The sequence below is a fragment of the Ammospiza nelsoni genome, chromosome 16 (assembly GCF_027579445.1).
Source record: "Ammospiza nelsoni isolate bAmmNel1 chromosome 16, bAmmNel1.pri, whole genome shotgun sequence".
NCBI lineage: Eukaryota > Metazoa > Chordata > Aves > Passeriformes > Passerellidae > Ammospiza > Ammospiza nelsoni.
Window position 1 is genome coordinate 10,560,668 of NC_080648.1, and position 70,427 is coordinate 10,631,094.

Genomic DNA, 70,427 nt, shown 5'->3' on the forward strand with positions numbered 1-70,427 from the left:
AATGTGTGCTTGGGAACATCAGTGTAGGAAGACGAGGACACCAAGTTCTGAGGACAACATTAGTTGTCAGGTTAGAAAGCTCTGGATTTATAACTTAATTTATTTTAGAAATATGAACCTTGAGCAGGTTGGGTAACAATCCATGATGTTGTCACTGGCACCTAGCAGAAATTAGAAATTAATTAGTATTTGAGTCTTCCCCTTTAGTAAATGCCTTTAGTAAATGGTCTTGTATGTCTGCACTATCCTTAGCCAAAATTTTCTTACCTGCTCTGAGATTTTTCAAAGAGGGCTCTGAGGGCTTCATAATAATCAAATTATATTCATATACATTAAATACCATAAATTCTGGAACAGATCTCAAGTACTGTCAAGTTTTGGCTAGCAAATGACTCTGAAGAGGTGAAAAGCAGATAGTTCAATTAAAGGGCTGCTTGAACTTTTTGGTGGGAACAGTCCCTGCTAGTCACGCTCTAATGGACAAAGCATGTTATGCTCCATCCTCATACCATTAGTACTGGTTTTCATATTTACAGAACTGCACAGTGGGAGCAGAGATAAGCCACAACCCATGAGCATATATCTGTGAGTGTAAATATATACCCATGAGCATTAAAAAGCTATTTCTGGGCCATTCTAAGGCTCCTTTCTACTGCCATGGCTGCTAGGGTATGTTGGTAAGTCACTGTTCCTTATTTCTATGAGTGGTTTTCTTTCTTTGGTAATTAAAAGGCATCAATATATAAATAAATGTAGATGCATATACACACATTTACACTCCTGGCACACATGCATATCCGCCTACCTCTTTATCAGTCTGCAGAGTCCTCCAAGTCCTAATAGAAAAATAAATCCCAGAGACTGATATGCGAGTTCCCTCTTGTGACCAAGTGATGTTATAGCAACACCTAAAAGGACACAGAATGTGTTTAAAAAAACACATTAAAAGAGAAAAGAAACAATGCAAACTGCACAGAATCCATCAGTTTCGCATTTTTTTGTTCACCAGCCATTGCTCTAACATTAAAAATAAATAAAAAAAAACCACCATCTGTGCATAGTACAGAAAAGAATGAACAGGAATATATCTGTGAAGAAGACTGTCAGTAAAACGAATTAAAAAGGAAGATAAGGTTGATAAAGTTAAAGTATTATTTTATCTATGTATGAATCCTAGGCCCCAAAGATAAAATCCAGATAAGGTGGAGGAAAATGGTTGATACCCCTTCTATAACCTCTATTGTTGTTAGAATTTCCCTTCCTGGCACAGGAACTACAACAAACCCACTTCCACCTCCTGCCAGCTCGGTGAACAGATTTTCTCAAATCTGTGAAAAAAACCCCCAGCACTTGGCAATGGCAGAAAAAGAAGATAGGGACATAAAGAGAGCATGAATAATTGCAATATAGGATTGAAGGGGACCTTGCACAGTTGTTGAATCCCTTCCTCTGATCTAAAGCATGGTCTTGTATGTCTGCACCATCCTTAGCCAAAATTTTCTTACCTGCTCTGAGATTTTTCAAAGAGGGCTCTGAGGACTTCATAAGCAGTTTTGCCAAGCTATAACTCAGCTATAAAACTACAAAGCTTTTTCTGGTATTAAAGCTCAAAATGTTTGCCACTACATCAGGTGCTGACTTATCAGGTATTTCTTTCACCAGCTATTTTTCTGATTAAATCAAATCTTCAGCTGCCTGCTATGGACAGCCTTAGTTCTCTAAGGCCTGTGTTTGCTCAGTGTGAAGGGCATCTATTTATTAAAGAGGGCAATCAGAACCAAAAGTATTAAAGATGGCATCTTAAAGACGATTTTTTGTGTGCCCAATCCAAACATATTTATCAGAACCTCAGTGGATATGGCTATTTCAGAGGATTTCATTACTCAGGCCAGACACTGTGATCTCTACACCAACACCAATAAACAGAAGCTGAATTAGCTGGCAGGTTATTTTTAACTCTGCTTAGATAATATTGAGTCAGAGGATCAAATAACCTGTGCTTTAGAGATTAGTGGGCAGTTACTCATTGAAAGTGTCACAGCACTAAGACATTAATAACCCAATAGGCACCAACAGCCCTGAGCAGCCCAGCCTCATCCCCAGCCTTGCCCCAGGGCCCCAAGTGCCCATTTAAGCTCAGCCCTGGCCTGTGAATCCCTCCCTGAGCAAAGCAGGAGGCACTGCCACCCCTGAGCCTGGCCAGGAGTCCTGACCCAGCTTGACCATGGACCTGCCCCACCTGCAGGGACCTGCTCCATGGTGTGCCTGAAGCTGGCTGTCACCTGTGGACCCGCCTTGCTGAGCTGGGTGGTGACCCCTGCCCAGCTGGCTGCCAGACCCCGGCTCCCAGCCAGGCCTTGTCTTACTGGAACCTTCTTCCAAAGTTAATGATTGAAAAACTGTGGGTTTTGCTAGATAGAAATTATAAATATATATATATAAATTAAAGACTAAAACACATTGGCCCAATGAGGTTTGAACAGCATGCCTACAGTACACCACAGGAATACAGCAGCTTCTCCACACAGTTTATTTTCAGACAAATTATAAACTGTTAATACACCTTTGTGCTGGCTCTTTCCACAGAAAGAACAAACAGCACTTCTATCAAGAAATTTCTTATCTTGTTTTGCAATTTGATGGGCACTGTTAACTGTATCTATTAACAATTTTGTATAAAATGTATGTCTAGCATAAATATATATATAGGAACTGTAATATAACATCTTATAGAATCACAGAATTAAACAATGGGATTAGATTGCAACACACCTAGAGTTACTCCCTTCAGTGACTCATTCTTTCTTCTGGAGAGACAACATTAGACTGCTGTTGCATTTCTAAAAGTGCATCTAATAAAGATTTGCTCATATAAACCCATGTTTTATAATTATTAAGGAAGGCTTTTGCAAAGAGGCATATAGATGAGCCATTGTTTTCCTAATTGTATTTCAGGCTCAGTGTGTACACTAGGAACATTTACAAAATTACTTGGGTGATTTCTATTCCCAAGACAGGCTGTTTCTTGCTGCCTGCCTGTGCAGCAGCTGGTGTCTAGCAGAGCAGCTCATGAGCTCCAGCAAACACGACATACTAACCCACTTTCTAGGCAGGAGTCTCATTCACTGCTCCCGTCTGCAGTGTTAGGTTTAAATTGTTAAAGCTGCCGATTTTGATCACAAAGTTTAAGTGTTTGGGTTTTAAATGAAGAATTATAATTAAACTTTTAAAAGGAATGGCTACAATATAGGACTTATTTAGCTTAGCACACTGATACAAATGCAACTGCTTTCAGATCCAAGCTAAGACTGACCCTGAATACCCTTCAGCATGGAAATGATGGGGCCTCTGTGAATTCCAGCCAAAGCCCAGCACCATGGCCTCCTCTGTGATCTTCCAAGAGCTGAAGACAGCACTCAACCAAGAGCTGTGTCCTTTGGTTATGTGGATTTGTCAGAATCATGATCACAATGAAAATGAAGCAGAGCGTGCATTAAAATAAGTCCTGCAATGAAGTTCAGCTATGCCAAAGTATGGGTGTCAAAAAAGCTGGTGGTGAGATCTTTTTGAGACCTCTTTGTATGAACTGACTTTGTACAGCACAATGTACCGTATAGCCTCCTGCTTGATTTTACAATAAACATCCTAATTTCCTTAATTTTTTTCCCCTGAACTCTCTCCTCTCATTTTCGAGTCTGTCTGTTAAAAAGTAGATAAGAAATGGACAATAATTTCTAGACTTTTCACACAGTCCTTGTAAAGCTTTCAAGTTCATGGCATACTGCTTCTGATTTGACACATATTCAATTTTTGGTCTCAGGGAAATTTTGATTTCCTGAATGTTTTCTTATACTAATTAACTCATGGCTTTATTCATACCGATTTTCTTGATTACTACTTCAAAGCCCAGTGATAAAAAATCTGAATATCAATCTTGATCAAAGTGCAGCAAGAGTATGTATTATGAAACCTGTGTGAATTACGATGCAAAACATTCCTGTAAACACCATAAACATGAGAAGTGTATCTTTCTGTAAATCTGGTTTGAGGACAGACAACCACAGGAGGAAGGCTAAGCCTGACTGTGCGTGGCTTTGACGTGGGCAGTAAGGGCTTGGGAAAGGAGGGCCTGGATGCAGGGTACCTGTGTCAGGGCCAGCCTGGAGGGGCTCTGAGCAGCCTGCTCCAGGGAAAAGTGTCCCCTGAAAGGAGTTGGAGCAGCCTGACCTTTAAGGTCCCATCCACCCAAACCATTCTGTGGTTCTGTGATCCACTGATGCAGCTTCCCTTCATCTTGTGTATGACATGAAGGACTTGGAGATGCCAAGCTCTGGTGTCAGGCCCTGGGGTATGAGTAGAAGACAGAATCTCCTGGGTGGGCCCATGTTTGTGCCTATTTCCTTCCAGTACTGTCAAATCCATAGCTAATTTTTTTTGTATTCCAATATACCTGTAAGCATTTGAGCAATTATGACCACAGCTGTAAAATGCATAGAATTCTTCCATACTATTTTATACTTGTCCATTTTAAGCTAGGTATAAAATGTGTTTTTGCCAGACAGATCAAAACAGGAAACTCTCCTATACAGAAAGCCTCAGAGATTAACCTATATGAATATGTCTAAGGTACATTTGAACCTGCTCCTGCACAGCAGCCCAAAGGTTACTGGCACTGCACCAGAGAAACCCATGACTGGTGGATTTAGATAGTAGCTGCAAATCTGCACTAATCTCTGTTTACAATCTATCCTCTACTACTGTCTACAGAGAGTAACTACTAAGCTGAAGATGGCTTTCATAGCAGTATATACTGAAAAAAATCAGTTTTAAATCATCTACTAGGGACAAGATACATGAAAAATTTACCTGGAACCTAATATCCTACTTCCGGTAAACTCTGAATAAAGCAGTCAAGAACCACATAGGTAAGAGTAATTTTGGTAGATTTTTTAAACTATATTGATTTTAAGAGTGTGGTGCATTTTGTCTCTCTGTTTGAAGAAATTGAAATGACTTGAGGAATTGAGGAATTTGAAGATGTCACAGTGACTGTATGACAAATATTCCTTTCAGTTTGTTTCATTAGCCTTTCAACATGCTAATTTTCTAGGCTTTTACATGTGTGGGAATAAACTGTATTTTGAGGTCACACGAATAATCAGTTAACTTTTGCCAGCTTTGGTTTTATGTAGGGCAGATATAATCTACCATGGAAATGCTGCACATGTTTAGCATTACCTCTTCAGAAAAAAATTATTGAAAGGCTTATTACTGGTAAATAATTGCTATATGCAAGAGCCAGGAAATTCGTGGCTGCAGGTGTTTTGCAGTTGGTAATAAAAGCTCCGTTGTTCAGATACAGCAAGATATAACTACAATAATAATGCATCACTGATTAACGATGCACTGTGCAGTGTGTCTGCACAGATTAAATCTGAAAGGTTTTTTGCAAATTATGCTTTAGATAACACATTAAAAGGCATACTTTGGGCATCTGCAGTTTGGACATGATGCAGTGCTCAGCCCTCTCTTACTGGGGTGCTTTGGAGAGGTCCCAGAGAAGATACACACAGCAAGCAGGGAAAGCCTTGCTGTTCAGGATAGGGCCCTTTTTGGCCAAAAGATTGCTAGGAAATCAGTAATAGCTGCTTGTACACCATCCTTCTTTGAGTCTCTGATTCTATTCCTAGCTCCCACGGGAAGGGCAAGGGATGGCTCTGCCTGGAGGGAGCAGCCCCTAGAAGAGGCTCGGGGGGCAGTTTCCAAGGGTAGGCTCAAGGAGGGCCCACAGGCACTTCATGTCAGGAAATGATGGCAAATACATGTGGCAGGAAATGAAAATGAACCAGTGTGTGCCCAGGTGGCCAAGAAGGACAATGGGACCTGGTCTGTACTAGCAACAGTGTGGCATTGGGACCAGAGAAGGGACTGACCCCTGTACTGGGCACTGGTGGGCCACACTTCCAGAGCTGTGTCCAGTTCTGGTGCCATCACTGCACAAACACTGCAGGACTGGAGTGGGTCCAGAGAACAGCAATGGAGCTGGGGCAGGGTCTGGAGCACAACTCTGGGCAGGAGCAGCTGAGGGAGCTGTGGGGCTCAGCCTGGGGATAAGGGGGCTCCAGGGGACCTTCTTGCGCTCTACAAGTCACTGACAGCAGGGTGCAGCCAGGTGGGAGTCAGTGACCAGGCAACCAGCAATAGGACAAGAGGACATGGTCTGAAGCTGGACCAGGGGAGGTTGAGGTTGGGCATTAGGAAGAATTTCTTCCCAGAAAATGCCATCAGACATTGGAATGGGCTGCGCAGTAGAGTCACTGTTCCTGGAGGTGTTGAAGGAAAAGCCAGACATGACACTCAGTGTTATACCGAAAATCACACTAGGAAAAGCCAGTGTCCATGAAAAAGACAGAAGAGCCCTCAAACTTTATTCCAATAAACAAGGAGAGGCCATTGCAGCACATGCCTGTGGGGGTCTTTCTTGAGTTTTCAGAGGGCGCAATCTCTTTCTATCCTCAACTCCTGGCCACATGTTGTCCTCTTCCTTTCCCCATCAGCTGAGGCAGTAGGAAGGTACAGCCTTCCCCAACCACCTACCACAAATCCTCCCTCGAACCTGTAATTTCCCCCCAAAATTCGGAAACTCAGGGTTGTGCATTTGCCTGTTTCAGGAGTCAAACCATCTGGGTTCTGTAACCCAGATGCGGCTTGACGTGAGTAGAAACATTAAGACCCATGTTGAAGACGTTGACACCCATATCCTCTCCCATGGACTTGCTCGGAAAGACACGAGCACACATCCTTCCTATCAGTGCCATGGTCTGCTTCACAAGTTGGTGTTTGGTCACAGATTGGACTCGATGATCGCAGAGTTATTTCCAACCTAAGTGACTGTGTGACTCTGAGATGGAGGCTTAGTGAGGGGGAACCAACCGCCTCCTGCTCTGCTCGGAGGCCAGGAGCAGCCCCCGTCCATGCGGGGCTGTCATCGCTGGCCCCAGGCCCACACCTCGGCCCCCCCATTTTACCGCGGGCCGAGGGCGGCGGGCGCGAAATGGCGCCGCCGTCATCACGTGCCCGCCGCCCGCGGCCTCGCCCGGCGCCTGCGCTGGGGCGGCGGGGCTGCGGCTCCGCCCTCGGCGTGTCCCGGGCGCTGCGGGCTGAGCGCGGTGCTGGCCCTGCTCTGCCCCTGCTCGGCGCCTCGGTCCGGCCTCACGCTGCGAGGGAGCCGCGCACCGGCGGCGGTGAGCGGCGGGGCGGCCGCGGGGACCGGGCCTAGCGCGGTGGCCGGTGGGGGGGGTGCGGGACAGGCCGCGGGGGCGCCCCGGGTTGCGGAGACGGACGGGCGGACGGACGGACAGACAGGCGCACTCTGCTCCTGGAGGCTTAAATTGAACCTGAGCGCCCAACCTAGTGAGGGGCTCGTGTGCGGTGCTCTGGGTTTGTGCCATCCCGGGAGCTCTCACCGAGCGCGGTGCCTGGGAGCTGATTTCCCCGTGTAAACAGCTTCCATGGCTTGCTGAAGTGGGGTGGGAAGGTTGCAAGAAAACCTATGGAAGTAACGATTGTTTTCAAGAAAACCTATGGAAGTAACGATTGTTTTCAAGAAAACCTATGGAAGTAACGATTCCTGCCGTGGGCGTGTTGGTGAACCCTCCAGAGAGCTTTTCTAAAGAGCTGTGCAGCCTCATATGTGCGTTGTGTAAAATGAGGGGTCCTGGGCATGGGGCACAGGGGGGAGCTTCCTTCTAAAAATAATGCATCAGTAGAAGTCCAATATCTAAATTTCACCACCGAAATAGTACTAAAAGTGGCAATGCATTTGTATTTTTTGAGTTAAAATTAATGCAAGCATTAAGATGTTCAGCTGAATATGGTTATTTTTAGAACTCTGAGGGTTTGTCATAAACGTACTAAAAATGTGCTAAATCCTTTGAGTCAGAGGCTCAGTTTTGAGAAAAAAATGACTGATTAAAAAAAACCTAAATAATCCTCTTCAGAAGCAAAAATGCCACCCATTAAAAGTCTGATATGCCCTAGATGAAGAAGAAGCTTAATCTCTGAGCTCATCATCCTGAAGGAGTAGATCTTCTGAGAACTATGCTTAAAACGTGTTTTTCACCTATGTTTTGCACCACACGCAGTGGTTGGGTTTGTGGTGGCAGCAGTTTTCCAGGGCTGCCTGCCCAGACTCTGCATTCTGAGTTCCTTAACGTGGTGAGGGGGTGGCCTCGGGTGCTGTCACTGAGCTGCGATTTCCTTGGGGACACCGTGATTGATGGGACCGGTATTGCAGCCGTGTAAAGCAGGTCCGTAAACATTAATTTCCAGGTGTTAGAAAGTTAAAGCTTAATGATAAAGTTGCCAGCTTTATCCCAGAATATTTCCAAGCTTGTTTGTTTGGAAGGGTTTTTATTTTTCGGGAACTCAGGTTTTGCTGCATTTGTGTTTGGTTGCTACTGTTTCTACTAGAAACCTGATTGTATGGTGTTTTGTTAATTCCTGTTGAGTCCCGGTGTTAAGAACTGGAAGGGAAATCCAGAAATCAGAGGAAGCAGTTACATTTTGTGGCTTGCATCTGTGATAAGTTTGTTTACAGTAATGACATTTTTTTTTGGACTGATGTTGTAGCCTGGGTGGTAGTGAACAGCTCCTGAAGGCTTGTTTAAGAGAACCACTGCTGACCACTTTTCAAATCCCCCACCAAGCCCCCATGCCACAGGAGAGGTTTTAATGTCTTAATTTTAGCAGAAGTTTACAGCTCTGTTGGCAGGATAAGTTGCAGAAACAGTTAATTAACTTGATTTTTTCTGATTGCTGTTGATTTTAGTGCATTTGAGGTAGTTTGAGTAGGATAATGTGCAGCTGTCAAAATACTGGATCACAGGTAGAGCTGTGTGGGGGGCATGCACCAATTTTTGATACTTTGCTTATACAAATGAGGATAATAGTTTTGGTGCATCTCAGCTGTTATCAAAGTGTTTCATTTCAATGACTGTGTTGCTGCTGTTTATCTTTGATAATCATTTGGATAACTACCTTAGATAACAATTCGCTGTTGTTTGCATAACAAGCTTGTATTTGATTGCATCTCTGATAACTGTAATACTTTATTTTATACATTTCTGCTTACATGTGCTAATATTTACATTGCTTTGGATGTTTCTTTTGGCCTTAGACACTCAGATGTACATTGGATGTACATCTGATTATGTTTTTACTGCTAAGAGTCATTTGCAGTAACTTTTTTTTTTAAATGTACTATCTGAAATTCTGCTAGTTCTTATCTGCAATGTAAAAGCATGAACTTCCTTCTCTTCTGAGGGGTCTTGGGACAGGTCTGTTCAAGGGAAGCTCTCTTCCTCAGGGGTACTCTTGGTTATTTGCCTGTTACAGGTCTCATCTCTGTGAAATTCACAAGCCTGCTGAGCATTGTAGGCAGTCTTTATTGACTACCCATATTTGATACAATTATTACTACAAAAGGATATTCCAGTCCTTTCCTTGATTTTCAGATGTCAGTTTACTCTTAGTAATTACTTTTGGCTGTGGCCGCATGAGGAGTGTTGGGAAGAACACTGAAATCCTGAGTTCAGAACAGGTGCAAGGGTACTCATCCCCCACCCCCATGATGGGGTATGTAAAAGCAATGTAAAGCTTATCACAACAAAGATTTCAGGGTTTTGGTGTGTTCTTACAAAATAAATTTCTTGGTGGTGTTCCTGTGGGTAAAGCTTTGAATATTTACTTATGATAGAAGACTGAAACAGAAACATACTGTCATATGTAATGTCCTATTAAAAGAAAATAATGAGGAGGGAGGCAAGGGACTTCTGATGTGAAGCCCTTGATGCAGTGCCTGTGATGCACCTGGCCAGGTGGCCCTGGCTGTCACCTGGCTGCCAGCAGCTCGTAAACAGGGAGGTGGCTGCGGGCTGGGAGCTCTGTTGTTGTCGGGAGCAGCTCCTGCCGTGTGACTGCAGCCAGGCCCGGGCTCTGCACGTTTGTGCTGGGGAGCTGAGCCATATGGCCTCTGTGCTCATCACAGGCCATTAGACAGCCACAGAAAGGAGGAAGGCAGGAAAAAACATTTGGGTGGGTTTTTTTCCTCTGTTTTTCATGACTCTTAGATTACTTTGGTAGCTACGGTGTTGTTTATCAAGATTCACTAGTAGTGATAATGATAATGCAAATACTGAATAACTTGCTGTTTACATTGTACTGTTGACCAGGAAATGTAAATGCAGTTGCAACATTTGTTTCCCATCATTTTTATACTTAATCCCACCTCATGTTCCTTTCAGTGATAATATTTGCATTGTGGGATAAGTTACCATGTGTTAAGATGACCCCCTCAAGCTCCTTTACAAAAGCAAGAAAATTAATAAATCGATGTCACTGTATTTCCCCATCATTTTTGAATTGGATGTAATATGATTTTTTTTTTCAAAACTAACACAGGTTTTTATGGCCTTTTATCTGGACAGGAGGGGAAAGCAGACAGATGCATGTGAGTGCCCCATGGCTGCAGCTGCCTCAGTTCACTCATTTATTGCCTATTGTAACTTGGAAGAATTCTTTAGGTAAGAAAGTTGTTTCAAAGTATGTGATTAATAAACGTCATACACTTCTCTTTGAATCTTTAAATTGCATCTCAGTGTATAATGTTATTTAAGCATGCTGTTTATATGTGGCATTATAAACCTTTCATTTGTTAGACACTGACAGTACTTTTGAAAATGAATTCTGTGTGCTGTACAGACTCTGCTCACTTCACAGGAGAGAGAACATGTGATACTTGCAGACTGTGCAATACAACGCCACCATAAATGACAGATTTCTTCAGGTGCCTCCCACAAACAGATTTACTAATGAGTATCAGCTTTCTCTTTATAGACAAGCATGACTACTCAGCTCCAAATTTTCTGGTGTGTGAGCTGAGCAGCAGCATTACTTGCACAGATTGCAGTACTTGAGTTTGATTTTGTGTGGAAGATGGGGGGCTGCTTCTCATATATTCTTAAATAGTGTATACTACACCTTTGTTAAGCTTGGCATCTATAAAGCTGGTATGAACTGGGTAGTTTTTCTAAAGATGATGATATGATCTGGTAGAATCTAAAGTCTTGTCCAATTTTTAAAGAAAAATAGAGAAGTTCAGCATTGGAAGATTTCTGTAGGTGTTATTACTGGTTGAACACAATACCTGGTAAACATCTTCTGTTTTTACAATCTGTCATGATTTAGTGAGGTGGGTGTTGCTGTTTTTGTAGCTTTCCATTAAAGCATCTCCAGATAATGTAAAATTGGTAACTGGATATGGGTGGGTTTGGGTCTATTTTCTCAGAGTGCACCAAGATACTCTGTCATACTAAGACACAGGATGGTTTCTTCATTAGTATGTGAGAGGATATTTGTACATTATTGATATTTTTTTTCTAGGTACAGTTTAATTAGCCAATATTGTTTGTTTACTGTCAAGATTATCATGGTGCAGTAAGCATACTTTTGGAGTAAAAGTGAGTAAAGTTTAACGTCAAGGATCCTCAAATGTCACAGTATCAGAGGTCCTGTCTTTAAGTATAACTTTTGATTCACATGGTTTTGGCATAGATTGAAAAAATATAACCTGTATATAAGCTGAAAAAAGTTAAACATTCGTTATCAAGGTTTGTAGTTTTCTTTGGGTAATACTTGAGAATTCAGAGGTGTATCTGTGTTGCAAGAGTGCTTATGTGACTAAAACTGCAGATAATGCAAAAGCTGTTTTTTTGCCAACAGTTACACCTTCCCCTTAGTTAAATGGTATTTTTCAGATAATGTTTGGTTACACTAATATGCTTGTTACATTCTGTTGCTTTGCTTCCACATCTGCCCTCAGAGCAGTGGGTTCTATTTGTGTCAGTCTCTGTTCCAAATTGATGTCAGTCTTTCCTATGGCTTTCCCAGACACTGCAGAACAGTTTTTCTGTGGTTGGTGGCTTCACAGGTCGGTTCATCTTCTGGGACCCATCTCTGCCTTCTGGTTAAGGAATCCATGCACACATACAGGATGACTCAAGAGTGGGATGGATGTTCAGATACCAGAAAGGTGCTGGTAACTTGACAGGAACCTCCACATTCTTTGAAGGTAGGGCTGTGTGTGTGTGTGTGTAAATCTCTCATTTGAATGCTGCCTGGATTATATCACAAGGGACTGTCATTTAGCCAATTTCAGTTGTGTTTTAAAATATATACTGTTCACAAGGATTCAGAATGAAATCAGGATTCTTATTTTTGCAGTAAATATTGGGGCTTCGTGCAATGCATAACCAATGGAACCTTTTTCTGGCTTTGCATCCCACACTGAGTGATAGGAATTAATTTTTCTAGATATAAAGGACTGTAGTGTAGAATTCTAAACATAGAAATTCTGGAGACAGCAGTTTCTAAAGGCTGAACAAATTCTGGCCAAATTCCAGCAGGCACAGCATAGATGCTGTGTATATCAGCAATACTATGCTGCATCTCTTCCTACATCTGGAGTGCTGCTTCTGGTCTGTGGCCTGACCTGTGCTTTAGGGAAATGCCCTTTCTGGTTGTTCTCAGATGTCAGAGCTCCCTTGTGGGAGCCAAATCAGCACCCATGAAGTTCAAGTAAGTTTCAAGTAAGATAGGAGAAATTTCCATTTTTTATCAGAGACCAATCTTTAACCAAGATGTGCAGATCTGCATGAGAACAGCAAAAGCAAGAAGCTTCTCAAACAATAGCATTTGTTCAATTTCATTTTTTTGTTCTAGACTTTTCTTTTAGTAAACAGTCAAGTCTGTAATTCCTCCCAAGTATGGAGGAAGAAAAACAAGCAACAGGTATATTTGACTCAAAAGGTATTTAGCCTTTGCTAATTTTAGCAAGGCTGTGATCAACTGTAAGAGTTTTGTAATGGTTAATTACTACATCCACACTTAATGGTTTGGAATTTGTTGTGTGACTTAAAGTAGTCTAAAGTCATAAAACATGGTTGTGTAGATGATAACTTGATGGTCTAATAGCAAAATGTTTATTCATGCTGAGCCTGAATCTTCATTACATTAGTAACACTGTTAGTGTGAGCCACGTGTCTACTCATGGAAGAAAAACTATTATTTAATATAATTTAAAGAGTACTGCTGGCTTATCTGTCTGCATATATTGCTGATGGAAATTTAAATAGACTGGGTGAATATGTATAAGAACTGCTAAAATAAATTCCTTGATGATTGAGATAATTTGTCAGCAAGTCAAGCAGTAGTGAAGCTGGTTGTATGAACAGCCCTTAATAAATTTGCTGTATTTTTCTTTCCACTTTGTCAAAGAATGCACATGCTTTTTTTTTCATAAAAATTGAGTTTATCAGACACTAATGAGCCAAACAGATCAGGTTTTTTTTGTAGGTTGTGGAAAATGCCAAGTAAATTTTTGATAGGTTAGTATGTATTTTGGCAGCTGTTTTTGCAATACACAGATTTGTGGGTTTGTGGTTTTTTTCTTCCTTTCCCCCTCCCCTCCATAATAAAGATACTTGGAAAATTTTCAGTACAGAAAAAGCAAGCTGTGGGGGTTGCCATGGAAGTTTGTTCAGTAGAAATAGATAATATGCTCTGTTCTTTCTTGAAAAATGCCTGGTTTGAGAATACTCACTTCACACAGGTTGGGGAGAGAGGAGGTCTGGATGAACATCTGGTTAGTGGGACGTTTGAGAAGGGGCTTCAACCTCTGCTATAAGAAGTGGCAGAGCCAGTTGAAAATTGACTGAACAACAGAATTCAGTCTAGAATGGACTTGGTTAGGTTGCACTGCTTCAGCCTGTGAAAGCAGAGCTTTTTTATTATGGTGCTCTTCTGAGCTCTGGCTCGTGAGGCAGATGTCCCTTGCTGAAGCAGATCCATGCAGTTTGCTGATTTCCAAGGTCACTGTCCTTTTCCTGCTGAAAAACAGCATGTGAACCTCGGTTACTTTGCCCTGCTTTGATAAGTGGCCTCTAAAGTTTTTTACTGTTAGTTATGCAGACACTTTGCTCTGCTTGACATGTGGAAAAAAAGCAAACTGAGGAAGGTGGGCAAAACTTTCCTGGCTTCTGAACAGTCTGTTCCAAGTTTATCTGTGTTTCAAAAAGGAGTTTATGAATTAGGTTTTTTAGTTGATAAACCTTTTTTAGAGATCATGAGTAGATTGCATAGTTTGTCAACTGAGTTTAAATTTAAACAATCCATTTTCTACTTCTGAATTAAACAATCCATTTTCTACTTCTGAATTAAATTGCTTTTAAATACTTCTTGATCCCTATAAAATGCTTTATGTACTATGAAATACTACTGCATGAAACTACACTTGGTAAATTAACAAGTCCAAGTTCTCTAAAGTAACAACATCCAAGTTGTACAAAATAACAGGTATTGAAAGAGAAGGTCCTTGCCAATATCTGTGCCCTGGGTATTGACATATGGATATGCTTCTTTTCAAAATAATGTGCTGTATTTAAATGTTATTAACTTGTTATTGCTTACTGTGTTTCCACTGGCCTTTCTCCCTTCCTCCCATAATCTTCTGTGTTTTTCTAGAGACCTGTTGCACGTGAGACCTTTCAGAAACCTGTGTAGTTTGAATACCTTGGATTGTTACATTCTGAAACTTTCACCATGAAGAGAGCTGGGCAGAAGGTGGTGGCTGGAACTGAAGCTCCTGGAACATCACAGACAAACAAAAAACAGAAAACTAGTTTATGTGGCTCAGGGTTTGGGGAATCTGAGCCGTGCACCTCGATGGACTGGGGCAGCCTTCCACACCACGTGATCCTGCGTGTTTTTCAGTTCCTGACTTTAGTGGATAGAGCCAGGGCATCTTCTGTTTGTCGAAGGTGGAATGAAGTTTTTCACATCCCAGATCTCTGGAGGAGGTTTGAATTTGAACTTAGCCAGCCAGCCACTTCTTATTTAAAGTCTACACATCCAGATCTCATTCAGCAGATTATCAAGAGGCACGCTGACCATCTGCAGTACGTCAGCTTCAAGGTAAGCTGTGGCTGAGCTGTGGGTCAGTGGCACGTCACTGAGCACGAGGGATGCAGCTCTTCTGTGTCAGCTGCCTTAAGGCTTGTACCTGGCAAGTCTTGTGTTTAAAAATGCAACTACTGCAATGTTTGATTTTCATATGTGCAGCCAGTTTCATCCAATTTTGTACACTCTAACCTCTGCAGAATTAAGAAATAGTGGATGTGGTGCGAAACAGAGGTGGAAGGTGAGGCAGAATAAGAGATTTGTTCATAGTTATTCTTCAGGCTTACGAATTTTGAATCAGTTCATTATTTAGATTTATTTATTTATTTATTTATTAAGATGCAAAGGTGTTGTCCATGTGGATAAAAAGGATTCATTTGCTGGAGCAAGGACTTTGTCAAGTCTTTTTTGGGCTCTAAAAATTGGCATTTAAAAAAAATGCACGCATATCACTGTGTATTGTAGCACCAGTACTGTAACACTATTGCATTAACATAAGGTTATTTGAAGACAAGACTTAGATTTAAGGTTTGTGTTCATATTAGAATTACCCAGCAGTCATACTCAGAAAAATTTTCTAATAGTAACTTCCCTGAACTCTTTCTGGTCTTGAAATTTTCTGTCAATGTTGCACTTTGTGCCTGTGATGATTGCAATCAGGAGCTGAGTAGATGTGGAATCTGCAGTCTTGGGTATCCATGGTGTTGTTTTCTAAATAATACTGCAGAATGACTTCACTATTTTTAAATTGCTTTTATAGGTTGATAGTAGTACTGAGTCAGCAGAAGCAGCCTGTGACATCCTTTCTCAGTTGGTGAATTGTTCTATCAAGACACTAGGTTTGATCTCTACAGCAAAACCAAGCTTCATGAATGTCTCTAAGGTAAAGTTTTACAAACTGTAACTAGCATATTTTAATTCACTCTTAAACCACTTTAGCTTTCTTAATGTTCTGTTCTTAAGTTGATGGCAATTTTATGAAACAGTCTCTAGTTACTTCGTAATAACAGAAGAATTTCTTCGTAATAACAGAAGGGCATTTCTTTTTTTCTACAGAAAAACTCCAGATATTTCAGGCTCATCATTGTATCCATTTACCCCTGTAGTTATCAATGTATTACACTGAAATGATAAATCAAAGTAGATAAATAATGAGTGTAAGGTTAATTCTGTCACATGCAGCAGCATGTTTTTAAACAAAGATCCCCTCTGATTATGTTGAAATAATTCTGTTACATGAAAAAGGGGATCCATGGGAAGTGTTTATTTTTGTACTTTCTGTGTTGAATGTGAGGTCAAAGCCCTGAAGTTTTGCTCATCTTATTATAGAATTTTTTCCCTCTTTCAATTTCTCTAAATAGGCTCATTTTGCATCAGCACTGACAGTAGTTTTTGTGAATTCCAAGTCATTATCATCAATCAAGATAGATGACACACCCCTTGATGATCCTTCCTTGAAGGTTCTTGTTGCTAACAACAGTGATACTCTAAAACTACTAAAAATGAGCAGCTGTCCTCATGTTTCACCTGCTGGTGAGTACTGAATGCATGTGAAAAATGGAGTTGTAAAAAAACATAATTGACTTAGTCTGGAGTTTGGACAGTTGGAAGGTGAAGAAGAAAGTGATAGTGAATGGGTTGATGAAGGTGGGGATGCTACTCACTTGACTGCATCTTCTGGAATCCTGGGGATATTTTTTCATTTTCTCCAGGTGCTTTGCTGCCTCTGATGATAGGCCTTGAGGCCTTCAAAATTAGTGCAAGCCTTTCACACCTACTGAAATGATGTGATGTTCATTGCTTTACCATGTGAGGATAACCTAATGGGTGCTCCTTAATGTGTGTGCAGATCTCTAAACTTAACTAACTGGTGTTCTGTGGGAATCCCTGAATCCCTGATCCATGAATCAGCCACTGCTTGGTGGGATAAAGAAGATGATAACAGTTGTCAGTAATTGTTTTGCAAGGTGCTGAGAGTGTGTACAAATTTCAGAAGCCGGTGGTATTAGACTGTGAGTGTTTCCAGCTTGCACAGTGCCCTCGTGTGTCCAGATCTGGGACTGGTGACTTCCTCATTGGTTGGTGAAGGACTCACTTCAGAATCCAGCCTTGCTGAAATTTCAGAGGGCTTCAGGATCCCTTCTCACTTTCCTTTCTCCTTAGTGCTAGGAAAAAGAAGTCTGGGTCTGGTCTATTCATTTATTCTTTTCTGGAGTCCACAAAAGATGGCTTTATCTGTGTTCTTCATATTCCTGCAGATTAGGAGGAGTTAACATTATTTAGATGTTAATTCACAGAAGGTTATAGCTGTTAAACTGGGTGGTGGTGATTTAAATAGTCAGAAGTTGAAGGAATGAGTGTTAGGGAAGGGAATGGCAGCAACTTCAGCTGAATCTGACTTGATTTCAGTTGTTTCCTCAAACTGAGGAAATTCTGCGTAGGGAGGGGCGAGGAGGAGATATGCAGATCCAGGATGAATGTGACTTGTGTCTTTTACTTAAAGTGTTAATGGCCAGAACTCTGTAAAAGGTTGTGGATACCTGGAACTTGGGAACTTCATGGGCTTTGGATATAAGCATGAAAACTCAAGCCAGCTTTACAGAGAGCAGCTGTGCTTATATTCACTTTTTGTTTTAGAGAGTGAATTTTTTTTATTCCTCAGGCATTCTTTGTGTGGCTGATCAGTGCCATGGACTCAAGGAGCTGGCTTTGAACTACTACATATTAAGTGATGAACTGCTGCTGGCTCTTTCCAGTGAAAAGCACGTTGATCTGGAACACCTTCGCATTGACGTCGTGAGTGAAAATCCCGGCCAAGTTCAGTTTCACACCATTAAAAAACAAAGCTGGGACGCTCTTGTTAAACACTCCCCCAAAGTCAACATTGTCATGTATTTCTTCTTGTATGAAGATGAATTTGATGCTTTCTTCAGAGAGGAAACACCTGTCACACACCTGTACTTCGGCCGTGCAGTCAGCAAGGCCATGCTGGGCCGCATTGGCATGAACTGCCCCCGGCTGATCGAGCTGGTCGTGTGCGCCAATGGACTCCAGCCCCTGGATGATGAACTGATCCAGATCGCTGAGCGCTGCAAGAACCTGACTGCCATGGGGCTGGGGGAGTGTGAGGTCACCTGCAGAGGTTTTATTGAATTTGTCAAGATGTGTGGGGGCAGGCTTACTCAGCTTTCCATCATGGAGGAGGTGCTGATTCCAGATAGTGATTACAGCTTGGATCGGCTCCATCTGGAAGTCTCCAAACACCTTGGAAGAATGTGGTTTCCTGATATGATGCCCACGTGGTAAATTCTCTGTGTGGATAAAATTGTGGGATGGGGGTGCTGCTTTCTATGCAAATAAAAAATTTAAAAATCAAATGTGAAAATTTTCTTCCAGATTTGAGTTTTTCTTCCTTGAGAAAACCTCTATTAGACTAACAGCAAAACACTCTAAAATATTACTTATATATTGAAATAGAAAATAGATTGAAGTGTACTTAACGGTTCTGAAAGTTTGTCTGTGGTTTGCAGGCGCTTCAAACTTCAATGAATTTTGGCTTCTCTGAGCTTCAGTTTCAACATTCCGTTTACTTTCAAGTGGGTTTGGGTTTTTGGGTTTTTTTAATGTCTTTGTTTACTCTTTCTGATCTAGTCAGAAGAGAAGCTATTTTCCTTTAGGAAATCTATCTGTGGAAGGCTGGATAGAATTTTGAGTACAGTATTATTTGTCATGATGTTTTATATAGCTATTTTTTAAATAACGTTTTAATTGTAAAAGCTTGTATATTAAAATACACTATCCCAGGTTAATCAGATATATTATAGCTTAAATTCATGGCAGTATAATAAAATGTTAATAAGCTTATGCCTACAAGAAATTTTCCAGCTCTAAATTGCACTTTAAGTAATTTTGTCAAATTACAGAAACTAGAGAATGCATTGTACAGTATGTTGTTTTTGTCTTACGAGTTAAAAGGATGAAAAAGAGATTTTGTTCAAATTACTGATTATAAGTTTGGTTCTAGATTGATTGCTTGAATGAGTAATAAAGCACTTTGGAAACTGTCAGGACAATAGGGAATAGCTTTGGATTTGGGCTCAAGTCTTTGTAATCAAAGACTGATGTCTGAATGCTGTTCCATGCTTTCATTGCTAAGAAATAAGAAAGATTTTATAAATGTAGCTGGTAAGAAGGAAAGATCAAAGGCCATACAATTGTCTTTGATCAATTTCTATTTGGAATCAAGAATTTATAGCACTTAAAATTGTCACTTGGAGGACTAAATGGACTGTAGAAATCTCACCTGTTTCTTCCATAGCTTTGTGTAAGCCCTGATTTCTAGAGAAAGGCTTGCTGAAGGTAATCCTGAAATATTTAATTCAGGACTGTTTAATACTTGTTGCTTTTAATTGTTTTTTGAGACAGATTGTATTATATTTTATTTTCTTAAAAGGGGAAAGACATGGTGAGTTGATGTAAATTAGAGTATGTATTTTTGTGTTAACATTTTGCACACTGTAAACTTCAATGCATTGTATATAAATTTTTGCTGTAATGATTTTGGTGCCACACTTGTTGCATCTTCCTATTGATAATGAGAAGTCTGCATGAATTTGCTGGTGGTGGTTGTCACTGTCATGGCTTAACCCTGGCTGTGAGCTGAGCCCCTCACAGCCAGAGGGATGGGGGAGAGAATCGGAAGGTAAAAGTGAGAAAACTCATGGCTGGACATAAGGAGTTTAATAGGAAAGCAAGAGCCACACAGGCAGGCAACCCCCAAAAAGGGAATCCAGGAAAGCAGGGCTCCATCCCCCATAAACATAAACACCCCCCTTGCTCCACCTTCCCCCAGCTTTATATGCTGAGCCTGATGTCACGAAGTATGGAATGTCCCTTGGGTCAGCTGGCCTCAGCTGTCCTGTCCCTGCCACCTCAGGCTGGGCATCCTCAGCCTCCTGCCTGCTGGGGCAGTACAGGACACAGGGCAGGGCTGGGCTCTGTAGGCACTGCTCAGCTACAGCACAAACATCCCCATGTTACCAGTTCCAGTACAAATCCACAGCTCCATTCTACTCCTGTGAAGCAAAGGAACTACCCAGCTAGAACCAGTGCATTTACAGCAGAGAATAAGTGAGTTTCTTCCCCACTTCCATAAAACAGCAGCTCAAGGGTTAAACCACACTTTTCTTGGACACATTTGTTCCCAGCTGGAAGCCCAAGGATTCAAGGTTACACACACCTGAGTCAGTAATGCTTTTGTGCCTGTTGCACAGTTAAGAAGCATCTCTCTGACTCTGGTTGGTAGAGGCTGTGAGCTGAGCACTTCCATAATCCAGGGGATTATAATTTAAACACAAAACTGAAATATTTCCAAACAGTATTTGGTTCAAGATGTGTGGTTTGCTTCAAATGGAAATGTAATAAAGTGGTTTAACCCATGCACTAGACTCATCCATCTGTTGCACTGTGTCCTCGTGGGGTTCTCTCCTGCTAGAAGCAATGTATGTGACAAGCCTTGCGAGAGACTGGAGCATGGCAAATTAGTCATTGTCATTTCACCTTTGTGCCTGAAACCTGATTTTCGACATGCAGACCCCAAAATGGAGTGTGAACAAAGCTTGTGAGTCATTGCGAAGTCCTGGAGTCCTCCCTGTCTCTCTAGCCAGCAGAACAGTGTTGGTGTATTTATAAACACTGGTGACAGAGTTCAGGGGGAAGCTCTTAAAAGGCTGCTCTGAATATTGTCCCTCTCTCAGTCCCTGTCACAAAGGCAGTTTCTGTGAAGCCATGAATCACAGAATCACTGAGGCTGGAAAAGACCTTTAAGGTAATCAAATGTGGCTGTTTAATGTCAGCTTGTTGCAGCTCCAAGCTTCCAGTTAAATAGGCCTGCACTGATGAATGTTGGGATTTTTTAGAGCATTTGTTCTCCCTGATCTGAACAAGTGAAGCCAGCTGGTGCTCAGGAGAGAAGCTGACAGGAATGTGCCTTCTCTGCCACAGGAGGGAGTGAGCACTCTGCATTTTAGCTGATTGTTCAGACTTTGAGAAAGCTTATAGCTCATCATTGCTAATTTCCTGATTGTCTGGTAAATGCAAATTCCAATAAAAACTCAAATCTTTTTTTGTTTTGTGAGTCTGTTGACATCCAACAGACACTGCTTGTGTAAGGCTCAAAGTATTGAGTAGGTGATAGTATAAACTATAGTGCATGAGAAGAAAAACAACTTTTGGATGCTGAGATGGATTTATTTGGAATTTACTGTGTTTCCATTTCACTCTCTTTGCCCTTTCCCCCTTTCAAGGTTGCTTGTAGGATCCGAGTGGTCACAGTTCTCAACGTGAATATGAGATGTGATCCCAGGAAATACTCTTTGCATTGGCAACATTCTCCCAAGGACTTGTCCCTTGGAAATTTGACCACTGTATCTTATGGGATGGATACAGAGTAGTTTTACACAGAACTCTGGTGAAAAAACAAGAGGGAAAACCTCAGATGACTGAGAAGCATTTGTGCTTCTGTACTATATTTCAGAAATATTAACAATGTCTGTCTTGTCCTTTGCACTGAGATAGCAATAGTGGAAATACTGAAATAGCAGCAATACCGTGGTCATATAAATTAGGTAGTGGTTGGAGTCATTGACTTGGTAGAAGAGGGAAAGCAAGGAGAAGATGGAAATTTGTGCTGTAGGAAAGGGAGAAGCTTGAAGACATTCTGCAGAACTCAATTACTTGCATTGTAGCAGGAGCAAAAAGTTCTGAATGTAAGTGGATAGAAAAAAACATGGCAAAACTACGTGGCTAACTGCAAGGTAACACATCCTATATGACCTCAAAACAAAGAAATGTTAAATGACAGATAGCTATGTACCTGGGCCCCTGATTTGGACTCCATCATCAATGGCATTTCCATTGTGGAAGAATTTCACAGGCCCAGAGAGCTGGCCAGAGAAGGGAGCGTACACGGTGGCCCCGTCAGCACAGATGACATCCACAGCCCGGTGCTTCCCTTTGCCATCGCGTCTGCAAGCAAACACATCTTTAAAGAAACCTCTGCTCAGGCCCAGAGCTGCAGAGAGGTTGGGCAGCACATAAGGAGATCTGGAAAAGGGTTGTTAGGGCAGAAACAGTGTCAGCAAACTGGCTGAAAGATCTGCAAAGCCGTAGGTGAGGTAGTGTCATGTAAGGGTGGATGACCTGTTAAGAGTTGGAGAAAAATGCCTTTCTTCCAGGTCTTTAAATAAAGACCATAGAGTCACAGAAAGTGTGGCTGTGTGAAGGACATCAAGTCCAACCCTCCACTTGAGTCAGGAGTGTTCCCAACTCTAGGTCAGGTCAGGCATGGCTCAGTCTGATAAAAAGCTCCAAGCAGAGAAGTGTCATTAACAATGTAGGCAGCCTAAAAGTTTCTCAAGTCCAACCCAAGCCTTCAAAGCTGTAATTTTTTTGTGACCTAAACAAAATATTTAACTCTTACTTCAGTGGAAGTACAACAAAACCCCACATTCTCCAATTACTATATTACCTTGGAGCTCCATAGTATCCGCAGCCATACTTATCACAGCCTCTTATCTCGTTGGTAGGGTTCCCAGCACACACTGCAGCCCAGCGCCCGTCCTGGGCCCGTTGTGGCAGGGGTGGGACATCTTTGAAACACAGAACACAGCACATCAAAGTTAACTCCTAGATTGTTTTATCACTTGCATGCTTGCAACTACTATGTTTGATTTACAGTTAGGTAAGAACATGCTGACATTACATCCCGTGCTTCTAATTGGATTTTTCTCCATAAAATTTGTAATCCTTTAGGAAATGTAAATGGAATGTAGACCTAAGCTGGATGGTAATATTTCTAGATTAGGATTATTTCATAGAAGAAAATGCTTTAAATACAACATTTCAAAAAGAGTATCAGGTCCTGGAGTGCAAATCTACTCTTGTTCTGAGTTGTGTTTTTTTGTTATGGGATTTTTTACCGGGTGTAAGCAGATGAGTAGGATCAGAGTGGTCACAGTTCTCAACGTGGATGTGAGAAATAATGCCAGGAAATACTTTTTGCATGGGCAGCATTTTCCCCAGCCGTTGCCCTCTGCGGATCTGGCCATGGTACCGGATGGGGTGAATGCAGACGAGCTTCACACAGTAACCTGGGAGAGAGGGAGAGGAAACAGGGTCAGGAAACACCAGCTGCATCTTCTCCTGGGGTGAGCCAGCAGCATTCCCTGCCAGCCTCTCACTGGAGACTGTTAGCATGAAGCAGAAATGTAGTTGAGGTACCAACAATGGTGAACTCAAAATTACTATATTTGCCAGGGCAAAAAGGAAAAAAGGGTGTTGGAAAATTGAGACAGGAAAACATCCTCTCAGCAAAACTGAGGATATGTTTCCGGTGCTTTATTTTTACTGTTTCCTATTTTTTGATTTGGGGTTGTTATTTTCCTGCTACCTGTTTTTCAACTCCTTTCTTCCCTCCTCTCCAAGAAAAGCATAGGAAAGGACTACATCCTGCTGGTGCTGTCTTCCAGTATTTCAGCGTACTGGAGAGGATGTAAGATTAATCAACACTGTGCTTGAATTGAAGAACCACAGGGACCTTGCTCAAGTAAATGAAGTGATTACTTGTGCACATCTCACAGCACACCGGCTGTCAATTACTTGCCTGATCCCCTGATTTGGACTCCATCATCAATGGCATTTCCATTGTGGAAGAAGCGGATGGGTCCCGAGAGCTGCCCGCTGAAGGGAGCGTACACCGTGGCTCCATCAGAGCAGATGACATCCACACCCGCATGCTTCCCTTTGCCACTGTGCCTGCAGGCAGAAATACAAGAATTAGGGACATCTCTCTAGGTTAATGTTATGTATCAATTGGTCACTTAATGCAGGATGATAGCTGGAGCTTCTCTAACAAAAATTTTTTACCTGCAATGAAATTGAACAGAAGTAGCAGGTTTGAAGCATCTTTGTTATTTGTTGTTGTTGTTGCAAATTGTTCACATTACTCTGACCTTCTTCAGAGTGGAATGAAATTTCAAATTTAAGTTTATTTTTTACTTGCCCAAGTTCATGAGGTATTTCAAACTGTTATGGAAAAGTACCATTTTATCCCAAAAAACATGTGTGCCATGTAAAATAGAATCTTGGCTGGCATTTTCTCACTTAGAAATTTGAAAGTTGCATAATGAAGATGAACCCTTTTAGAGCCTGGGGAGAGGAGATGACAAGAAAAAGTGGGAGTCATTCTACATATAAAAGCGTTTCTTCAGAGAAATATAACCTGTTGTTGTATGAGGTCCTTATTTAAAGACAGTGATGCTGACAGATTTTTAGTTTGTGTAATTGAATCTACTCAGCTTCCTGAGTGTTGGTTGAATTTCTGGAGTATAAGCAACAAGGGTAAATGACACAAATCCTTGAAATACTTCCATTTCCTTTACTCTGTCTGTGATTCATGTAACAATCCTGCTCCTTCACCCCTGCATCTGTTGTCAGCAGTGGTTATCACTGTGCTTCTGTAAGATTGCCAAGGAATATCCCAAAAATCAGCAAGAGGTCTGCAGACAGCAGTATTCTCTCATTCTGAGTGTCAGCTCTGTGTAGCTGTATTCTTTCTGGTGCCTGCACATTTAGTGTAGGAAAGCAAGGTGACCCCTGGAAGCCAGGCAGCCCTGTTACCTGTCAGCTGTGTCACCTGTCAGCTGTGTCACCTGTCAGCTGTGTTATCTGTCAGCTGTGTTACCTGTGAGCTGTGTTACTTGTCAGTTGTGTTACCTGTCAGTCAGCAGTGTTACCTGTCAGCTGTGTCACCTGTCAGCAGTGTCACCTGTCAGCAATATCACCTGTCAGCTCTGTTACCTGTCAGTCAGGTGTGTTACCTGTCAGTCAGATGTGTTACCTGTCAGTCAGCAGTGTTACCTGTCAGCTGTGTCACCTGTCAGCAATGTCACCTGTCAGCTCTGTTACCTGTCAGTCAGGTGTGTTACCTGTCAGTCAAATGTGTTACCTGTCAGGTGTGTTACCTGTCAGGTGTGTCCCCTGTCAGGTGTGTTACCTGTTAGCTGTGTTACCTGTCAGTCAGGTGTGTTACCTGTCAGTCAGATGTGTTACCTGTCAGTCAGGTGTGTTACCTGTCAGCAGTGTCACCTGTCAGGTGTGTTACCTGTCAGTTAGCAGTGTCACCTGTCAGTCTGCTGTGTCACCTGTCAGTCAGATGTGTTACCTGTCAGGTGTGTTACCTGTCAGGTGTGTGACCTGTCGGGTGTGTTACCTGTTAGCTGTGTTACCTGTCAGTCGGGTGTGTTACCTGTCAGTCAGCTGTGTTACCTGTCAGCAGTGTCGCCTGTCAGGTGTGTTACCTGTCAGTCAGGTGTGTTACCTGTCAGTTAGCAGTGTCACCTGTCAGTCAGCTGTGTCACCTGTCAGTCAGGTGTGTTACGTGTCAGTCAGGTGTGTCACCTGTGAGCTGTGTTACCTGTCGGCGCCGAAGTTGCCGCAGCCGTATCTGTCGCAGCCGCGGATGCGGTTGGTGGGGTTCCCGCTGCAGATCCGTGCCCAGTGCCCGTGCTGCTGCTGGGGCGGGTGTGCATCCAGCTGCTCGGTGAAAACTGCACAAGGAAGAGAGGAAAAACAGGGAAAAATCAACCATGTCCTTAGTCCAGTGCAACAGAAAGCGTTCAGGTACAAAATAGGGTGTTTAAAGGGAAAATGAGCTCCAAGCAGTCTGTCATTTCAGAAACTGTAGGTAAAAGGACATTCTACTACTTGCTGTATAGACTTGATCCATTTTTTTCCTGATGTCTTGATTTAAGGTATATACACCAAAAAGAAAGCAAAGCTATAAATAAAGATGTTTTAAAATAGTTTGTGAAATAAATTATTTTTACTTTCTAATGGTTCTGGGTTGATGGTTGGACTCGATGATCTTAGAGATCTTTTCAAACTATAATGATTTTATGATTCTTTCTGAAAGCTCCAACTACTGCAATATATGTCTCTTAATGCACATCTAATTCCATATTTTATAGTAGTCATAACTGTCCACATTACCATCATTCCTCATAAAACTAGAGGGAAAAAAACCTCAGCATTATTTATGTACAAGCGAATTTCAATAATGCATTATTGCCCACCTAAACCCTGTGAAGCCCAGCTGCATTACAGCAATCTCAACTCACCAGTGGTCACCAAGCTGACCAGAGTGACCAGACTGAGAGCTGGCATTTTGGGGCCGTGTCACCTGTGTTCTTTGATCCAGTCAAAGACATTGAACAGCTGCTGCCTGAGGTATTTATGTGCTTTTGAAAGCACAAGTCCGTTGTCTTGGCCAATCTGTCTGGAGCAAAGTATTACAGCTCCAGGCTGGTGGTGTTGCCATACTGGGCACTGTGGTATTCTGCAGGCTCTGAGAGTTGTTAAAGCTGGTTGGGAAAGATGGATAAAATAATTGGGCTCTTAACATTAAGAAATGGAAATGACCCCACATTTCAGGAAACTCTGGTTGAGCTGTTTCTTAACACCTTTTCTTCCCCTTCCTGGCGTAAGGTCACATTTAAGCCAGAAATGGTAGGAACCACAAATGTGGTTCAGAGGATTGAGCTGGAGGGAAAAGATGGCCAAAGCTCCCGAGTGGATGTCACCAGTTTGTCCTTTGCTGCTCATTCCTCCCTGGGTGTTTGTGCCCACCAGAGCTTTGTGACTGAGAACACAGGAAGCATTTGGCACTCATGAATATTCACTTGTGCAAGGAAAACAGATGCTTTTGCATTGAAACATTTCTTTTTTCTGGTTCAGCTGAAATTGTCGTTTATTTCACTTAAATCCATGAAGTCTGTTCACTGAAACCCTGGGGTTTTAACCGTGTAATACTTATTAAAACATCTTCAAGTTCTGAAACAACAGTTGCAAACCCACGTTGCATAGGCAAAACTGACCTGAGTTCAGTAATTCTAGGTTTTAAAGTGATGCCTTCAGTACCTTCTTGGTTTCAGCTATTGTACTATAAATAATAAACTAATTGTACTTTGTGTCTCTGGTAATCTTTCAGAAAAGCGTTAGATTTTCTTTACAGACATATCCCTGGTAATATGAAATTTAAATGAGTCATGGTGCTTTCACAGAAATTATTTGATATTTCAAGTTACAGAGACCTCTAGAAACCCCACAGATTTTATCCAGAGAAGAAACAGATGTGTCTCTGCCCCACTTCTGGTTTGCAAAAGGTACACTGTGTTTCCTGAAAGCCTCCATGGAACAAGCAGTTGGAGACAAATTTTTCACTTGCGTTTCCAAGCTTTTCTTCACAGCCAATATTTAATCCCCAAACAATCTTTTCACCCTCCCTGGGGTTACAACAAGTGGTTTGGCTGGTTTGATCCGTGCTGCTTTCTTCTCCATGCTGCCAGGAAGAGCTGCTGGTTTCCACACTCATGACCACCAAACAGATATTTATGTAAAAGTTCTGTCCCTTCAGTCCAGCTTGGATGGGGCTTTTGGTTGTAATTTCCTTCATATAATGGAGTCTTGGCTGCTAAATGACACAATGTGCTGGGAAGGGCTCTCAGTGGGTATTCAGGGTTTGGGAGTGCTGCTTACCCCTGAACTGAAAGATGGGATGTGTGGCTTTGTGTGATCCTTGCCAGAAACAACACTCATTGCTTATTCTCCTTCATTTGACACAAGCTCTCTGCAAACCCTCTCAGCTCTCCTTAGCAGCAGCAGTCAGCAGGGGACGTGGTATGGGTGGCATTTTCAGTGAGGATTTCATAGCAGAGAGGTTGTAAAGTGTTTCTGAGCTTGGCTAGCTCTGCACTGGCTGCTGGAAGCTTTTTCCCTACTGCAACCAAAACCATTTAAAAATAAAGACTTTTTTTCAGAGGATGCCTGACCAATCCCAGTTGAGAGGTGTCCAGTGGGATTTCTGCAATAATGATCTCTCTCAACTAGATTTTATTTCTGATTTATTTCAGTTTGCAGTGGGAGAGTTTTAAATACCTCATTAGATAACTTTAGCCTGGGGCAGACCTGCCTTGAGAAACCACTGATTTTTATAGACTCTGTGAACTTGCATGCTCCAGATTTTACCAAGGAAAGAATTGCAGCACTTCAGTCTGCTCTACAAAGCCTTGTGAAGGAAAGGCTTATTGTAAAGGCAGCCAAGCTGCTAGGCACAGGAAGGAGAGGTGTTATGGGTGCACAGACACTGAGGAAGGTTTTTCTTGAGCCCTGTTCTGCAGTCTGGTGCTTTGTAAAATGGCTCTAAGCTCCCTGCTCTTTGCAGATTTTTTCCCATCTCTCCTGAGTGCAGGGCTGACTCCAAATTGCTCATAACTGTGTAACATTTGTTTTTATTTCTTCTCTCTAAGAGATCCTAACAGCATTGTATCTTGCTCTGGTCTTTCAAAAACAGATCAAAATGCCACTGCAGTGTATATAATGCACTTGCGATAATGTACTCTCAATAAAACAGCTTTCAAGTGAAGGATGATGCATTGGGGATGTCTCAGTGCCTTCCCCATCTTCCCTGGGTGAGCTGGCAGGTGCAGACCTCTCACCTGGGGCACGAGGCAGCTCAGAACAGAAGTTGGGGGGATGCTTGTGTTAATTTAATTTCAGGATGTTAATTTAACAGTCGGTATGTGCGGTTGTGAAAGAATGAATTGGCCACGTAGCACCCAGTAACAGAAGGATATGGAACAACCCCTGCATTGCACAGTCCTGGGAGCTGCAGTTGCACCATTTCCTTCCCTGTGGTGGCAAGCAGGCATGAAGATGGAGGGGAGCCAGGTGGGTTAGATTGGGAAATGCTGATTCCCTTCTTTTGCACTAAGGCTCTGAGGTCCCCGCATTTCCCCTTTAGTGTCGGTAGTAACTTAAGAACACAAAATATCTTTTTGCTACCTATGTGCTATCTCCTGGGGAGGACAAAGCTTTAGCTGAACCCTCCAAAAGTCCTTTAAGGCTTGAGGAAATGGAAGGGCATAGCTTGGATTTGGGCAGTTAGTCTGGGACCTTGTGATATAAGCCTATAAAACAAAAGGGATAGAAGGGAATGAATCTGTGCAGAACCTGTCCAGAAACAAAGCAAATCTGCATGGCAGAGTTTGCTAACTGTCTACTCAAAAGCCTAATTGTGCCTGTTTCTTCCCCCATGACCGTTCCCCTCACCTTAAACATTTCTAGAACTGTGTATTTTACCAGCTCTTTCCCTCCCAGAGTCAGCTACACATTGTGTTTTCCCTTCCTCTAGACCCAGTTAATTTTTAATGGACTGAGAAGATAAAACTGGATTTCCTTATACTTTGTGCCCCAACTGGTCTGTAACCTGAAATAGAAACTGATATTTATTTGTTCTCCTCTGCTGCTGGGTGGCAGCCCCTGCTAAAACTGTGAGGTTTTATGTAAGAGCATCCCTGTGCTGCTGAAAAAACTGTAATTAAATAATGAATCCTTGAAAATGCTTGGGAAACTGTCTGTGGGACACACTGGAGAAGTGCAGAGCTGTGGTCATTAATGGACAGGTGAAAATGTTACTCTTGAGGGGCAAAGCTGGGCTTGATGGAGGCTCAGAGCCCTGCTCAGTCACAAAAGTCATCTCAGTTCTCATTAGGGTTGCATGGAGAGCTGGAGTTTTGAGTGGGTTCTTCTCCTTAAATATAAGCTGATAACTGTGTTAGAACATGGAATTTTAAACAAGAGAATTGTAGGTGGGAGTCTTTCCTTCATAAGGGCAACCAAATTCCTGATATAAATTTTAAAATATTTGTCAGCCTGGATAAAACTGGAGACTTCTGCTGAAATATAAGCAAAAAAAAAAAAAAGGAGAAGAAGGGAAAGTGTTGGGGTTTTTTTCACAACAAATTCTCACAACTCAATTGTACTGACTTGCCTTCAATGTCTGGTCACTATCTGCCTCTGCAGGTGGGGCTGAATATTTACGTGAACATGCTGATTTTTCATTCACAGCAAAATTAAAGTGGTTCCTGGGGAGGGTGAATAAAACGCAGCAGGTTGAGCACCTCTCACAGGTGCAGCAAACACCTTTCTGTGGTTAGAAGAAATAAACATGCTGCCAGGACATGCTCAGCCCCCACAGGAGCTGCTGTGCTAGGAAATCCGTGAGCCTGGAGCACTTGCAGAGCACTTCAGCCCTTGCCACTCCCAGTAGCAAGTTGGCAGCCTTGGCATGAGAAGCCCTGTCCTGTTAACAAGAGCTTGTTGTCCCAGGAAAGCCTTCAGCTGATTTACTAATGGAAAGAAATGCCTCACTTGGACAAAGAGAAACCTGAGCGTGCCAAGGCAATCCTGAAGCAGGAGTCTGGGGAGAAGGAATGAGTTACTTCATCACTGCTGCTTTATGGCTTTGGTGATGGGCCCCAGGGAAGATTTGGGTTTCAGCTTTATACAGGTTTTTTTCTCCCCAGCTGCCTTAAAAAAGCAGAACCTAGCCCAAACTTTATGACAGCACCAAAGAAATTCAAAGCAATTTGTAGTGAGGCAGCCCTTTAATAATGTGATTTTCCATGTTTAAGCACAAGTGAAATTTCTGGCTTATTAAAGAAATCTTAACTTTTGGCTGAAAGAAAGCAGTGAAATCCAAGAGGAGTGAGCTGCAGCAGGGCTCAGGCCGCTGAGCACTGAGATCCATCTCCTCCCACCACCCTCTGTCCTCACTGCAAGAGCCCCACCCAAAAGAACAGTGATGGACTGGACACAATAACAGCTTTAAGGCAGGTTTGGACCTTACTCTGAGTCTGGTCTTGCTCAGATAACCACCAGGGTTTGGTTCATGGATACTTCCAAGGCGGAACAACTGCTTGAGGCTCAGTGGTGTCCCCTCTGTTGGAGTGACTGCCTGTGCCCAAACAGTGCCCCACAACTGGGGGGCTGCAGGTTTGACCCTGATGTGCAGCCTCCTGCTCACAGCTGGGACAGGATCTCCTGAGGCACAGTTCTGGACGTGGAATATCCATATATCCATGGAATATAACCATGACAGTGTTCACAGGGGTCTCAGGTTGAGGGAAGAGACGAGGATCTGACTCCATGTTTCAGAAGGCTTGATTTAATATTTTATGATATATATTACATTAAAACTATACTAAAAGAATAGAAGAAAGGATTTCCTCAGAAGGCTAGCTAAGAATAGGAAAAAGAAGAATGATAACAAAGGCTCTGTCTCGGACTCTCTGTCTGAGCCAGCTGACTGTGATTGGCCATTATTTAGAAACAACATGAGACCAATCACAGATGCACCTGTTGCATTCCACAGCAGCAGATAATCAATGTTTACATTTTGTTCCTGAGGCCTCTCAGCTTCTCAGGAGGGAAAATCCTAAGGAAAGGATTTTTCATAGAAGATGTCTGCGACATCTCAGTCACCCTTTGCATGGGCACCAGGACACTGATTTTCACTCCCTCCCTATAGGGCCACTGTACTCAAAGGTTTTGATGTAAAACATCTTCACACAGAATCCTCTCAACACAGCAGAGAGACAGGGAGAAACTTCCTCCCATGAAAAGGTTTCAAAGTCTGCCAAAGCTGTAACATTCAGCAGCAAAATACAAATGACAATAAAATGATCAGAGATTTAGCAGCAATGCGTTAAGAAGCAGCAAAGAGTGACATTTGTGTGTGGGAAGAGCTCAGCCATCCCCTTTGGGCTCTGGGAAGAGGAAGGGAAAATTATATGCTGGCACTGGAGGTCTGACCTCAAAGAATGCAGGAAATCTCTAACGCCTTCCCTAAGTAAAAGAGTCCAGGCCCTAGGCAGTCTTCATTTATTTTATGAATTGTGTATTCTTTGTGAAGTCAAAGGTGCTTGCATTAAAGACAGAAACATCTCTGGACACTCTCTGTACTGATTGTCCAGTAAAAGGCTTTTAAGAAATCAAGCATGCTGGTAGTAATCAATATGCCTCAGCTGATTCTTGCTTATTCAATCAATATTATTTCTTCAAGAAAATTTTTCCACAACCCTTGACCAGCTGATGATGGGCTGCAGTTGGCTTCAGAGTCTGATTTTTCAGCTCCAGAGATCAGCAAGATGAGAGGGGGCATCATGCTGCTCCTGTTACATGGGGGGTTTTAAGCCCTCACTGTCTTCCCCCACCCTGCTCTCCCATTTGGATCCCTGATGATTTTTTCCTCAAGAAGAAACTCTTGGTGTACTGTTTTCCTGCTTGTCAGATGTCATACATAAAGAAGGGAAAATCTACTTGACAGTAAAATTGTGAAACAAGATGTTTAGACAGACAATATAGGCAAAAAAAAAAAAAATAGTAGCTACTTTGTGCACTGCTTCCATGCTCAGGGCTCAGCTAAACCCAGCCAGATAAAATTGCACCATCCTAAATAATTTTGTTAATTACCAATTTTGTTTGAGATATCAAAGAGGAGAAAAGAATGAGTGAAGCAATTTTATGTTTCCTCAGAAAATGAGTGGATTTTTCCTAATTCTTCCAATAAACATCATGAGGGCTAAATACTCTCAGTTTCTCGTTGCACACTCAGTTCAAAGCAGTGGAGGTGAATGCATGGTGGTGAGAGGCCACAGGGAAACCCACCAGCTTCAGGGCATCCTTCAAACACAACAGCAAGGACACCAGCCTGTGACAAGAAGCAGCAAAATGGTGAACTGGTTATGTGCAAGTAAGCACCACAGAGCAATCAAATTAAATGTAATTCAAGTAAGATTAAATTTAAAAGACAATGGCATTAAATTCTAGCTCTCAAACTCATAAAAGTCTCTAAAAGCAATTTCCAAAATCGTAACCATGCTGAGATCTAATAAAGTTTTCACTGAAGAGGCAGTGCTTGACTCAGTCTGTCACTTAGCAATAGGAGAGTTGTTTTCCCTGTTATGGAGGGGATGCAAACAGCTATAATAGTTTCCTTTCTGTTTTACCAAGTACCAAGGCATGACTATAAAGTGGTTGGCAATGCTCTAAGGGATGTGAATCTGCAATTTATGCTAAAAATGCTCTTTTGGTAAGACAGGTGTCTGAAAACTCACAGCCTGTTCTGGCCTTTGACCCAACTGATCCTTCTTGTTTTCTTCCATTCAGCAGTCAGCACAATCTGACAGACCACAATGTGCTTAAACAGAGACCCAAACAGAGTGAAATCTATGGGTAGATGCAGAGAGGGAGAGAGGGTGATTTGCTTTCCTGAATGTCAGGTTTTGGAAATATCCAGGTTTTGCAAGATTCTGGTTTAATTTCTTACAGCAGATAAGCCCTGGGGCACAGCACTGCAGATGCCTATTAGCAATGTCTTATTTTTCCTCATTTTTTTTCTTGCTGGTGATAAATGCCACATGAGCCATGTGAGATGACAAGCTGCAATCCCCTGTGCCAGCACACTTTTCCTCTGAGTTGTGTCGCTTCTATTTTCCTAAAAATTTTCTTATTTTATGCTGCAGACTGCATAAAAGAAGGCCTGAATTAGTGTAGAAAAGAGCTGTTTATGGGGATAACAACTTATTGTTTCTGTTGATTATGCTTATAAAATAATAATTTGGATGAACTAGAAGGCACTGTGATGTCCAAAGGCAGCTTTTGCCTTCCCTTCTCTGATAACATTTTGGACCTTCATAAACATAGGACATAGTCTAACATCAAAAAGTCTTTGAAAAATTATTTTTTCAAAGGAAATATTGTTGTTAGCATGTAATGGATTCCTGAAATGCAGCATCCAACTTGTGTAATGGGCTCTGAGGGAAAGGATGGCAATGAAACCCAATTTAACTAATGAGTGTAATTTAGAAAGAGACTTTACTGCAGAGTTTCACAGGAAATAGTTTAGAAACATTCTGCCTTTGGAGAAGAAGGGGTTTGTGGTTCTTCAGAAAGCCTTGCTTCAATCTGCAGAAAGACATTGTGGTTTTTTATTAGTTAATGTGAGCAACAGAACTGCTGTGTGCAATCCTGGCATTGCAGTTGTGCCCCAGTGCTGCCCTGGCTGAGGGACAGCTGCCCCTGCCTGTCCCACAGGATGCCCACCCAAGGGCCATTAGTGACTCTGCACCACATGGATAATTCAGTCCATTATCAGTTTAAAACCCTGCAGTTTTCTGGGCACAGCTGGCTGTTGCTTCTTGCAGAAAATTTTTTGGGCTCTCAGATCCCCATCAGCGTGTCAGGGATGAGCTGCACGGCCCCATGTCCTGCTGTAATGCCAAGATGTCCCTCATGTCCCACCAGGTTAATGGTCACCCTCTGAGGTCCCCATCAGTGGTCTTGTCTCTGCTCTTGTCCTGTTGCTGGGCTGGGGAGTACTTTTGGATGCTTTTTCCTCCCAAAGTACTTGCTGAGCAAGAGCTCACCTTGGCACATCAAGGCTCACCCAGAACAAGCCTGTGGAAACCTGATCCCAGCCAGGACTTGGCTTTGGGCACTGCAGAGCCCGGGATGGGCAGCACTCGTGCTCCAGAGCAGGAAGATGATGCTGAGATGAACTGGGCTGGGCAGGGGACAGTGAAAGTGGCAGGGCTGTGCCTTCCCTCACATGGAAAGCAGGCAAAGGCAGTTCCACTGAGCAGCCTGTCCTGACCTGCCTTGATCCTCATGTCTGTGTATTGGTAGAAATTAAATGTCTCTGGTATGTGTATATATATATATATATATATTGTCGCAGACATATTTTCATTAAAACTCTTTTCTTAGGATTTTTCTTCCTGAGAAGCTGAGAGGCCTCAGGAACAAAATGTAAACATTGATTATCTGCTGCTGTGGAATGCAACACGTGCATCTGTGACTGGCCGGTCCCGGCGGTGTCACGGGTGGTGCCCCCGTGTGCTCACCCCTTTGCACAAGGATGTCCCCACGGGCTGTGCTCACCCCTTTGCACAGGGATGTCCCCACGGGCTGTGCTCACCCCTTTGCACAGGGATGTCCCCTGTGCTGTGCTCCGCTGGGGTGCAGGATGAGGAGCCATGCAGAGCATCCTCGCTGCCATTCCCACAGAAGTGTTTCATCTTGGTGAAGGAAACAGCATCCAATGTGTATTGAGAGAAAATCAATGCCAGAACAGATCACAAACGGAAGCTGCTGCCTGGAAGGACGCTATCCCTCTCCCAAAGCACCCGGCATTCAGGGGTTATCACCTCAAGCTGCTTGCCTGGGTGAAGGACGGAAGAAATCAGATCACAAAATTATTTTGCTTCCGTTTTCTTCTGTTAATGGGTCCAGCTTATTTCACTATAGACTGGATATCTAATTATGAAAACACGTAAAGGAGACTATAAAATAAGCCATGCAGCTCTTGTGGTGACTGCCACTCTTTTGTGTTCAGCAGATTTCTTTTACCCTTTCAGAGGAGCTGTTGATGGATTAGGGAAAGCTGCAGACTGAAATGTGGTGCTGCAGTGGGGCTGGTTTTGCTGATAGGCAAAGGCAGACACCACCTCTCCCCTCACCTTCAGGCTGGCAGAGCCCTGTGCCCACTAAAATACCAACTGTGTGGGCACGGCCTCCTGGCAGGTCTCTGAACAGAACCATATCATTATAAACCACTGTCTAGCCTGAAGTGCTGCTAAATGACTGAGCTATCACATTTCCACAGCTCATTCAGGGGTATTTTTAGTGCTGGTGGAGAAAGTTGCTGACTCCAGGTCAAGTAATCTCTCCCAAGGTTTATGGTCCTGATTCAGGGAAGATTTGGTTAAATGTTTGTTCTAGTGAGGCCTCTCTCCCTGCCCCAGCTTTCCCATGGGAGGGCACTGGGCCTGGATTGCAGGCATGAAGAAAAAAACCAGCTTACACTGACATTCAAAGTAGAGAAAATCTATCCTGCTAAAATATAGATCTCTGTCTAAATGTCATTTCTCTAACCTATTTCCATTGCTGTGCTGGATTTCCCCAGAGTGGAGGCAAGCAGCCTCCATACAGAGTGCCTGAGGCTGTTTGGGGCTCAGGAATCCAGCTGTGCAGCACAGCTGGCTCAAGAGCTTGGATTTGCTTGTTTTACCCAGGAGTCTCTTGGTGAGACAATGCAGGGAAGGCATTGCTAGGCTGTCACTCACACTGCAAGGACAAGAGCCAGAATCCGGAGTCTTGCAGGGCATTTGTGGTGCTGTTTGTGTGCCCATGGCCGATGGTCCCCTGTGTCCCCCACGGGCAGGGATGTGTGACAGCCACACTGAGAGGGGACTCACAGGGCTGGACCCACAGCAGGGACACAGCAGAGGGACATCACAGTGGCCAGCACTGGGGCAAGGGCTCAGCTGGCTTTTCCGTGCAGGGGGAAACTCACAGGGGACAGCTGAGGAGGGTTTCTGGGTGGTGGAGAAGTGTGGGGGTACCAGTTGTGGGTTTCTCTGGGTCTGGATTGAAGGCACTTGAGAACACTTCATGTTCAGACTCAGGTGTTTATTATTTCTTATCAGCAAAACAATCTCACTACTGTGAGTTTGGCACCTTTCCATTAGAAGGCACAAAATGGCCAACAATCACTTGTTATAAGGTCTTTTAAGACTAAACTATCCAATTAAGAACTGACACCTGGATTATTTTCCCTTTTAACCCAATAATGATCCCAAAGAGCCTTCAATGTGGACCTTTCTGCCCAACTATAAAATGCTGTTGTCATTTTATTGCAAAGCTCCCATACCTTCTCAGGGATTTCTCATGGGCAACTCCTTGAAGCACTGAGTCCTTCACAGCAGAGCCAACAAACTCCAACTCTCCCCCCACCCAGCTACCCCACTCTTTTATAGCACTCTTCTTCTTATTGGACACAGCTGTGCCTGTTAAGGGCAGGCCTGTTCCTAATCTTTGGTGATTAGTGCAGCTGCAACTCCTCAGGTGTGAGACTGCCTTCTGCACCATCTTTATTTTCTTACATTCTATCCTTCCACAAAATGCCACTCAAACCCATGGAGAAGAAGGAAGAAGAAACCCAGGATGACACCCTGTACTCTCCATCTTCCTTCCAACCACAACATACTAAAAATCCCAAAACCTCAATTTCTCACCAAATGATACCCCTACACTACTCTCTATAATCTATTTCGTACTTTTGTAGATTCCAGTCTATCTTGACATCTAGGAAACTTTCTCCATGAATGAGGGTCAGAGTCAGTGCTCCCCCGGGGGTCAGGGCACCCCAGAGCAGACAGAGGAATACTCCCTGTGGTGCCCTGGGTTTGCACAGAGCAGTGCTCTCCTGCAGGAGGAGGACAGCTGGGTGATGGGAAGGAGCTCTCCTGCAGGAGGAGGACACCTGGGTGATGGGAAGGAGCTCTCCTGCAGGAGGAGGACAGCTGGGTGATGGGAAGGAGCTCTCCTGCAGGAGGAGGACAGCTGGGTGATGGGAGGGAGCTCTCCTGCAGGAGGAGGACACCTGGGTGATGGGAAGGAGCTCTCCTGCAGGAGGAGGACAGCTGGGTGATGGGAAGGAGCTCTCCTGCAGGAGGAGGACAGCTGGGTGATGGGAAGGAGCTCTCCTGCAGGAGGAGGACAGCTGGGTGATGGGAAGGAGCTCTCCTGCAGGAGGAGGACAGCTGGGTGATGGGAAGGAGCTCTCCTGCAGGAGGAGGACAGCTGGGTGATGGGAAGGAGCTCTCCTGCAGGAGGAGGACACCTGGGTGATGGGAAGGAGCTCTCCTGCAGGAGGAGGACAGCTGGGTGATGGGAAGGAGCTCTCCCGCAGCAGCCAGGCAGGGCCCTGGCTGGAGTTTGCCTGGGGCAGGGGAGGTGAGTGGGGCTGGCAGATTGCAGTGGGTGCTGATGGTTTGACAGCACGTGGGAGGAGACCGGCGCTGGGGTGAGCCGAGGAGCTGTGAGATGAAGATGAATCAATGAGTTTGACGTAACAGGGCAGCCATGGAGAGAGAGGAGTGATGTGGTTGTGCTGACAAGCCAGGAAATGAGCCTGGGCTCCTCTGAGTGAGGAGATATTCGACAGCAGAGCCACAAATGCTGGGGCCAGAGTGCATTACTGAAATCATCCAAGTTCTTGTCTAATTAAAAATAAATTCCAGAAAATACATCCAAATTAATTTTAACCTGCCAATGAATATCCAGCAGCAAGTCTTTCTTGTGGGCAGCAATCCCTCAGAGTGGAGGACATGAGCAGGGTCTCCCTGGATACATTTGAGGGGTTATGATACCTTAAATGCCACTTCCAGTGGTATCAGCACCCTCCTGCTGAACACGTGCTCCAGGTTTGATAACTGCATTTCACCACTAAGAGAGAGTTTGTAAATAACTCCTTCTTGTGCCATTAAATTCACTGATCATTCCCTGTGGTTTTATTACCTTTGTGCTGATAACTTTCCTCTATGAGTTCTCTCTGAAAACAGTATTTCCTGCTAAGAGCTTCCTTTCACTGATGGGTGAGGATTAATTAAAGCATCCCTAGGATTTGGTGCTTTGCTGCAATGAGGGATAGGGCAGGGGTTTTCCCCTTTTAAAAAATAATCAATTGTCTGCAGGTAGTCTGCATGCTCCTGCATCTCTCATAAGAAATTCCTATTTTTTTGCAAGGTCCTTCTTGGACTCACAGCTTTGAATTAGTTGACCATATTTTGAAATTGGGAAGCCCTTTGGCTCTAGAAAACTTCATGGACTAATGGTTTGTTATGGAAACTAGGAGTGCTCTATCTCAGGCCATGGTTGTCCAGCTCTGGAGCTTGATGATGCCTCTGTTTGTTCCCCTCAGAATTTGGCCATGCCCCTCCACGAGCAGTGGGATGTGGTCAGGGCCTCACATGGGGCTGAGGATCCCCAAAACCTGCTCTGGTTTGGAGTTTGCCCTGGGCTGAAATATGCCCTGATTTGTGGGTGCTCCTCACCCCAGCAGCAAGGGGTGCCTGGCCCTTCTCCAGCATTTCTGACCCAGATACTCCCAAACCAGCAGTGTTGGATCTCCTATATTTGCTCCTGCATACTGCTGCAAGTCTGTCCCTGAGCACTTTTGATACTTGGGCTGAAAAGAGTTTTAATTTTAATTATTGCTGGAAACAAACTTGTCTGCTGCCCTCCCTATTACCTTGCAGGTGTGGCTGACACTGAATTTATAATTCCTGCTATCTAGAGCACGATTTGCACCACTGTTCATCCTTAACTGGGATGAGAGATGCTGTGAGCCACGCTGTGCTTTCATCTCTGCTGTACAACTGGAAAGACTTTGTCAGGGAAAATTGATTTCTCTTGTACAGGACAACACAATGTGTGTAGCTTGCCTGAAGTCAGTCTCGAGTCTCCTCTCCAGGCTCCAGCAGAGGGTGCAGCAGCTTCTTCTGTCTCCAGAGCCAGCCTTTAGGGAGGGTTGTCTTCCCTCCCTTCTCTTTATCCTTTTTTGTTTGATTGCAAGGCCCTTTTGCTTCCTGAAAACCGAAGTTGTTTAATGCCCATAACAAAAACAATCTCTAGTTAATCTTAGAGAAAAATATTGCAGTATTACAGTCCATTCAGCAAACACTCTGATATCCAGCTGTCTGAAACCTTTGTCAATAGGCAACAGATGGGAGGGTTATGAGTGCTTTTATATTTAATCTTACATTTTTTAATGAAGCCTTTATCTATCAAATTGTGTTGCAGCTGTTGCAGTTTTGTAATACTTTTTGGGATGTGCTGATCACTGTCTGTAGTGAGGGCAGGATATTTCTTTCCTCATGTTCCCAGTTCCCAGTATCACAGATATGCCACAGGAGAGCATTACCTGGTCATCATCTGAACTTTAGACTCTTGCTTCCAAAATGCAAATACTGTGCAAAATTATCTTTCCTTTACAGAAAGAATGAAACCTGTCCCAGTGCTCAAAGGCTGCTCCTTCCAGTGTCTCTATAGGCTGATGTCAGCTTTTTCCCTCAGAATAGCAATTTTTGAAAGGTGTCCATGCTCTATGCACAGTTGGGTGGCAGGAGCCTGACACCACAGTGATGAAGCTCTCCCTCATGCTGCTGGGTTCAGAAGTCATTTTGATGCCTTAAGATTTTAGCCTTTACAGTTTTCAAATCCTGTACTGCATTAGTGCCTAATTCTAAACTCCATATAGAATGTCAGCTGCTGTCTTCACATTTTGCGCAGACAAAACAATCCCTCTGGGGCTGAAGCTCAAGGACAGCCTACAGCCTCAGGCCCTGAAAGGTAAAAACAAAAGTGAATTAGGGGGGAGTGAACTGGGGGAATATGACTTCATCACCTGAAGCTGTAATTGGAGGATTAACCCCTGATATGCAAATAGACCAAACTTTAAATTGTCTGGAAAACTTGTGACCATTTCCATCTTGGGTGTAGCCTCTGGGAGGCTTCTAACTGCCCAAGGTGAACCTATTGAAGGCCTTTAATAAATACCCACTTTATTCTCTTAACCTTGTCTAGCCTCTGTTCTAGGCAGCCATTCCAAAGCATCAGCTTGGTTATGATCTTGATATCAACCAGTTGTGAATAATTCCTCTGCCAACAAGGGTCAGCCAAGCTGTGCCAGAGAACTGCTGGGGGTCCATTTTGGTCAGCAAAGTCTGGTTTCATGCTTTTTTAAATTGAAAAAAAAAAAGAAAGAAGAAGAACAAAAGGACAAAACCCGCCAAGCACTGGTCCTCCAAAGAGCCTGAAGGCCTTTTGGCCCTGGTGAGGCAGGAACAGCCACGGTGAGAGCTGGGCAGCCTCACCACACAGTGCCCAGGCAGGCTGTGGCCTCTGTGTGCCCATGCCTGGTGAGAGGGGCAGAGGATCATTTCCCTGGATTGCAGAGCAGGGTTTGATGCTGCAGGCTGTGCTGATCAAGGCCTTGATATTCTCATAGCAAGGAGCTTCTGTGCCAAGTTCCCCCAGTGGAGAGCTGTGAGACAGGAGTGCCAAGTGTCCAGAAGGTTCCCAACCTCTTTGCAGAGGTCTGAGGGTTTATTTATTTCACAGTGCCAGTTATGATTGACAGGAATTGGCATGGGGATAATGAGGACTGCTGCAGAAATGATCAGTGGGTTTGCAGAATCTGCTCTTTGAGCACCCAGCATGTAAACTGTGCATCTCCAGTGGGGTGGGGCTTCTGTGGGCTCTCTAGGACCTGGAACATGGTAACTCAACACAGCCTAATTGGATTCAGCCTCCTAATTTAAGTCTATGTTCTCTTCATAATGAGCCACAGATCTTACAGAGATTATTGATGGGATATCAATGTGTGTGCTGTGAGCAATGCTCCAGAGTTATTCTTCCTGCAAAGGCAGGGAGAGCCAAGAGCTGGACAATGCTGGGTGTGCTGTGCACCCAGGCACAGCCCCCCTGGCTGCTGCAGCAGCGTGGCCATTGATCTAATGAGGGCCAAAGAGTGATCTAATTCCTGCAGGAGCCACGCTGAGCCCTTCAGCTCCCACACTCAGACTTGCTGCTGCCATGGACAGCTCAGCTCAGCTCTGGGTACAGCCTGGACCATGTGCTCTCCTGCTTATGGGTGTTTGATTGATCTCTTCATTCTGAGCTGTCTCTAGGCTTCACTAAAGGGCTTGCTAATTTGTTGGAAAAGCCTACTGTTTCTCTAAATTCCCTCATTTAAATGTGGCATTTCTCTGTGTTTCTGTGCGCCAAAATGATCCTTGTTTTTACACCAGGCTTGGAAAGTTGCCACTGAACCTGCTCAGGTGTGGTGGGGTCAGATGATTCAGCTGCAAGTAAGAGGCACAAATTCAGCAGCTCCTTGTTGCTGTTCTCTTGGTAGAAAATGAGAAATTCCCCATCCCAATGAATGGTCTGAGAAATTGGGTAAACTTCCCACATCTGTCAAAGAGGAAACCAGCCAGATGCTGGTCAGTATTCCAGTTTCCCCACTGCTTGTGCTGTGGGTTAAAGCTGATCTGTGTGAAGGTCAGCATTTCCATTTCTGGAGGTAATTTCTCTGTGGAAGGGCTGAGACCCCCATTTGCTGTTGATGGCCTGGAACGCAGTAGCAGAGCAGAGATCTCTGCAGGAGGGTGGTGTCAGGGCAGGTTGGGATGGATTGATGTGGAGGGCAAGATGAGATCCTTTCATACATTTCTCAAATGAAATCATGGAAGGTTTTGGGTTAGAAGAGACCTTAAAGCTCATCTTGTTCCAACATCCTTGCCACCTTCCATGAGATCAGGTTGCTCCAACCCATCCAACCTGACCTTGAACACTTCCAGGGATGGGACAGCCACAGCTTCTCTGAGAAACCTGTGCCAGGGCCCCACCACCCTCATAGGGAAGAATTTCTTCTTAATATCTGGTCTAACCCTGCCCTCTGGCAGCTCAAAGCTGTTCCTACTTGTTTCCTTCTTGCTTGTCTCCAGTGGCCCCTTGGGTCAGGCTGGAGACAGGGTGGGTGGGGGACTCAGCTACTCTGCTTCAGCAAATTTCCAATGGAAGAAAATGAATAAAAAAATGGAGTAAAAGAAATTTAAAAAGGAATAAAAAAGGAATAAAAAAAACGTAGTCCCCTGAGACACCTTCCTGTGGCATTTCTTAAACTCTTGAGTAAATTCAAAGTCTTGGACTTGAGGGGAAGAGAAGGGGAGTTGCTCAGACTTTTCTGCAATGAACAGGGTTTATGAGCTTTCCCTAAGCAAAGGGCTGCCCACAGCACTGCTCTGGTGATAAACAGTCCTGGAAAGCTTTCAGCCAGCTCCTGCTGGCAATTAAGAGGTGACCAATTAATATGATTCCATGGTGGGTGTTTCCAACAGGGCACTGAGTTCACTGCTCCATTAGGGCATTTCCCTAATGGCCAAAGCTGGCTGAAGCCATGGTGTGCAAGCTGAGCTGCATCCTGTGCTCTGCATCCCTTCAGGGAAGAAAACTGTTCCCCCAGCTCGAAATGCTTCCTAGCAAAGGGTTCAAATCCCAGCCTAGCTGTATATATGTTCCTCAGACCTGATGAAGCAGTATTTTCCTACTGAAAAGTTATTCCACCTCCCCTCCCCCTTCGAGTGAGCCTTCATTTTCACTCTTCTTGAAAAAAAATACATCTTGTTTCAGCTTTGTCCTGGTCTCAGTTTTTTTGCATTTGCAGTTAATTTCCTACTTCAAAGAAAACAGAAAAGTCTTTGATTTACTAGATTGCCTAAATTCAATATCTTTTCCAGAAACAGTGGCTCAGTGTTTCCTAAAATTAAGTTCAAACATTTGAGTGATACAATTTCCTCACTTCTGACACTCATCAAAATCAGCACATTGCATCCAGTATGGGCTCCTTCATCTCCCTGTGGCAAGCTTAACATAAATTTTATCCACTTTAAACAATAGCTCTGTTTGCCACACAGTGTCCTAAAGCTGCAAGGTCTGATTCGTGATACAAATAACATGCACAGTTGGATACCTACATTAAGTATGTATGATGAGATCACTTCCAGTAAAATCCTGAAATGCAGTAATGTGAAAAACATCTGGTTGTTGTGCATTTGATTTAAAGCTGGAAGTCTTGGACAAAGAGACTATACATTTATTAACGAGTTCTCTGTTTTATGGAGGTTTCCATGCAATTTACTCATTAGACTTCAAAAGCAGGAAATTATACCACCTCTTGATTGAAATTAGCTTATTGGACATCAAAAGTAGGAAAATATATGATCTTGGTGGAAAATAATTATTGCACTGGTTTGGTTTAAAAAAAAAAATATTTGAATTTAACATAGCAATTCCCTCCTATGAACCCTCCACTGATGCAATATGTCTGTGTGTCTGGGTTTGTTTATGTGTGCATATGCCAAAAAAAAAAAAAAAAAAAAAAAAAAGGGGAAAATATTTGGATGTGGATGCTGGCAGTTGGCCACCCTGAGCTGAGCTGATGCCTGAGCTGGAGGTGGTGGTGCAGGCACAAGGGGTAATTCCAGAGCAGGGACCTGAGGGTCAACCCAAATGTTTAAAGCCACAGCAAGTGGCCACAGCGTGTCTGTAGCCCAGAGCAAGGAGAAGCAGGGACAAGGAGAAGCAAAGGGAGCAAGGAGAAGCAGAGAGCTTCTCCCCATCACCTCTGCCCTGGGTTAGTGCCTGACACCCCTCCTCTGTGTCCTCAGCTCACTGGGGTCTCTGCTGCACCCCCAGCAAAAATGCACCCTGAGTTTGTGCCCTATCCACAGCAAGCTGTGGTAGCCATGGAAATCCCACTGTTTGGCAAATTGTGGAGAGGAAAACTCAACAGGGATGGCCAAGGGGATGAATTAGAGCTGCCCCTTGGCAAGCACAGCAGAGAAACCGGTGGGTTTGGGTTTCTGATTTTTCATTCACTGCTGACTTCCTGCTCTGAGAAGTGGAAAATACTTGCAGGGGCATTGCAAATTTCAGGGGCATTGCAAATTCTGCTGCATTTCTCTTGTGGCCCTGCCTCACCCTGCTGGGTTGGCCTCTCTCCCTGAGTGCCTGTGGGGTGAGGTGTCCCTCTGCCCCCTCCACCCCACAGAAATGTGCTCTTGACATCCCCAGAGCGCCATGTCCTGAGGGTAGGTCCCCACATATGTGGGAAACACTGCTGGAAATGTTGCCAAGAGCCAAACTGGGCCTGTGTGATCCATTCATTCGCCCATCACCTCTCTTTCCATACATAAATCTTTGTTTTGGACCTCTCTGTTGGTCTCCTGTTGTGCCCAGGTCCTCACAAGTACCCCAGTTATGGTGGTTTTTGATAGTTTTTTTCAAACATGGAAGCTGTGTTGTCTGATTAGCCTGGAAAAATCTAAAAAATGTGTATTATAAGATATCTGTACTCCTGGAATTGCTCTGTGCTACAGTCCTTCTGATGCTGCTCAAAGGTGCATTTGTTTCTGTATTTTATTTGCTGCTGCTGAGGATTTTGCTGCATCAATCCTCAGTTTCTAATGAATTGCTATATATCTATAAAGAGAAATATTATTTTAGTCCCTACAACCTCTGGTGTAGGGAAACAGGGATGGCAAAGCAGTGTATCTCTGCAGCAGTCACTGTGCTGCCCTTAGAAACATGGGCAGTGAGCCAAGCAGAATTTAAACAGTTTATTCAGAAATAACAGTTATTTAGATCTTGCCTCAGGCTGCATATTTGGGATGTGGATACACAAATCCTTTGGCTTGGGCACAGTGGGGATAAATACAACCAGTTTCCACCCCATGTGCAGCTCCCCATGAGAAGGAAAGATGGAAACCTCAAACTGTAAACAGTTTTTCTGACCAGTCACTTTTAACTCTTTCTGTTCTGGTTACTCATGTTTTGGGTCCAGCACTGTTTCAAACACAACCATGCATTGCTGCATGCCCTGCCTGGGCCAGGAAATGTCTGAGGAAACCTGGATGTACAGACCATGACAAATGACCACTTACTGGAAAATGCTCTGCTAACGAAACCATCTGCGCACAGCCTGACTCATCCAGGAGCTGGCAGAGCAGACCAGGCACCTCTCCTGTTTAAAAACCAGGTTAGCCCCATGTATAAATGTTCTTTTGCAGTAGCACCATGACTTTATCCCCCAGGCATGTTCTGCTGAGCCTGCTGTGGGTCAGCTCCCAGGAAAGCACAACCAAGGCACGGCAGCCCCACGAGCACAGCGCCACATCTGCTCTGTGTTCTCACATGATTTATGGCAACATGCTGAAATTGAATGTGCAGATGCATGTGTGTGTATATATGAACAAATAATACCTTATCACTGATCAAATATCCTGCTTACTACTCTAATGCCAACAAATGTATTTTTAGGCTTCTCGGATCACTTGCTGCCAAAATTCCCATGTAGCATGCTTGCATAATAAAGTAAAATGAAAACAGCAACTCCATTGATCTTCAAAACCAACTGCATTTCATTTTTCCACATGAAAAGATGATGGAGGGATTTATGTATGGTATTCCTATATTCCTGCATCTAAGACTAAGGTACTTAGCAGGAGTTTGGTTCAGCTTTGGACTGTATGGAATCATTTATCTTCATGTAATTCCAGTGAAGGTCTCTAATTATTTGACTGCTTACAGGGTTTATAACATTAGCTCAGATTCCTCACATTAGGCTCTTTATTTGCTTTTTATTCTGAAAAAAATGTGATAGCCTTTGGAAAGAAAAGAAACAGGGTTTTATTTCCTAGATAAACAGAAATTGGAGCTATGACTTGGCAGGAAATTTTCTTGATGACTTTTTTACAGACTAGATTTCACTATTTCAATGCTTTTGTGTTTCTTCTTCCCACTCTGCCTTCTTTTTTTTTCTTTTTTTTTTTTCCCTTTAAATGGGAAGGACCCTTTCTTCCTTCTTTTCTGCTTTTTACAGACTGAACAGAACATGAGGCAATAGCACTGGGGACTAACGTCAGTGCCAGACACTTCCCAGTGGGCAGACAAAACAGGAAAGTCAAATTCTAACTTGAAAAATATGAAAAACCCTCGGTGAAGATGCCCAAGGGCTTAATGCAGCGCATGGACCAGGTACTCAGCTGTCATTGGTGTGGATCTGTGAGCAGCAGTGAGACATCCCTGGCTCCTTGGTGCTGGGATTGCACCAGGATTTACAGTGAGACATCCCTGGCTCCTTGGTGCTGGGATTACACCAGGATTTACAGTCTGGGGAGCACAGAGAGCTCAGGGCTTGCAGGTGACTGCTTGAGGTGACAGGTTAATTCCAGATGTGGCACAGCAATGAGCAGCTGTGCTGTTCTCCATTGGCTCCTCTCACTGCTCATGGGTTCATCCTCCCACAGGTAACCCCAGGTCCCCTCTGCTGGTGGCTGGGAATGCAGAGGAGCCTCAATGGCAGTGAGGAGCCTTCCACAGGTGGCAGGATGGGGTGAATCATGGCCTGTGATAATGTCAGACTCTGCAATCTATTCCTCATTTGCTGAACTAGAGCTATTATGGGACAATAGAGCAGTGTGTGCTCTGTAAAAGCCAAGGGAGTGAAGGACAGCAGGGAAACCAGAGCAATGAGAACCAAACAGCCCATGGCAGGAATGGAGCCTGCTTCCTTCTCTGATTTTTGGTTTAAATGTAGTACTTAGATAGCATTGAACCTATCCTCCGATTAAAATCAGTGTTTCCCCAGTGTTTCATTGTTAAGAAATAATAATTTCATGCAGGTGTTCATTAATCCACTGATCAGGACATATGGGAATATCAGGCTCTTCTTACCCCAACCAAGCAATCCTCACCTTTGCTGGTGGAGGTTACCAGCCCTGTTTTCAGAGTGGAGGTGTGGTGCCAATCATGGGGCTGTGGTCAGGCTCCTCCCAGGGCTGCTCCCCCCATTCCTGGTGGCAGTGTCCCCATTTTCAGGCTGTCCCCAGGCCATGCAGCAATCACAGCCACTGCAGGACACTCCACACATGAGTGCTCTGCCATAAACACTTCACACAAATCCTCCAGGGCTCATAACGCCATTTTTTTGCAGTGACTATTTTGGCTGAGAGCAGTATGGACTTACTGGAAAATGAAAAACCACTGTTACAAGTGTCAAAACCAAACATTTGCTTTGCTCCTCACTTTCACCCATCTCCTTTTCCCCTCAAGGTCTCTGTTTCCATCCCACCTTGCTGGAGCCAGTGCCTGGGGGTTCCTGGGTGCTCTGGACCAATCTTGTCACTCACTGGAAGATAATTGCCTGGTTTTGTCCTTCATGGGGGAGGAATAAGGTGACATTGTGCTTTCCACCATACTGTCTGCTCCTCAGGAGAGCTGCACTCAGCTCCAAGGTCTCCATCACCAAGATGAGCTGTGGGAGGAGGTGGAGGCAGCCTGAGGTGGGCAGGAGGGAGGTGCTGGGAGGCATTGTGTGTCAGGTCTGCTGGGTGCAGCCTGCAGGGCTCCAGGGAAAGGAGGCATGCTCTTATATTAGCACATGAGACCTCAATTTTGCAAGTTTCTGGGGTTTTGGTGAGATTTCCTTTATTTCCATTTACTTTAAGGAGCAATTTCTATGAGGAAACTCCCCAGGGCACTGGGGAAGGGAGCAGGGAGCAGGGAAAGGGTGGGGAGAGGAGGGACAGGGCTCTGGGTTTCCCCAAATTTCCTCAGGGAAAACCTGAAGCACCCAACTTCTGAGATCTTGGAGAGAGCCAGTGGTGCTCTCCTAGGGGCCAGGGATCTGATAGCAGTGGAGGGAAAAGGAAATAAATCATCCCTGGGAACTGTGTGAGAGGCAGAGAGCTGAGTCAGCACTTGTGGGCTCCGTGTCACACAGACACATCTTCTGGTGGTTTTATGTCAGGAAATCTGCAGGATTGGTTCCAGCAGTGCTGGCCATGCTGGGCTCCCCTGGCCGATGTGAGTCTGGGAAGGGCTCAGCCTCCAGCTGCTTTTCAAATGGGTGTGATGTGAGCTATCCTCTGCAAAATTAGTGGATTTGAGTTAAAACGAGGTACTAATGTCTCTAGGAGGTATCTGTGCTCTTTCACAGCACATGGTTGTGCTGTTTTGCAACCAAACCTCGTTGTTTGGGATTTTTGCTGAGTTGCTCTGTTTTCTGCTTCACCCATTTGTGGTCCACTGCTGTGGAAGTGATGCTGGTGGTGAAGATGGTGTCACACCAGGCAGAACATCTCAGCCCATGACACCTCTGCAGCACAGAGATGAGCAAGGCCTGATTTGTTGGTTTATCTAGCAAATGTCTGGTGCTTGTTCTGAGGCTGCACTCAGTGTCACACACTCTGAGGTGTTTGCCAACCTTCCCTGGTGCTTTGTGTGTCCCCTCTGGGCACCTTGTACCCCTCACTGAGGGTCCTGTTGAGCTCCAACACAGGGAGCTGAGGGCTGGGTCTTGCACAGGTCAGTGCTGAAGCCCATGGACAAGGAATAAATCTCCAGGAGTTGAGCATTTCATCCTGTCAACCTGGGAGAGATTTGCTCAGATGACTTACATTAATTTTAATGGAAACTGTGTGCAGAAACCACGAGCTTAAATCAAGAAGATTATGTCAAAAGAGCAGACTTCTTATCCATAAATCCAAATGACAGACTCCAAGTGGGTTTTTCTGTTCACTGCAAAGAACCCATCACTATTTTCAGCTTCTTAGAGCTGACACAATGCCCAGCCTTCATGGGGATCAAGTTTTGGAATGGATTTTGTAATTCAAAGGATAAAGGAAGAAATCTCCCCAAGTAGGGTCATGTTAATAAGCAGCTGCACTGAAGGAACAGTTCTCAGAGGCTTCAGCCCAAGTTCTGGCTTGGCATCTCTCTGCAGTGTCTGTGCCAAGGTGGGCTGGGCTGCTGAATTACATTTCCTTGTGGTGCTGTGGTTGGGAGCATGGCAAAGGATGTTGCATCAGTCCTGCCTGCCCATCCCAGTAAGGAGACTGGCACTTTCCATGGAAGAAAGAGTCTTTCCTGTCCAGCTGTACTTCAAAAATTCTATCCATTAACTGCAATGGAAGGAGGGGAAATAGAACCTTCAGAAATCTCCACAATGGATAGTATTGATTTTTTTTTTTTTTTTTTTGAGGATGATTTAGCTTGACAGAGCTCAGAGACCTCTTGAGCTTGTGTGGAGATGGAGGTAAGAGACAAATCCAACACAGCAATCACAAACTGATCAAAATGCAATTGAAGAAAGGGATGAAATTTGATGTCATGCAACAGGTCAAGAAAACCATAACATGTCTTTGGGCAAAGAAAAGGACCTGGCAGACAGGCTTGGAACCAAAATCCTGCTGTGTTCTGTGCCTGAGAGAGCCCCTGGTCACAGGGTCAGAGCCTTCTCCAGGAGCAGGACAAGAACCCCACCACAGGGCTCTCCTGCTTGTGTGGAAGGAACAGTCAGAAGAATTCCCTCTCTTCCATCCTGAACTGCTCCCTGCCAGCCCTCCCACCTGTTCCTCTTCTCCAAAGCCACCCTGACCTCAGTGCCTGCTTGAGTTCCTGCCTGGCTCCTTGGGGCTGGCATTACCAACACAGAAATCAGGCCACCAAACTTTAGGAGAACCTCACAGCCTGGGGCTGTCAAACTCCACTGGCTGAGACAGATCTGCTGCTTGATTCCTCTCTACAGATCCTAAAATGCCTGTGCAATGTGGTGCCAGTGCTCCAGCAGCAGCTCCAGGACAGGTCTCAAGGCCAGCAGGGATGGGGATCTCCTCATCACCCACCAGACAGCAGCCCTGTTTCTGGGCAAGGAGGAAAAAACCCTCCTGCAAACCTCTTCCTGCTTTTGGAGGCAAAAAACCCCCAAAAAACTCTTCTGCCAGGAAACAGTAGCCACCCCTAATGAACAGGGAGCCACTTGTCATAGGCTCTTGTCAGTGACTGACATGTTTGTGGCTCTGGACATTTGGAAGGGATTTAGCAGAAAGGTCTGGATCCTGTGACACTGCTAATCTCCCTGGCTGATGGGTTGAAGGGAATGAGGTAGAAGGAGAAAACTGAACATCCAAGGGCTGATTCTTCCCACATGTGAAATAAATAAAGGACCTGCTCAGGGAAGAGGGTAAACAACAGCATCCTGCAGCATCAGCCACTTTCTCTTGATTTTCCATTCTCACTTATTTATTTGAGTTAACTACAATGTGCCAAAAGCAAAACTACACCCAGACCCACAGGGTTTGGGTTTCTGCAGGGTGGTGGTGCTCAGGGACTGTCCTGTCTCTGACTTCCCAGCCACCTTCCCCTCTTGGATGGAGTGTTTGGGGCTCAGTGACGTTTCCCCACAGAGGTGAAGAGATGGTGATGTTTCACCATCAGTGATGCTTCCCCACAGTGATGTTTCCCTACAGTGATGTTTCCCCACAGAGCTGGTGAGCAGAACTTGAACTATTCCCTATACCACCTTCTGCTACAAACTCTCACCCAGATTTTGTGAGTACTTCTGAGGCTCAGCCTTTTTGCAGGATGACCCCAGCAGACCCTGTGGCTGACCTGAGACAAACATGGGAGTCCTCCCACTGCTGCAGACCTGGGGGAGAGACAATGGGACCCAGAGGTTTTAACTGTTGGTTTCATCTTCCTGTGATGTAAGAAAGAAGAGTTATGGCAAAAACTGGCAGAGAGATTTCCCAAAGCCAAATCTGGGGGCTGGTGGTTGGGACAGACCTCATCTGTGGGAGACCTGAGCTTGGCTGCAGGTAAAGGGGCTGCTCTGGGTTAGTCATGCTCAGGAATCACCCATTCTTACAGAAAAATGCACAGCTAAAGTCTGATTCAAAACAAAGGACATGATCTACCTTTTCAATCTCCTTGAGTGCTTGGTTGTCAGGTTCTTCTGAGTGACTCAAATTTCATCTTGACTGAGGTTTGGGAAACCTTCCAGCTGCAAATGCCACCCACAATAAGTTGGTTGTGTTCTTTCCTTTGGTTCAGTGCTGCTCAAGATAACCTCATGCCTAGACATGGTGCTGCTATACATTGTGTACTGATGAGCAACATATTTGAAGTTGTTTCTAGGAGTATGACACATTATTTGGACGATTATCTTAAGCATGGCATTCCAAAAATATACCGTTGGATGTCTCATGGTTTTGAGATGGTCTTTTTTTAGTACCATCTGGGCTAAAATAATAAGGGTCTGTCCAGGACCCATGAGCTCAGACCTCAGTAGGATTCACATACAATTCCTAATTTGGACAATTTTGGATTTAAACAGTCACTGGAGGAAAATGGTCAGGGAATTCCCTGGTTCTTCAGTTTAGAGTGTAAATCACCAAAGGCCAGTGAAAGCTACTTAGCAAGTCAAAGATATTTTAGCCAGCTAAACAAATATTCCCAGAAGTAATCTGCTGAGAGAGTCTTTAAATGACCTTAAAAAAACGTTTTATCATACTCTTCACTTTTGAGAAGGATTTGTGCTTAAAAGAGCTTTCAGGGAGTTTGACAATTGGATTTTGCCAAGTTCTGGAAAGTTGGAGCAGCAGGTGCCCAGAGCCGGTGCTGGAAATTCAGTGTTGGCAGCCCTGACGTGCTCTGGAGCAAGTCCTTGTGCATGTTCATAGGTGTGTATTTGCACATCATGTGCCTAAACCCCTGTGGTTTTATTCATGGCCAGCTCCAGGCAGGGAGAAGTGTGCTCCATCTTCCACCTACCTGACCTGGCCTCTAGAAAAAACAGGAGAGTCTGGGATTCAGCAAGCATGACCTCATCCAGGGAGTTTCACATTACTGCAAGGATTAGGATCATATGACTGGAAAGCCCATCTGATAAATATTTGTTCCTGCTCATGGATGAAGCATCTCTGCTGCAGCAGCTGGAGGAGGGAACGCTGTCCTCCTGCTCCTCCTGGCTCTGCCTGCACTCTGAGGGCTCCTGGTGTACATCAGCCCCTCCCTGGGCTGCAATAAAAGAAGCAAATGTGTCCACTTGCCAGCTCCAGAGCTGGAGAGTGATGAGTGTGGACAGTGCCAAACCATTGTGAAAAGCAGACTTAGAAGAATCAAAAACTAATAATGAAGAAATTAGTCCGTCTTGGTTGTGTTAGAACTGCCAGACTAATCCTGCTGGAATCCTCCCAGGCCAGAGCATCACTTACTCACTTTCTCAGTAGCTGGCAGCTCTGCTATTTAAAAGTAGTGGTGGAAAGTACTTTGGCTTTAAGAAAATCTTTATTTGTAGTGAGGTTTTGCTTCATTTGAATTCCAGATTTCCAGGCTCTTGGGGCTAATGGGAATACAAACTCCTATTGCATCACACCAAAGAAATCACTTCTCTGATCCTTCCCGTCAGTGCCCAAAGCTGAGTTTGTTGACTCTTTCTGAGTGAGGAGCCCCACCAAAATCAAGAGCTCAGTTTATCTAAAGAAGAGGAACTGGATTTTAGCCCAAGATGTCTTGCTTTACAACGTGCTATATCTCCTATAAAATCCATGTCTCCAGATTCTCATTGCCTTGGCTATGCCAAAGCCCTGATGCATGTTCAGACATCCTCCACAAGACCTATTCCCACACGTGCATCTCTTGTAAAAAGCCATAAACCTACGTGCATGTGAGCTCAGAAATGTGTGAGTGTGCTTTGCAGGACAAATCAGAGTGTGCCTGCTTCAAATACTTGACTGAAACCTGTACAAAATGCTGCTCCTCATATTTTATGGAAAATAAACGACATGGCCCTGGCTGGCTGTAAAAGTGTTTTATCCAGGAACATGTGTCTGTACATTGAACTTGCACAATGAAGGCAATTATTTTCCATTCAGCCCTCCTGACACATATTGCAGTGCTGGTTCTCAGCAGTGGTGAGGAAATGGATCCAAACCCCTCCAGCTCTGCCTGGCCCTTCATCAGGGAGCCTCTGCAAGCACTGCAGATTATTTTATTAAATCATCCCCTCCTAGAAGCAATCACTGGCCTTGTCATGTTATCTGCTCAGCTGTAACGAGAAAGCCACTGCAACTCAATTAAGGTGTAAGTCCCCCAAAATTCCTCATGGTGACGATGGACTTGCAATATCTCATTGGGAAGTGTGTGTCCCTATGGTTTTGGGGTTTCTAGGTGCATGTGCACCATGGGCTGGGGGAAAGCACTGCTTTTTGGGCATGCAGCCCCAAAGCAGATGGGGGTGAATGGTGTGTCTCTGTCTGAGGAAGCAGAAGGAAAAGGTGAAATGCAGACATGAAGGAGCTGGTGAGGTACAGAATCACCTTCAGAGTGGGATGTCAAAGCTGAAGGAAAGCCTGAGGAGATGTTTTGCTGCCAATGGTGTGGTGCCAGGCAGGAGAGCACATGAGGTTGTTTTGCTCCTGCACCCACACAGTGCAGCCCTGAAGGGGTCAATGAGGAGGTGGCATCCAGTGACATCTTTCCAAGCTCTTACGGAAACCAACAGCAGAGATCTGTCAGTTTTCTCCCTCCCAGCTGTGCGGGGTCTCTCCAGTGTCAGACCTGTATCAAACAGAATCATTAAGGTTGGAAAAGTTCATCATTTCAAGATCATCACTTCCAAATATTAACCCAGCACTGCCAAGCCCACTATTAAACCATGTCCCTAAGTGTCACAGGGCCACATCAACACATTTCTTGAACACTTGTACAACTCTCCAGAATTTGCACATCAGGGATGTGCAAATACTACATGTAACAAATATCAATAATTTTTAAATTTTCATTATTATTTCAAACGCTATTTCTTCTCTTAGATGCAGCATCTCTTCTTAAGGTGTGACTCAAACAAGGCAAGGCAGCCCTGAGAAACACTCTGCTGTTCTCCAGTTTCTGACCTTCCCATAACTTAGTGACTCTAAATATTTTTAATGTGCTCCTAACTGCAAGAACCCACAGGGTTTGGATAAACCTTTGGGATTACTTCAGAAGTATGGATCATATGTTGGAAAATGCACAGTAGGGAACATGCTGGCACTTTTATGCTTTAAGGCTCTTTTTCTTCCCTTCCATAATACATGAAATGCATGGAGAGATTCCTGTGCAGAGACCTCATGCTCTGTGAGCAATGCCCACCTTGCCATGTTGGGTGCAGCATAGTAAAATGTGGAAATCTGAAACTATTGTTCTTAGCCACATAGGCACTTTCTGAGGCTGGCCTTGAAGGCAGATTTTGTCATGTTTTCAGGGAGCTGAACTTCATCCAGGGTCTGCAGGCCAACAGGAGCAGCCTCCTGGCTGCACAGCTCTGGTTATGAGATGGTCTATTGACATAATGGGGTTTGTGTATCTTTTTGGCAGGCAATGCCTTCTTCTGCCTGCTCTATTTAACCAGAATTAATGACTACCTTGGGTTTTGTTGGGTTTTGTTTGATTTTTTCCTTTCTTTTTTTTTTTTTTTAAGAAAGTTCCAATATATCATAATAAACGAAATGAATTCAGATTTCAAAGCTTAGCATCCCAAAATAACAGTCGGTTGTAATTTGGCTCAGGATGCTCCAACGTTTGCTCTCTTCCTGCATTACAACGTGGCCTGGGGCCAGCCTCAGCAGATTGCTGTGCTGATGCTGGGCGTCTATCAGGCCTTTCAATCAGATGGAGCAGGCCAGAAAAAACTTGCTTTTATCCGTTTTAAGGGCTTCAGACTCTGCTTGTCAAGTGGTTTTCTCTCCAGTGATGCCACAGACTTCTCCATGGCTTATGCAGCTATGCATGGAAAGGAATATTCCCCAGAAAGATATGTCAGAATAAGATTTCTTGGGGGTTTTCTACCTCATTGCTGGCTTGCTGAAAATAAGAAGATAAATTTCAGGATAAGGAATAAAATGAGAACATGCAAGAGCTGGAAATGCCTTGTGGGAGAGGTTTTCTATCTCTCTTTTTTATTTTTCATATACATGGATGATATGAATAAGTGACACTGAATTATTCCTTGAAAGTTGAATTGCTACTTCTTGTGACTTCCTGCTCTGTAAATGTACAGTATCATATATCTACAATATTGGGCAATGGGAAGGAGAGGAAAATGGAAAACAGGTGATGAGATACCAGCTTGGCCCATAGCTCTACTCCTGAGATTCAGTGGGTTTGTTTTGTGCGTGTGCCTGTCAGCAAATGAGAGAGCAACAGCAACAGAGAGGTGTTCTTAAGAAGACTTTTCTCAAAGTATTTAATGTGGGAAGACACTTGCAAGCTTATATGATGAAGTAAGAGAATTGTTTTGTTTATACAAGGGAAGATAAAGCACATTTTTTTCATCCATCATAATGATATATTAAAAGGAAGCAGAATATTGTGTGTAATTGCCTTTTTGGCCAGCACTCCCAAGGCCCCTGAGGACAGGACAAGGGGTGCCTGTCCCATCCAGCTCAGGGCAACAACCCTGCTTAAATGCTTGGGGGAGGCACTTCAGCACTGCTCCGTGCAGATTGGTTGGGCCAGACCTAACAAGACCTACAACAGTATCTTCACTTTTAATCAGAGAGACAAACAAACAGTACCTGCACGTGGGCATGTAGCAACAGGACAGGGGGGAGTGGTTTTGAACTGACAGAGGGCAGGTTTGGATGGGATATTTGGGAGAAATTCTGCCATGTGGGGGCAGTGAGGCCATGGCACGGATTGCCAGTGGCTGTTGGCAGGGCCAGGTTGGATGGGACCAATATTGCATTCGTCACCAGGGCGATACATTGCATTTATCTCTATTTTATTAGTTAAGTTACTGTACATAATAATAACACTTCAAATATACAGAGGGCCTTTTGGACACAGTTTGGAATGGAGCTGGAACATAAATCCCATTAATTCCCTGCCGTGTGTGGCAGAGGCAAGTGGGATTAGCTCTCTTCCAGCACGCTCTGGACACATCGAATGGAGCTGTCTGCAAAGGGAAACCAAGAGAATTATGTGATCTTTATCAGGGTCTTTTAAAAAGCCTGATGTGTGAAAGCAAGAGCACGTGTGAAGGACCATCTGCCACATCGTTAACACTTTGGACATGGAAATCGGCCCCAAAAGGCAAATGTGGGAGCATTTGGGGTGAAGAAGTTGTTCCAAAAGAACCAGAAAGACACAGAAGGGAAATATATTCCTCTGATGTCAGTATGGATAGTGAAAGCAGGGAACAAAGTGAGGGTGTGGGATGAGATGGGAAGTATTTCACTCCAATGTATGGATGGTTTGTGGTTACTGTCATTTCCCACCAGTTACTGACTGAACTCCCAGCCCAAGGCAGGCAGGAGCCACTGGCTGACACCAGGGAATGTTGCTCTGTGATATTCTCAGTCCCCTCTCTGGACCATTTGGTGTTTGCTCCGGCCCCATTTGTGCTGGAGCTGCTCTGATCCTGCTGTGTCCCATGCAGGACTGTCCTGGAACCACAGGGATTTTCTGGCAGGCTGCTCCTGGGGACGTGGGGGAAGTGATCAAACAAGTCCTTCAGTAGCTAGGCTTGTCAAGATGAATATTAGAGGGAATCTCTTCCTGGCATTCCAGAAACACACAGGAGGGAATGGAATGAACCCCACCTTCTTATCCTTCCACATAAATTCTGCCCAGTTTCAAACAAAAGCACAACAAAGATGCTCAGAGCTATTTTCAGTGCTTTTTCTCATTGTGGAAAGAGCCCAATGGCTGTTCTGGGGGAAAAGAAATTCAACCTGAAATCACCAAGTTGAGCTCTGAATGAAATGGAGATTCAGCCTGTTGCTGGAATGTGAGGGCTACCAAACATCACTATGACTTTTTATTTTGGGAATTGGAGATTTTTCTGAGGATAGAAGAAATTTAATATGGCACACAGACACAAAGAAACCAATTTTAATTTTATGATGTTGATTATTTACCTTGAAACTATTACTAGAGAGGTGGAAAGGTGGTTTTTCTCCAAAAGCTCTCCTTCTGGCCTTTCTGTGCATCTCACAGAACAACATGAAAAATATTTATGGTCTTAATGATTCAGTAATTTCAACCTTCAGTTTTGTTTATACAGGAAAAGCTTTTTAAATAATAGATGTTTATTATTGCTGAAGATTTCTTCCTTTGGCTTGGGGTATGTCTTTGGGTTCCTCCCTTTCGGTGGAACAGCTGTTATGTCTGAAATGTGTACAGAAGGGTCTATTTGTGTAAGTGCAATTTTCTACATGATTGATTTTGGAGTATTTGTATGAGTGTGCAGAGAGTCCACTGCCCGTGGATTTCATTTCAAACTAAACATCCGTCTGGAGGCAGAGGTTAAAACAAGTGCAAATCAAAGCACTGGTTACTCACAAATAGCTTTGTCACAGTCTGATAGCCCAGTAGATTTAAATATTTCTTTGCAACACTTGAACTGCTCTCAAACAGATTCTAGAAGCTAATTGAAAGCTTAGTCAGTACAGAAAGTCCTGTTGGAGAGGAATAGTGAATAAAGATGCACTGAAGAAGAACGAGGAGGCAGCTGGGCTGGGAGGGAGGCATGGGGAGGAAGATAAAACCAGTGGATTTGCCAGTGGATTGGGCTGCATGTGACTGGGGGGAGCCAGAAGCTGTCAGTGCTGGCACAGCGTGGCAGTGGGGCTGTCCCATCCCTCCCCACTCACCCTGACCCCTCACTCACCTCTCCCTCCTCACTCACTCCCTGTTGGTTTAATCTCCAGGGAAATGTTTCGCTGGGAAAAATCTTTGTCACTTTAATTCCCAACATTTTGGGTTCAACAAACTTCAGCTGGGTACAGTGCAGGGTTTGGTGTCCCAAGGACACCAACCCTTGTTCTGGAAGGTTGTAATAGGAACAGGGGGTCCTGGTGGCTCATCCCAGGACAGGCAGCCCTGCGCTCCTGGGGAAAGATGCTCCTCTGAGGGTTCCTGCTCCTTGGGGTGTCTGGGAGAGGAGCTCATACATCTACAAACCAGCTTTGTGAGTGAAAGGGACCTTGTGATTCCCAAAACAGCAGTCTAGCACGTGGGGGCAAGGCAGGAGCCTACACCCATGGCTTGGCTCTGCCACCATGCGGGATCTTTGATGTTTTTCTTCACAGAAATTGCAATTGGCTGCTGTTTTCATAGGCCTCAGCAGTTGACAATGCCTTTGCTTGATTTCCCTCCGCTTGTCATTCTGTTTTTTAGAGTTTTAAGCCTTCCCCTGGCAGAAAAATAATGCAATGGCTTGTGGAGGAGGAGTTAGACCAAAGGGGTCTAACTCCAGCCTGGAAAATGCACAACCATCAGATTGGGCTTCACAGCTGAAAATCTTTGCCCAGAGCCAGGGAACCAAGTCACCCTTTCTGGGCAGAGCATAGATCACTGCTCTCTTTTAAACAGAGAACTGGAGGCTCAAAAATTGCCTCCATTTTATAGAGGTGCAGCTGAGGCTCTCAGGCAATGCTCAAGAGGGTTTAAAACGTCACCTTTTCCTCAGAAAGCCCTGAGATCTCTGTTTCTTATCTTTTATGCTGGAATCATGAGCCTTTGCAGGTAAGATTTCATTATTTACCTACTTAGATGGAGGAAGTAATGAAACACTCCCTGGGGAGAGGAAACCTGACTGAGGAATGGTTTAATGAATTTTTTCCAAGAAGCAATTAATAGGTTTTATGCAGATCAGATTTATTTACTGTGGGGGGGGGAAAATCTTTGTAAATTTAAAGTGCTTGATACTGCTAAAAACTTTTTCTCTTTGGCTCAGTGGCTGCTTGCTGGACACGTTTCAATTCCCATCCTTTGCTGAGCAGCTGCCCTTGCTGGCCACTGCCCAGTCTGCAAAGCCACAGGAGCATTTTGCACAGATCTGTCCCTTAGGGCAAGTGGCCCCAAAGGACCCCTCTTGCTTCCCAGGCAGATTTAGGGAGGAAAGAACCCTTTGACTTTGATGTCAGTCCAATCAGAGCAAATCCTTTACAAACACTGGGATGCTGCAGTGAATCATAGAATCACACAAAGGTTTGGTTTGGAAAGAACTTACAAGCTCGTCTTGTTCCAACCCCCTGCCTTGGACAGGGATGCCTTCCACTGTCCCAGGTTGCTCCAAGCCCTGTCCAACCTGGCCTTGGACACTTCCAGGGATCCAGGGACAGCCACAGCTTCTCTGGGCAACCTCACAGGGAATAATTTCTTCCTAATATCAAGTCTAAATCTCTCCCCTTTTAGTTTAAAACCATTCTCCTTTGTCCTAACACTATCTACCCATACAAAAAATTGCTCTCTTTCCTTTTCGCAAGCCACATTTAGGTACTGTTAGAGTCTCTAAGATCTCCCTGAAGCTTCTCTTCTCCAAACTGAGCACCCCCAACTTCCTTGGCCTAAGAGCTCCTGCTTTCATTTGGTTTGGTACAAAAGGAACAAGAAACTCTTGCCAATCCCTGGAAGTGGCTCGGAGTGGGTGACACCAGGAGGCACTGAGGGGACCTGGGGAGCAGCACGGGTGACATTGCCGCGGTGGGCAGGGCTGGGCTGAAAGCAGGAGAGCCCCGGGGGCAGGGGGATCCCGGAGGGGGCAGAGCACCACCCGCTCTGAGTCCTGACCGGGGGAGGATGGAAGGAAAAATCCGGATGAAGGAGAAATTGAAAATGAAACGCTGCTCCGGGAAGGGGGATATAAAACACCTCTGTCTGCTTCCCCCCTTCTGCGGGGCACGGAGGGAGCGAAGTGCGGGCGGACGGAGGATGGAAGGGGGGACGGAGGGACGGATGGATACCCCTGCCGGGGGGCGGCCCCTCTCCCCTCTCCCCTCCCCTCCCGCCGGGCCGGGCCGGGCCGGGCGGCTCCGCTCCCCCCGTGGGGCCGCTCCCGCCCCCGCTTCGCCGCCGCATTTAACGGGGCTCGCTGCCGCCGTGCCGTGCCGTGCTGAGCCGTGCCGTGCCGTGCCGAGCTGAGCCTAACCGAGCCGTGCCGTGCTGAGCCTAGCCGGACCGTGCCGAGCCGAGCCGTGCCGAGCCGAGCCTAGCCCAGCCCAGCCCAGCCCAGCCCAGCCAGGCCGAGCCGTGCCGTGCCGAGCCGGTCCCGTCGCGCTCCCGGCCATGGCGCGCCCGCTGCCGCTGCTGCTGCTGGCGCTCGGGCTCGCCGCCGCCGCCAAGTCCCCGTACCAGCAGGTCCTGCAGCACAGCCGGCTCCGCGGCCGGCAGCACGGGTAAGGGGAGCCAGGGAGGGGGGGAATCTCTGTTAAACCCTTTTTTCCCCCGCGTTTCCCGGCCCGCGGGGGATGCGCCCGGTGCGGGCTCGCCCCGGGGCTTTGTGCGGGCACCGTGCGGGCACCGTGCGGAGCTCTCTCGGTAACCACGGCTTTCTTTCTCTTCTTTTTATAAGAGGAAGAGAAGAGGTAACTCTTTCTCTTTCTCGTTTCCTTCTCTTTCATCCCCTGGTAACCTTTTCTCTTTCGGTAACTTTCCCCCCTTTCCATCACCAAACTTAGTGTTGCAGATGTCAGTTCAGACCTTCTAATGCTTCTTTATCAGTTTATCCCTGTTAAGGAAAAAGGGGGTAAAAGTCCCTAGATTTTGAGCCATTAAAGATTTTGTGGAAAGAATTCTCGTTTTTATGAATTTGTAAGAAAAAAGCCCCTTCAATGACTCTGTGGAGTCAGCACCAACTTACTCTTTGACTGGAAACCTCAGTTAGTCTTGGAAGTTTTCTTGACAAAAATAATCACTATAATCACTTTATAAAGTGATTTATAAATAATTATTTATAAATAATCACTTTAATCTATTCATAAACCTTACAAGATAAGGCCTATGGAAAAATGCATGTAGACCTGTCTTGCTTGATACACAGTCTGTTATAGAGTGAGTACTTTGAGTGTTCATTAATGGGCAGAAAACTAACCCAATGATAATAGTTGTTCCCACTGTTTTTAAAGTTTGTTAAGAATTAGGAATGGTGAAAGGATGAAAGACCTTTCAGCTGGCTTCCATCTCTCAGGATGGTGACAGTGATTGAGTTGAAGCTTCTGTTTAAGTGCGTTGCTGGAAGCAGGGTCATGAAATGCTTTAAATAAAAAAAAACTCCCAAGATTTAAATATTGCAATTTGATACATTCTCTGGCAGGGATCTAGGTCAGGATTTATGACAAGGGATGTGCTGTTTGTATGCCTGACCAGGGACACAACCCAACAGGCAAATTCTGAGCTGATATTTATTTGTAATAGGTCAATAATGCCAGAATTGCAGTGATTTACATAGAAATACAGTGAATCTTGTTCACCATCTCTGTGTGATATGGAATTCAGTAAATAGTTCTGCTGATAGCCCTGAGATTGCAGTTTGCTGAGGCTGAATGAGTTAGGGCAGTCCTGGTGTAAATCAGAGCACTCATCTCTGCATGGAGAAGCTTTTACCCTGCACAATTACCAGAGACACTGGGTAAGATGTGACTCTGGTGCCTTGGAAGACACAATGGAATGCCAGAACTTCCATCTAAGTTGAGATAAACGCAGTGTAGCTGCCCACAGCTCCTAGCTCACTGCTCCCATTGTGATGGAGAGGGTGATTTTTACCAAGCTAACTCTTGAACATACACGGAATTTTGAGCATTGATTAATGACGTGCCAGAGAGACAGAGCAGCACAAAACCAGCCAAAAACATGGATGTGGGGTGTGTTGTGTTGCCTGCGGGAGGCAGCCCCAGAGGGATGTGCAAGCAGGACTGCCACCCTTTGCTGTGAGCATCCCCCACACCATCAATGCCCCCATTGAGCCCAGAGCGAGCTGGGAGGCAGAGCTTGGCTCCGCAGCAAAACTTGTACGTCTTAATTAACTTTTTTTAAAATGAACCAGCTCAAGTCAGCGAGAGGAGCTGAAAAGTGCATAAGGAACATTAACATTCAGAGATGAAAACGTAGGAGTGCTCTTCCCAAAGCCAGCCAGCTCTGTGGGCACAAGGTGATGCTGGGCAGCACCATGGCCACAGCCATTGCAGGTATCTGTGCATCAAGTCCTGCTTTTCTCAGCCTCTTCCCAAGGGCTGCCCCTGTCCCCAGCAGCTCCCAGCTGCTGCTGCCAAGCAAAAGGCTTTGGCTGAAGGGGAACAATAGGCAGTCTTATCCTGGAGTCAGCGTGGCTGGCTGGGAACGGCATGGCAGAGGTGATGAACTCCAACGAGGAGAGGGAAGAGTGTTGACAAATTCATTTTAAGCCAGACTGGGCAAGGAACCAGGACGTGCAATGCAGGGAGCCGCTACTACAGCGTGCCTGCAGGAATCATTGATAACACAGCCCCGAGCGGGGGTTTTTCCACACTGAGCAAAAACTGGAAAGTTTTCCCCCATAAGTCAGGGAGGGAGGAGCAGCCCCACAGAGCTGGGAGCAAGGCAGTGAAGAACTGTCCTGGAGGCACAAGGGTTTTCTTGGCAGGCTGCTCCTGGGGATGTGGGGGAAGTGATCAAACAAGTCCTTCAGTAGCCAGGCTTGTCAAGATGAATATTAGAGGGATTGTCCACTGCCGTCAGCCAGATGCTAAAATCGAGGCAAGGTTTGGAATTTCGATGTAATTGGAACCATATTTCGGCACGGCAGGGCCGGGTGGCCAAGGTGGGCTGAGTCAGAGAGCACAGACGTCTCTCTAAGCGATGATTTGGCTTGGAAGTCGCTGAGTCTGGGCCAGTTTGCACCAGCTGAAAGATTGGTTTTGTGATTTCTAACTTTTTTTCAGTAGGTTCTTGCTCCTTGTTCCCTGCATTACATACGGAAACTGAATGAAATCCTTTCATGAAGAAACAAACCAGCATTCCTGGATGTGGCAGCAGTGAGGGAATGATGAGCTGAGTGTCCCCAGGTCCCTCTCTTTGCCCTCGGGGCAGGATGAAGGTGCTGGGACACGCAGGGTCGGATGCTGCCTCCGCAGGGCCCTGCAGCAACAAAGGCTCATTGAAGGCACGCCAGGCTCCCGCGGAGGCTGGCACTGCAGCCAGGAGACCCTCAGGTTAATTCATGCTAATGATGGCAGCCTGGCCCCTCTGGGATGCCGCTGAAAAGCAAGCACGGCCGCAGGAGGACTTGGTGGTTGGGCTGCAGACTCTGCCTTTGTTCATTTTGGGGGGCAGCGCCTCGCTCAGACACAGCAGGACACAGGCTGCTGCCTGTTCTCCTCAGCACAGCAACAGGACCTTCACAAGAGCATCTCCAGACCCCATTGGGAGTTTCGCTTGTGCAAATGAAAAATCTGCCTTGGACAGCACAGAGCGCTTCTGACAGGCTGAAGTGATGATTTATGTGTTTTGCTTAATTATTTGTTTTCCCTTCATCTGCTTGGCAGCCAGTACTGTGCATACTTGTAGTGATGCTGCTGCAACTGGGACGTGGTGGTGGTGTTGGGAATCCAGCCTCAGCTGAGCTAAGCACCCTCAGCTTGCTGGAGCATTTGCTGCACCCCTGGTCAAGCCCAGAGGCAGCTGATGGCCTTGCATCCCAGATCCATAAATCATATCTTTTGTGCTGACCATGTTCTGCCTACACACGTGGCTGGGGCTGCTGGCCACAAACCACAGAGCTGGTGAGCCAGGCAGAGCAGGGAAATGCTGTGCTGGCCAAACCAGCAGCAAAGGAACTCCCAGCTCCAGCCCAACCACATCTCTGCTCACGGTGATACCACTTCTTAGAAAGCTGCAGGGCTGCAGGCAGCTCTCAGCAGGGTTGCTCACACATGGAACACCAACCAGCAGGTTTTCTGGCTGAGCAGGAGCTCTTGGTACCTTATGGGCTGGTACAGCCCCTCTTGATCTGTGCTGTCATATCTGGTGTGTTGAAGCAGGGGAGGGCAGTGCCACTGCTCCTTTTCCCCTCATTCATCTCCTTTTACCCTCATGTCCATAATTTGCTGAGTCTATCATACAGCCAAAGTTCTGGGTTAGATGCAAGTCTGTAGGCTGATAAATATCTGGGGTTTTTTTATTGCTATTGTTTTTTTAAGTGTCCTAGATAATAAAATAATGGCTTCTTTTGCAAGGATTTGTATTATTGCATAATTTCACGGGTTTTAGCTGAGTTTTGAATTTCAAGTAGCTGTACACCATGGAAATTCTGACCAAAGGATTTTCACTTGATTTCTTTATATTTTGGTGAGAGGTGGAACATGGAAAAGAGTCAGGAATTTGTACTCAGTGAAGAAAGAGATGCTCTGGCAGAGTCAGGGGAGATCTCTTTCTCTGCTTCCTCCACTTCATGACAGTCATTGTAGGGCTGAATCGAGCAAGTTGACTTGCAGCTCTCAAGGTTTCCTCCCCAGCCATCCCAGCAGGGCTCTTCAGGCTCTGTCAGGTGGGCTCTGGCTCCGTGCTGGGGGTCAGCATTGGCAGGGGGAGGCTGACAGGACCCTGTTCTCTCTGTTCCCTGCAGCCCCAACGTGTGCGCGGTGCAGAAGCTGATCGGCACCAACAGGAAATATTTCACCAACTGCAAGCAGTGGTACCAGAGGAAGATCTGTGGGAAGTCCACGTAAGTCCCTGGGTGCCAAAGACCCCCTTGTGGAGGTGGGAGCTGGGTGGCAGAAGCAGATGAAAGATTTGGGATGTCAGAGCCCATGGTGTGTGTGTCACGTTGTGTCCGGTTTAAAAATTGTGTGAGCTTTTTACCCCCTAAGAAATATTTGTTTTTCTAAAACACTTTGATGTTAAGAATGAAAAGTGCCACGTAAACATGAACCCTGATGGTTTATTCTAATTGCATTTCTATATATACTTATATAGCTCTCTGTGCTGTAATGAAGTGTGGGCCAGATGTTTTCTAGTACTGTCTCCATGATAGGCTCAATGCTGCCTAAATTTGAGAAATAAAAAAGGGGGAAAAAATGCAGCCCAGAGCTGATGGATATTGGAGAGAATGTAAAATTCATCTCCATCTGTTTGCTTTGGAAGGGAAAACAAATAAAAAGAAAGAGGTGTCAGCTTTAGCCAGCACTCTCTGACTCCACCAGGAAAGTTAATCACACTTGCAGGCCAATTCCACGGTCTAACATTGCAAACAATAATATTCAAGTAGCTGTTGCATGAAGAATCTGTATGAGCAGCCTCGGACATTCTTTTGGAAGATGCAGTCAGCGGATAATTAAGGCTGTGCATGCTTGACTATCCGCCAGGCAGCAGAGCAGGAGCAGAGAATCTTTTCCTTGCTGTAGTCCAGGCTGGGCTTTTGGAGTCCCTTGCTGGCCCACAGCATGGACCATCCCAACACCCAGGGCAGTGCAGAGATTCCCTGAGCAGTCCTGGCTGTGGGATCAGACTCTGGGCCAGTCTCATGCTGGACCTGCAGGGTCAAGAACAGAGAGGAAAAATAATCTCATTTGTTTCCCTTATGGCTCAGTGTAAATGGTGATTAGATCTATAGCAACATGCTGTTCTTCACTGCAGATTTGTGTTGCCATCATTGGTTTGTGACACCTGGGTGTCAGGATGCATGTGTGCTGTTGGTGTGGGGAGGAGGGAAGCAAACCTGGAGTCATGGCTGTGCACAGCTTTTGGCTTTTCATTGTGCTTCACATGAATTTGCCCTAAGGAGGAAAAGTCTGTACTTCAGGAGGATGTATTGCTGCCTGTACCATGTACTGTGCATGTACCATTGCTTTCCTTATGTCCAATTTCTTTTCAGAAAAAAAAAGGAGAGGCAATATTGTAAAAACAAGCAACCAGATCCCCTCCCCTCAATTCTACAAACAGAATTTTGGGAAGGCTTAGCTTGGGTGGTTAGAGTTCAGGCTGTCATCTTGGCTGAATAATGGTGCTTCTTGACATGACGTGGACAAGGTTATGGCACAGCAATATGGTCTCATCATTGCCTTTGCTGATAACAGAGCAGCTCAGTGTGTCTCCAAAGAAAACACAACTCAGCTGTGGATGTGGGAGGGCTTTGCTGCTCTGGTCACTGAAAGGCAAAGCAGTCCAGCCATGGATTTCTTTAGCTCTGAAGCAAGTGAGAAGCTAACCTTACATAAACCAAGAGTGCAGCTGTGTTTGGCACAGACAAACTCATGCACTTATCTCCAGGAGGAGGTGGAATAACTGGCATCTGGCAGCATTTCATGATTTCATTTGAGGAGAACTCTTTCATTTGGGGTGAACCCTTCTACCTCATTTTCTCTGCTTTTACCCAAGTGTCTCACCCAGTGATGCGTCACTGAGAGAAAAGCACACAGACCATTAACCTGCCTGTTAACCTATGAGGTAATCTTTCCATTATCCCCAGAATTTGCTCACTATTCTTTGCTTTACATCATCCCCACAATGGGTGTTATTGTCTTCTCTCCTCCCAGTCATTCCTGAGCCTGGGCCCTGCTCTCTCCTTCAGCAGGGCTGGTGCAGAACAAAAGACACGTGCCTTGACTCAGAGTTTCCAGGGGACCCTGGGACAGCTCTGATTACAAATGTTTGCATGTGATGGCTCCCACTGGACATGGTGTGCCTGGCATATGGAAGCAATCAGGAGTCATTGGGGCTGTAAAGGACAGGATGCATTGTGCTGTAGCAGTCAAATTCCTACAGCAGTGTCAGGAGTTTGATGCTGTGCCATGTTCAGGTGTCAAAGCCCAGGAGATCAAGTGGGCACAGCTGATGGTGCTCAGCATGAACCTCCAAACTGGCCCCTCCTGTTGGGCTGAGCTGGTCCATGACATGTTTTGAGAATACCCTGAAATCCTAGGAAAAAAAATCAGGATTTGGCACATTTATCATAACTGGGTGGATCCAGCCTTTGTGTGGGATCTGTGGTCAGCAGTCTCCTCCTAAAGCTGTGTGGGTGCTCCTCTCACAGGCAGGGGGATCCCTAATCAGCACTGGGGGATGGTGGAGCTGCATGAGCATGGTCAGCATGGCCATTTTCTCCTCCTCCTGAAAGGTTTTTCCCACCTGAGAGCAGCAGTCCCGGGGAGGAGACACTTGAGCCATCTCATCTACTTCACATTTCACCTGGCTGTTTTCCTCTGTAATTGCTCCAAGGGTCACTGGTGCCACAAGCTGTTTGTGTGCTGCAGGTGAAAATCCCTGGCTCTAGGAAGATGGGTTTGGCTGCTTTGGTTTCTTTCCTTTTCCTGCTCTGAGCACCTTTTCACACCGGTGGTGGGAGGGAGCTCAGTGAGAGAGCAGGAACTGCTGGGCAGCAAAGCTGAGCTCCTGCAGAGCTGGCTGTGAGCAGAGAAATCCATCCCTCAGCAAGGGGGGCAGAGCAGTTCTGCACTCCTGCAGCACAGCTTCACTCCTGTGCAAGGACCACATCCTGCACTGGCAGGCTCAGAGTCACTGCAGCAGCAAGGAGAGCCAGCCTGGAAACCACAGATGAAGAGTTCTACCTCTTTATCTGCTTCTTCTTCTTTTTTTTTTTTTTTTTTTAGTTTGTTTTTCTCTGCTGAAGTATTGGCTCACACAGTTACAGGGAAATTAGGTAGAGGATTTATGTAGAGTTTTTATCTTTGCTGATGAAGTGAGATAAGATAGTTGGCAAGAAGTCTGACACTGCTTTGATTTCAAGGAGCGCTGAGACAGAATTGTTTTGGTAATTAGGTAACTTTCCACTGCTGGTTATTCCAAAGTCAAAGACAGCAGCATTCAGATTATATTGTCATCATTTTGCCTTTGTATTTATATTTTTCTCCTTCCCTTGTGCACTGGACTCATTCTTCCAGAACTGGGGTTGTAATGGAACACATCCCCACACACTGTTTTGTCTTGAGAATGAAGACAACCTCAGTTTAGAAAAAAAATACTGGCACTTATTTTACAAAAACAAAACATACGGGCTTTATTACAGGAAATTATTACAAATGGATCTTTTTTCACTAATATATGCCTAAGCTTATTTTTATTACCTTGAAAAATGCACTTTAAATTTAATTTCAGCTCCTAAGAATGCAACAGCAGTGGAACAATGACTAATAAAAGCCTAAACTGAAGGAGCTTTCTTCTGCAGGCAGACATAAATAGACATTCAAAGCCAGAGGCTAAAAAACTATAGATTTGACTTGAAATCACTCATTGAGGAGGTCAGGAAATTGTGGTTGAGGCATTGCAGAGTGGATGACAAATGCTCTCTGTGTGAGGGCAGTGCCAGTGGAGCCCACGGTGCAGGCAGCAGGAACAGGGATGGACTGGGCAGTTCCAAAGGGTTTTGTGCAGAGCCCACAGTGTGCAGCAGTGCCTGGAGGTGCTCAAGGGAAGTTCTCCTCCCTGGGCAGCAGAATGAGGCTCTGACCCACTGGAGCAGGATGTGCCAAGAGCAGCCTCCCTGCCCCATGGATGTGGGGGGGAAAGCAGCACTGAGCATCCTTCAGCCAGGCTCTGCTGCTCCTCTCTGGGGGCTGCAGCTGGCTGCAGGACCACTGGGGACATGCCCTGGGGTCACCCTGAGCAGCCCCTTCAGTGGTGCCCATGGGTGGGCTGGGTGGGCTTGTGTTTCCACCTGCTCCAGCAGCCATGGGAGGCCAAATGCCTGAAGCCGAAGCTGTTTTATAACCCTCATCTCTGGTTCCAATGCCAAATACCTGAAGCTGTTTTATAACCCTCATCTCTGGCTCCTTGCAGGTGCCAGCCCTTGGCTGAGCACCTTTGTGTTCACCTGGGTCCTTGCAGAGGTTTGCCAGAGCTCAGGATGGTGATGTGCCAGACACACACCAGAGGATGCTGAGGGTGCCAGGCACACACCAGGGAATGCTGAGGGTGCCAGACACACACCAGGGAATGCTGAGGGTGCCAGACACACACCAGGGGATGCTGAGGGTGCCAGACACACACCAGGGGACACTGAGGGTGCCAGGCACACACCAGGGGACACTGAGGGTGCCAGGCACACACCAGGGGATGCTGAGGGTGCCAGACACACACCAGGGGATGCTGAGGGTGCCAGACACACACCAGGGGATGCTGAGGGCCACCTTCAGTGGGAGAGTGAGACAGGGGACTTGAGGGAGGCCCTTCCCATGTGGAGCTGGCCCCGTTTCTGCCCTGGTGCTTCTTGCCATGAGCTTCCCTTGCTGCTGGAGATGCCCACAAGCCCAGTGAAAAGCAGGAGGTGCAGTCATGGAATCACAGAATGGTTTGGCTGGGAAGGGGCTTCAAGCACCATCCAGTTCCACCCCTCCTACCATAGGCAGGGACATTTGACCAGGTATTTGCATCCCTTGCCAGTACCCTCCCCTCCTGGCACTCTGAGCCACTGTGCCACAGGCTGTGCATCCATGTCCTGCCCCTTTGGAGCAGCTCATTAATCTCCAATTGATCTGTAAGCAAAGCTTTTAAAGCCTTTGTCAGCACTTTGGAATGATTTCTCTTTAATCAGCTCTTCATCTTTGATTACGGGTCTGAACCAAGGGAACTGTCTAGACTGGATTTAGTTTCTAGGGTGAAAAAAAGGAAAATTGGAGGTAGGGGAGGGAAGTGGTGGGGGAAGAAAGTGTGTGTTTCCAATGAACACGAGACAGGGGGGCTGGGAGAGCAGAGCAGCAGGGTGTTAGGATCTCCAGTAGTCAAAGGAAGGGATTGCTTTAGGCAAACTCTTTCCCACATGGAATATATAATGTCTAGACAATCAGTCTGGGTTTGGTTTGTAATTCTCTTAGGAAACTGTGACACAGAATTTATTTGCTTCTGTCACACAAAAGCAGGTATTTGTTTCACTTTCTGGCTCTTAATTACCCTGAAGAATTCCCTATTAAACCTCAGGCATTTCTACTGGTTGTTAAAATGATGACAAATATCTGAAGCTGGAGGATTTTCCTCTCTCTTTGAGAGAGTGTGCTGACCCTCAGCAGCACAGCATCCTACTTGTCTCAAATTCAGCTGGGAGCACAGAGGAAATGCTTGTGCTTGGGAGGAACACCTATGCCCTGGCTCTCTCAGCCCATCAATCAGGTGGCCTTGTTACTTTCACACCAAGCACAGAGCAGTAGGTGGAAGAATCCCCTGGGAAAAATGAGCAGGCAACTTCTGGATTGATTTTTTTTTTCCTTTTTTCTTTTTTTTTCTTATCAATCTTAATATCAAGCCATGTTCCCTCAAATGGCCACCTTTGAGAATCAGATGATTGTTTCCCATTGAGCTGCGGATGATGGATGCAGTTTTCAGGCAGCTCTTGCTTATTTAGGGTCTGCAAATGAGCAGCCTGGGGTGGTGCCTCTGACCCCTTTGGTTTTACAGGGGGACAGTGCTGCCAGGCAGAAAGAAATGCTGCTCTGAGGCTGCTCACAGGGACACAGCTGAGCTGTGGTGCTGCCTAGGGACGCACATCCCACCTCTTCAGGGTGGAATTTCTCCTTGCA

General features: G+C 45.0%; 3 protein-coding genes across 5 annotated transcripts in view; 2 read left to right on the plus strand and 1 right to left on the minus strand.

Moving 5' to 3' along the window:
- Nucleotides 1–7,132: 7,132 nt before the first annotated feature.
- Nucleotides 7,133–20,462, plus strand: LOC132080418 (F-box/LRR-repeat protein 21-like). 3 transcript variants are annotated; one of them, XM_059483581.1, is made up of 7 exons: nucleotides 7,133–7,244; nucleotides 10,488–10,583; nucleotides 11,990–12,130; nucleotides 14,581–15,030; nucleotides 15,776–15,898; nucleotides 16,377–16,548; nucleotides 17,678–20,462. In XM_059483581.1, the coding sequence occupies exons 4-7, from the start codon at nucleotides 14,659–14,661 to the stop codon at nucleotides 18,319–18,321; spliced, it is 1,311 nt and encodes a 436-aa protein (XP_059339564.1). In that variant the 5' UTR covers nucleotides 7,133–7,244; nucleotides 10,488–10,583; nucleotides 11,990–12,130; nucleotides 14,581–14,658; the 3' UTR covers nucleotides 18,322–20,462. The 3 variants fall into 3 exon arrangements, with proteins under 3 accessions (XP_059339564.1, XP_059339565.1, XP_059339567.1); XM_059483582.1 differs by having other exon boundaries at nucleotides 7,158–7,244; nucleotides 11,950–12,130; XM_059483584.1 differs by lacking the exon at nucleotides 7,133–7,244 and adding an exon at nucleotides 8,295–8,309.
- A 781-nt stretch (nucleotides 20,463–21,243) lies between these two features.
- Nucleotides 21,244–26,263, minus strand: LECT2 (leukocyte cell derived chemotaxin 2). The gene is made up of 7 exons (XM_059483726.1): nucleotides 26,193–26,263; nucleotides 25,490–25,622; nucleotides 23,678–23,829; nucleotides 22,995–23,165; nucleotides 22,544–22,664; nucleotides 21,890–22,041; nucleotides 21,244–21,481 (listed from the first exon to the last, which is right to left on the minus strand). Exons 1-7 carry the CDS (start codon nucleotides 26,236–26,238, stop codon nucleotides 21,291–21,293), a joined length of 966 nt encoding a protein of 321 aa, XP_059339709.1. The 5' UTR covers nucleotides 26,239–26,263; the 3' UTR covers nucleotides 21,244–21,290.
- Nucleotides 26,264–60,049: 33,786 nt separating this feature from the next.
- Nucleotides 60,050–70,427, plus strand: part of TGFBI (transforming growth factor beta induced) — a 22,244-nt gene continuing 11,866 nt past the window's right edge. The window contains exons 1-2 of the mRNA XM_059483425.1: nucleotides 60,050–60,323; nucleotides 64,526–64,624. Of these exons, the coding sequence (XP_059339408.1) occupies nucleotides 60,214–60,323; nucleotides 64,526–64,624 (209 nt within the window). The 5' untranslated portion in view covers nucleotides 60,050–60,213. The remainder of the gene's footprint in view (nucleotides 60,324–64,525; nucleotides 64,625–70,427) is intronic.

Bases quoted from the DNA above. Each gene is read 5' to 3' on its own strand.
- LOC132080418 (XM_059483581.1), top strand. From the start codon at position 14,659: ATGAAGAGAGCTGGGCAGAAGGTGGTGGCTGGAACTGAAGCTCCTGGA. The intron at 15,031-15,775 runs GTAAGCTGTGGC...TTGCTTTTATAG, and splicing joins TGCAGTACGTCAGCTTCAAG to GTTGATAGTAGTACTGAGTC. The intron at 15,899-16,376 runs GTAAAGTTTTAC...TTCTCTAAATAG, and splicing joins GCTTCATGAATGTCTCTAAG to GCTCATTTTGCATCAGCACT.
- LECT2 (XM_059483726.1), bottom strand. From the start codon at position 26,238: ATGCCAGCTCTCAGTCTGGTCACTCTGGTCAGCTTGGTGACCACTG. The intron at 25,623-26,192 runs GTGAGTTGAGAT...TTCCTTGTGCAG, and splicing joins GGTCAGCTTGGTGACCACTG to TTTTCACCGAGCAGCTGGAT. The intron at 21,482-21,889 runs GTACATAGCTAT...TTTTTTCACCAG, and splicing joins AGTCCAAATCAGGGGCCCAG to AGTTCTGTGTAAAACTACTC.